Here is a 72,089-nt window from a genome sequence, read left to right as displayed (position 1 = left end):
ACAATATACTCACGTCTATTATGTCTATATACTGACTATACATCTATATATGTATATAGATATGAAATGAGATTGAGATCACATATAGATTTTTTAAAATACAAAGATGGAGTCAAATGCCTTTAAATATGAACAGATGGAATTCACTTGTGCCTACAATTTGAGATTTTGCAAGTGCTATTTTTTAAAAATTTTACAGTATGTAAATAATAAATATCTTTCTTTACAAACTTTTTAATACTCCAAGGACATACTACTGTTCCCAAGATACACGCATTCCTGTGTGCATATATCTTGCACCTGGCACACTGGAATAATGTCAACTGTGTTTACTTCAATAATTACCTTCAAACAAACACATGTAGTGAGCTTATCTGAATGTCAGATCCCACATGGCACTTCCTCATTCTAGCCAAGGGCCTTGAGGAAATGAATTAAGGGATCAAAACCTGGGAAAACTCTAATCCAGACCTCAATACATTAAGAAGAATTTGTGTTTTTAAAATTTCCCCAGAGGTATTACTACCCTTGCTAAGACAAAAAAAGTCTGTTACATTGTACAAAGAACCTTTGTTTACTTCAATGCCTAATCGTTAGGAATTACAACATGTTATGCACTTCGCAAGTCCACAAGAATGAAGATATTTTTAAGGCAGAAATTAAACTTTAAATTCTCTCTTTTCAGTCACTTAGAAAACCACAAATGAAAGCATGAAAATGGGACTTTTATGAAGATAAAAAGATGTATGATATGCCTTTTGGTGGTCTTTAACTCATCCAACTTCTCAAAGTCTTCCCTGATTTCTCCTCCCTATTCTTCCTTTCCAGTAAACTGTGAAATCCTTCAGAGCAGGGAGGGGCTGATTTTTTTGTTTGTTTTGTTTTATTTTATGTTTTTGACCTTTCTTTATGTTTCTAGAGCTTAGCACAGCACCTGGAAAAGAGTAGGCACTTAATAAATGCTTATTGACTGAGGGACTTCACCCATTCCCTCACCTCCAGAACTCATATTTTCCCCCTCCTCTGAAATAACAAAGCATTATGTACCTCTCTTCCAACACTTATGAAATTCTGCCTTTTATTATGGTTATCTGTGTATATGTCTTAGCTTCCCTCAAGCTCAGGGGGCAACATGTAACTTATTCATCTTCCCACACAAAGAAGACTTTGCCCCAGGGGCACCCACTTGGGGTGGGGAAAATGATAACCTGTTCCTGCCTCATCCTCATGATAACTGTTTTCTAGTGCTTTGCTTCATGATATTCTGACTGCCTACCCTGCCCCTGGGCCAACTTTCAGCTCCAGTCCGTGTTTTGATGTCTATCTCTTTTCTCCTCCAAGAACCAGAATCTGTTGTGTTTTGCTTTTTGTTTTGATGTGTGATTTGAGAGTTTAGATATTTTTTTTTTGTCCCAAAAGGAGGATTCTGGGGTGTTGAATGAGTTAAGACACTGGAGAATTACATCTCAACTCTCTTCAACCCCTTTAAAATACTCTTCATATCCCTGCCAGGGTAATGTAAACTTCTTGCAAGTAGAGATTATTTCATTTGTATCCTTAGCACCAAGCACAGTACCTGACACATAGTAGGCACTAATAAATGCTTGTTGATTGATTGATCTTTCCTTTACATATCACTCTGCTAGAAAAATCTCCAGTGGTATCATATCACTTCCCAAGTAAAGTTTAAAATCATTTCTCTGTTATATTGGTATACCCAAGCTGTTAAAAGAAACAGAGGAAATCTTTCAACATGCTGGACAGATTCTCTATCCAGTATTTATGGAAAGATGCTAACAAGAGTCATACAAGTTGAAAAAGCATAGTGGATTGTGATCAGTACCAGTGGAAGAAGTACACAAACCAATGAAATATTTGATCTATCAAAATATCAAAGAGGCTTCTTAGTTCATTGCCTGCAACACCATCCTGATGTAAAGTTCCAGAATTTGATCCCTATTTAACTTAGCTAGTCTCCTTCTGATCTGATGGACACATATCAAACCTCTAATTCCAATTTTAGTCACAGAAAGAACTGGAAGAGAGCATAGGGTGAATACGTGCAAGTCTATTACCACACAGAGAATCAGCTCAAAGTACCTCCTTCCTCTTAATGGTGACTCAGTAGCATGATGGTATCCAGACCACACTACCAATATTGACCAACCTGTATAAAGATCACTTTTATCCAAATAATTATGATTAATTATCCAAATTACCCAAATAAAAGAGAGGCAATGTGGTATAATGAATAGCATCCTGGACTTTTGAGTCATAAGACTGAAGTTTAAAACCCAGTTCCACCATTTGCTGAATGACCTTAGGAAGATTTCCCTTAAGATCTTAAGGCTTCCATTTCTTCTTCAGTGAAATAAGAGGGTTGGACTTCAAATATCTCCCCTACTTCTAACATTTTTTTTAATTCTGTGATCAGTGCAATTCATTTCAGAATTCATCATTACTAATTATGGATATTGCCTGTTTTAGCTTTATTAAAAACAAAGAGAGATATTCATTATAAATTACTGTTGCATCTGGAGGATTGACATGCAACCCAATAGGAACAGTCACCAGAGAGAGAGGATATTGGCACATCTTGCTGCACGTTGCATGATGTAGAAAGGATTTAGAGGGTCAGGAGTCAGGAATAGGCGAAGAAAGGTCATGACCACCCAACGTATCCGTACTTCAGAGCATCAAACACTATAGTATGGCACCAGAGGAAAGAATAGGAACATCAGTAGAAAAGAATGAGTTGAATCAGTTATATACAAACAGGAGCCCAGCAGAAGCTGAAATCAAAGAAGTAAAATCAGAAAAAGCCCAAGGATAAGAGAAGTTATGCATAAATCAACCAAGCAGGGAACAGATTGATTCCAACAAACACCTTCTTGTGAATGAAAATATCCTGTTGCAAATTGAGGACATGTTGATAAATATATACCTAAAACTTATAATTCAAATATAAATACATTGTCTCAATAAGAATGTACAGATTAGAAAACATTAAGTAATATATATTTGAGGAGGTTAAATTTATTCCAGCTCTTTACTGCGAACAGAATTATATGCTCCTGTAATAAAGTATATCCATAACCTTCCTTACAGAATTATTTAGTTAGGTCATTGAAAGTCTAAATATAGAAACATTTCTCCCTTTAAAATGAAAATACATGCTATCCATTTCCAGATACCTAGTGGATGGATTCAGAGTGCAGATTGAAGACTATTTTTCTCTTTCTTTTTATTGCTTTATTATTTTTTTCAGAACATAGCTTGTGCAAAAATATGTTTTGCATGACTTCATTTGTATAATGGGTATTGTATGTCTTGCCTTCTCAATTGGTGGGGGAGGGAGTGAAGGCGGGAGAGAAATTAAAACTTAAAAATAAATCAGGGGGGGAAAAAGAGAGCATTCTATATATAAGATAACTAATATGTAGTGGGTCAGATGTCTATTAATAGTTGCCTTTAATTTTGTTGTTGAAATATTTTCTATAGCTAGTGAACATTTTCTACGCAAATTTTAAATAATCTGCTGCTAACCTTTCCACAAATTCACAAGTTGATTAGTTTTCAAACCAAAGCAGATTTCTGATGGATGCTGAAAATAAAAGAAGAGGGGGGAAAAAGACAGTTTCAAACAGAGCATTCAAGTGCAATATGAAGGAAAAAAGGAAAAGTGCTTTCCACATGTAAAATGTTCATTACAGCATATTTGGATCATTTTTCAGTGGCTCAAACATACTACTCCCATGTTTACAAAACTCTGCACTGTTGTCAGTGTGGGTACTCCCTCTGCCAACAGAGATCAAAACTGCTCCCTACTGTAAGAGACAATTTTGTACACTGCTTGGTAAAGGATATTCATCACTTGGCGGCCATGTTTTTGCTGAGGAGAAACCCCAGACTTAAACAGGCAACTCCTTGAGCAAAAGACACAGTCTGTAGCTTGCATTCAGCTGACATAGCCATGAAAAATATAGAGTCACTTCCATGCCATGGTGAGGCAGTCTGATGCCACAATATTTGGTGACTTTGTAAATTCTTAGTGCAAAAAAATCCCTTAAATTAGAGCTGGTGGTGGTAATTTTCATGTAGTTTGAATTTATAGAACTTGTGTGTATGTGTGGGTGTGTGCGTGTACACCCTGGCTTGGACACACTTGTTGTGATGGGAAGGACACTGATTGAGAGGCAGGAGACCCAGATTCTAGTCCTGATTTTGCCTCTCATTTTAAGTACATCATTTATTCTCTTTGTGACTTAGTTTCCTTGTCTGTAAAATGGAGAAGTTTACCAAGATGATGATGCTCTTGCAACTCTAAACCATGATAGAAAAATTTAAAAATTAATATAAAATATGGCCAGATGTTTATACTCTGCTACCACACAAAAAAGCTCAGCAGGAAGTATCATTTGCTCTTAAGAATTTTAATATCGAAGCAAAGACAAAATGGCAAAGAAAAGGCAGCAACTCACCTGAAGTCTCCCCAAAACCTTTCCAACACTTTTAAATAATGCCATAAAATAATTCCCAAAGTGACCAAAACACACAAAAGTACATGGTAAAATAATTTTCCAGTCAAACACAACTTAGAAGTTCAGCAGGAAAGATCTATCGCACCTGGATGAGAGTGAAGCATAGTCCAACACAGGCCCAGCCAGCACAGCCTCAGCCCCAGTGAACCAGTAGCAGGTTTTGGAAGCCACTGAATCAGCAGGAGAAGCAGAAGCTGCTTCTGGAGCTCTCAGCCCACAGATGGTATGGAGAATGAACAACTGGTCAGAAGAAGATTATAGGGAGTCTTGCTGCTAGCTCTAAGGCAGGACATTGTTGCTTTGCCTATACTCAGATCAGAGTTGTAGTCCTGGGTGATAGACCCAGGGCAAGAAGGAGCACTAGCATACCAGAGCTTGCAGTTACAGTGGAGCAGGGATCCTCTTCACAGTTCCAGGGCAGAAAAAAAGTGTTTGTGATCACTCACAGGAGAAAGCACAGGCCACATGAGTAGTAAACACACCTCTCCTTAGATCATGTCGTGTTGGACAAACTGAAAACTTACAGGTCCCTAGACATATCTCTGAAAACAGCTGCACAAAACCCCTGGAGTTTAGGACAGTGTGCCCTCCATCCTAGAAGCAGAACCCCACTTTAGCAAAGAGTTAAAAGACAAGAAATAAACTAGAAAAATGAGCAAACAACAGAAAAAAAATTCTGACCAGAGATAGTTTACTGTAGTGATTGGGAAGATCAAAACACAAACTCAGAAGATAACAAAGTCAAAACTCCAATATCCAGAACCTCCAAGAAAAATATGAATTGGTCTCAGGCCATGGAAGAACTCAAAAAGGATTTTGAAAATCAAGTACGAGAGGTAAAAGAAAAATTGGGAAGAGAAATGAGAGGGATGCAAGAGAATCATGAAAAACATTTTAATACCTTGGTGAAGGAGACACAAAAAAATAGTGAAAAAATAACACCTTAAATGGTAAAAGAGGTACAAAAAGCCAATGAGGAGAAGAATGCCTTGAAAAGGCACATTGACCAGATGAAAAAAGAGGCACAAAAGTTCACTGAAGAAAATAATTCCATAAAAATTAGAATAGAGCAAGTTGAAGGTAATGACTTTATGAGAAATCAAGAAACAATGAAACAAAACCAAAAGAATGAAAAATAGAAGACAATGTGAACTATCTCACTGGAAAAACAACTGACCAGGAGAGATAATTTAAGAATTATTGAACTACCTGAAAGCCACGATTGAAAAAAAAAGAGCCTAGACATCATCTTTCAATAAATTATCAAAGAAAACTGCCCTGATATTCTAGATCCAGAGGGTAAAATAGAAATTGAACGAATTCACCAATCACCTGCTGAAAGAGACCCCAAAATGAAAACTTCCAGGAATATTATAGCCAAATTACAGAATTCCCAGGTCAAGAAGAAAGTATTTCAAGCAGCCAGAAAGAAAAAATTCAAGTATTGTGGAAGCACAATCGGGATAACAAAAGATTTAGCAGCTTCTATATTAAAGGCTCAGAGGGCTTGGAATATAATATTCCAGAAAGCAATGGAGCTAGGATTGCAACAAAGAATCACCTACTCAGCAAAACTGAGTATAATCCTTCAGGGGAAAAAATGGATATTCAATGCAATAGAGGACTTTCAAGCATTCTTGATGAAAAGACCAGCACTGAATAGAAAATTTGACTTTCATATATAAGACTCAAGAGAAGCAAAAAAAGGTAAACTGGAAAGGGAAATCATATGGGATTTAATAAGTTTAAACTATTTATATTCCTACATGGGAAGATGATAGTTGTAACTCAAAATTTTTTTTCATTATTAGGGCAGTTAGGAGTATACATAGACAGAAGGCACAGGTGTGAGTTGAATACAAAAGGATGATATCTGAAAAAGTAAAATTAAGGGGTGAAAAATAAGAATGCACTGGGAGAAAGGGAAAGGGAGGACTAAAATGGGGTAAATTATCTCACATAAAAGAGTCAAAAAAGGTGGGGGAGAGGGGGAGAAGTGAGTGAACCTTACTGTCATCAGAATTGGCTCAAAGAGGGAATAACATACAGACTCAATTGGGCATAGAAATCTATCTTACATTACAAGAAAGTAGGAGGGGAAGGGGTTAAGAGAAAGGGGAAGTGATAGAAGGGAGGGCAGATTGGGGAAGGTGGTAGTCAGAAGCAAAACACTTTTGAGGAGGGAAAGGGTGAAGGGAGAGAGAGAAAAGAATAAATAGGGGTTGGGAATAGGATGGAGAGAAATAGCAGTAGTAACCGTGAAAAAAAATTTTGAAGCAAGTTTCTTTGACAAAGGCCTCCTTTCTCAAACACAGAGGGAACTGAGTCAAATCTATAAAAATAGGAGCCATTCCCCAATTTATAAATAATCAAGAGATATGAACAATTTTCACATGAACTAATCAAAGCTATCTATAGTCTTGTTAGAAGGTGCTCCAAATTGCTATTTATTGGAGGAATGCAAATTGAAATAATTGTGAGGTAGTACCTTATACCTATTGACAGAAAAGTAGAATGATAAATGTTGGAGAGGATGTGGGGAAAACGAGACATTATTGTTATTTTTGTTACTATTGTTGATGGAGTCATGAACTGATTCAACCATTCTTTAGAGCAGTTTGGAACTATGCCCAAAGGGCTATAAAACCATGCATATTCTTCTACACAGCAGTGTCAATACTAGTTCTCTAGAGTATGGAAATATTTAGAGAAGCTCTTTTCTGGTGGCTGGGAGTTGGAAATTGGGAGGATGCCCATCAACTGGGGAATGGCTGAACAAACTGTGCTATGTGACTGTGATGGAATATTATTGTGCTATAAGGAATGATGAGTAGGATGCTCTCAGAAAAACCTGGAAAGACTTCCACGAGCTGATGCAAAAGAAATATACTGTGCACAAAGTAACAGTAATACTGTAAGATGATCAGCTGTGAATGACTTAGCTATTCTCATCCGTACAATGATCAAAGACAACTCTGAAGAACTTATGATGAAAAATGCTATCCATCCCAAGAAAGAACCAATGGTGTTTGAATACAGACTGAAGCACACTTTTTTTATTTTTTTCATTTTTCTTGAGGTTTTTTTGTCTGTTTTCTTTCACATGTCTAATATGGAAATATGTTTTGAATGACTATGCATATATAACCTATATCAAATTGCTTGTCTTCTCAGGTGGGGAGGCAGAAAGGGAGAGAATTTGGAACTCAAAATTTTAAAAATGAACATTAGAAATTGTTTTTACATGTACTTGGGGAAAATAAAATACAAAATACATTTTAAAAAAGAATTTTAATTTCTCCTGTTTCTGGCAAATCTGGCAGTACCCTCGACAAAGGACCGTACTACATACCAACACATTTTTTTTGATGGAGAGTATCAAAGTTTTCTTGTTATATGTTTTCTTGTTATATCAAAGACTAACACTGTATTAATATAGACTACATGGCCTGGGCTTCTGTTTCTTGAGTGTACATATGTATGGTAGCAGGGGATGAGAGATGGTCAACTTCATTTTTGACAGCACAGTAAGCCACATGTCGAATATGCTATCTGTGGAGCTTTATGTTCTCAACCACAATGTAACAATTATTATACTTCAAGAATTCAAGATGTAATTGGTATAAGTTCACCTTTCACCAACATGGATAGCAACCCCCTCACACTTGAGTTGAAGTTCTTTAGGAGTTAATGTGTCTGAAAAAATATAATCTGGTAGTTAGATTTCAGGTAACCACATTTATTAAATGCAATACTATATAATGCTATCTCAGTGAGTTAATTTCTTGGGTTCTTGAATCTGCAATAATTAGGTACTTCTGATAAAAAAGACATTTGTGAATACCCAATTGCCTATCAAGTTTTAAAGTTCGAAAGAAAACTCAGGCTTACTTTATGGATATGGTAATTTCAGTTCAGGACCTCCTTTACTCAAAAAATAAAATTGACTAGAGCACAGCTGTGCCAACTGACAAGGAATACAGTTCACTGTACCCAGTTTCTTAAAAAAATCTGGATCAATCTTTAAAACACACAAAATTATCGATTATATGGCATTTCTGAACAATAGACATCCAATTTATTTGACGTCAATAGTCAAACCAAATAATTCTGGTATCAAAGTAGCCTAAAAATGCTGTATTGATACATTTTGTCTTTATATCATAGTCATTTCTGAGGAAAATTTTAATAGCCCTGGCATTCTCTCCAAATTGAGTATGCCCTTGTGACAAAAAGTAACAATTCAGCAAAAACAACCCATACAATGACCATATCTGACGTTTATAGTATTCTGTCCTAATTGTCTCCTTCCCCCCCACTCCTGCTTTGAAGAGGGAGGTGTGTCATCTGTTCTCAGTGACTTTGAGTGCTTTCTCATTCACTCAGAATTTAATTCACTTTTGGTGATCCTTTCATTTACATAGTTGATCTTTTCACTGCAACACTATAATTGCTGTGTATATATTGCTTTTAGTTTTACTTATTTCACTTGGCATCAATTCATTCAAAAATTCATGTTTCTCTGAATTCCTCAAATTCTTCATTCCTTACTGTATTGTAGTATTCCACTATATTCATCTATCAGTCATTCCCTAACTGATGGACACCCACTTTCTTTTATCAGTTCTTTGTTACCTCAAAGAGTACTGCTATTTCTATATTAGTACATATTGGACCTTGTTTCTGTCTTTGATTTCCTTTATTTATAAGCCCAGTAGTGGGAACAGTGTGTGTGGTTGGGGGGCATGGAGGTGGGTGTGGGGGTGTATATGTTTATGTGTATGTTCAGGAGTACACAAAGTTTTTTTTAACTTACAGTTGTCACTCATTTATACAAAGCTCTTAGTCAGTGAAATCACAGGTTCAGTCCTTGACCCTTATAGTAAAGCACAATGCCCATTACTGATGTGACAAATGACACTCTCAGCTTTGGAAAAAAATCAAAGAAACAACTTTTCAAGAGTTATTCAAAAAGTAAAAAGAAATAAATATTGGAGACATGATGGGAAGTTAGGCATGCGAATTCACTGCCGGTAGAACTGTGAATTTGTTTGTTCATTTGGAAAAACAACATAGAATTATAAAAGAAAATAAATTGTTTATATCCTCTGACCTAGCAACCTAATTATTATTTTTATACCCCCAAGGAGATAATTGATAATAAGAAAATAGCTCTTTTAAAAAAATCCATAAGCTTATTTGCGATAACAAAGTTTGAAAACCAACTTTTTGTCTCATAATTAAGGCTAAATTGTGCCATGTGAATCTAATTACATAATTTAATATGGATATAATTACACCATAAGAATGATGATTATGAAAAATTTAAAAAATATATTGGCATATGACAAAGAGCGAAGAAAGCAGAGTCCAAAGAACAAGATATACACTGACTAATACTACTATGTAAATGAAGATCACACTAAATGGCAACAAAATGCTGGTCAAATAAAATGGATGACATGGCAACATATCTGACTCACCCTATCATCAAGAGGCCAAGACTGGCCATCAAAGCAACAGTAATTTGAACTGGGCATCTGTGTGAGTAATACTCACCAATGCATGACGTCGATTTGTTGTTGTTCAGTTGTTTCAGTCATATCCAATCCATGACCCCATTTTCTTGGCAAAGATACTGGAGTGGTTTGCCATTTCCTTCCCCAGCTCATTTTACAGATGAGAAAACAGAGACAAACAAGGTTAAGTGACTTGCCCAGGCTCACACATTAGTAAGGAGGTCAAATTTGAACTCTGGAAGATGGGTCTTCCTGACCCCAGGCCCAGCCTCCTATCCACTGCACCACCTAACTGCCCTGGATGACATTAACAGTAACTGGCTAAAGGTAAAACAGGAACCCTTTCTTTCTTTTAACAAATCATATATTGAAAAAAAAACCAAAAGGAGAATTTATCCTAATTGCCAACACTCATATTTTGCTTAACCATTTTGAGGGAATATACTCCGGTTTTTATTTATGATTTGTCTATGTCAAAATAAAATTATCAACAGAAATATTTCAGCTGAAATTATTTAATGCTATTTCTCCAAAATATTTGAAAAGTGAATGAACTCTGAAGAAAGAAATATTTTATATGTACCCACAAAACATGTATATGTTCCTTTCTTTTTTGTTGTTGTTTTTTTGGAGGGGGGACGGTAGGGCAATTGGTGTTAAGTGACTTGCCAAAGGTCACACAGGTAGTGTGTCAAATGTCTGAGGCCAGATTTGAACTCAGGTCCTCCTGACTCCAGGGCCCCAATGTTTTCCTTTCTTAATAGTAAAATAAGCAATAGCAGATCTAGTTTTTAAAAATATTTTTAAATGCCATGTCTATAAATTTTATATATATACATTTCTCTGTGTGTGTGTGTGTGTGTGTGTGTGTGTGTGTGTGTGTGTGTGTGTATATATATATATATATATATATATATATATATATATATATATATATATATGCATATATATTCAACATGGTTATGTTGGTGAATTTTTAAACAAAACAAAACAAAACAATTCCCATCTGACATGCAAAAGAATGTGTTTTCACCAGCCTCTGAATGCTTTATAATCCACACGAGAGTAGAGATTTTCAAAGAACAGTCAACAAAACACTCAAAACTTCCAGAAACTGCTCTGACTTAAAAGGTCATTGATGTTTAGAGTAAACGAGGTAAAGAGCAGAGATAGACAATAAAATGGACAAACTTCCAAATAGTAGAACTGAACTTATGTTTTCCATACTTTTCCACAGCTACAATTTGAACTAAACAAAACTCCTCCAATGCAATGTGAAAACATTATTATATTAGAAAATTGTTGTATTTCTAGTGATTCAGAGTAATGAAAAGGCTAAATCTGGCCACTTGATATGTCTTGCTTTTATTAGTTTTCCAGTTTAAAAATTGGAATTTGAGGCAGTTTGTCTTCACTGCAATAAGATCAGGTTTAGTGGGGAAAAGAATAAAAAGTGATGTTTTTCTTTTGCTTTCAGCAATTTACCTTTTTTTTAACTGAATGATTCATACAGATTATGTAGCCTTCATTACCTTATTGATATATGGAAGAAGGAAATCACTAAAGGATTTTCTAATTCCTGACCCAAAGACAAAGCAAATTTCCTTCAATATTTTCAGGAAGGAATAATCACATTTTAAATTCACTCACTTCAAACATTTAAAGTATATAGATATTTATTTGTTACAAAATAAGTCTCATAAGAAAAATATGATATTCAGTGTTTTGTTACATGAAGATCCAACATTTACTGTAAACACAGTAGGAATTTAGGGAAGCTATGGTATTTTTTTTCATTTTAAAAAACTGATGCTTTTTTGGTTGTTTCATATTATCATGTACCCCACCATAATTGAACCCCACATTGTAATAAGGAAAACACTCAAGAAAAAGCACTGACAAAACAACCAAGTATGACATGTATACAACATTCTCTACCCAGAATCCCCTACCTCCATGGAGAGAAGAAATGTGCCTTTTATCATCTGTTCTCTAGAACTAAGATTGTCCATTATAGCACAACAAAGCCTCAGTAAGCTATTCCTAGTGCAACCAGTTACCACATAGAAAATAATAATAATAGATAGCATTTATATATGTTTTAAAGTTATGAAGTGTTTTATGTATGTTATCTCATTTTAGAGTGGATTCATTTAATTGCCTAATGGCCTTCAAGAATTCATACAGTATCTTTAAGTGACTAATTTGTTATCTAGAAGCAGTGTTTAAGCCTGGATAATACCACTTAATAATATTCAACCAGATCTGTGACTTATCAATCTAAGAGTTTCCTCCAATTACGACAATCACAACTTGTCCATGCCTGCCTATTCTTTAACATTCTTGCCCATATCATCCCATAAGTTCACCACAGAGGGTATGGGGCTGTCCACTGGGGAACCTGGTTGCAGTTAGGTGCCCCTCCAGGGCCCCAGATGGAATGAGGCACCAAGATAAGTCTTGTGGGTTTCATAGGCTTGTTACCCAGGTCAAGCAGGACCAGTAATGTGAGGGAGAGAGGGAGGAGTTTTGACCTGGTAGCTGACCTGGGGAACTCTGAGGAATTGGCAACTAGCTGATACTCAAACTCCCTATAGATGGGAAAAGGGTTGGGATGTTACTCCAAGTCTTAATCTGAGAGGGTGACTCAGGGGATTTGAGCATCCCCAGGGCGTCTTCCTATAGCAAGGTGAGGAGGCTACTCAGATGATTACAGATCTATCCAAATGCATGTTGAAATCTGGACAATAGACATTCTTCATCCACTTGGTCTTCCCTGTGTGAATGAACACCCCAAGCTTCTCTGTATGGTTGCAGAGCTCTGCCAAGAGGTTCTGCATTGTTCTTGGGCTTAATGCAATGAACACAATGCCTTCTGCAAACAGGAACATCTGGAGAACTTCATCATCTAACAATAAGGACTAAGAAAAGAATCTTGTAAAAAGCAAAGCAGCTAAAAAAAAGAAAAGAAAAATGTGAGATGACTTGTTTTGAAGGGTAAGAAAAATCAGTACAGGAGGGGACAAGGTGATGAGAAGAATAAAGCACGTTGCAAATATTAAAGCACTATATTAATAAATATCTATTATTGTTGTTACTGAGTATGGGAAAGAAAACTAAGTTAGGTGTTCCTGTTAGTTTTATTTTTAGTATTGAACATGAAAGTAGAGTCCTTACTGCAATATAGTCTATCTCACAGCAGCTTTTCAGCTTATATTTCTCAAGCAAAATGGTTTAGGGAATAATCTACAGATGTTTCAAGAGTGTTAAATTCCTTTATATTACTAGATTTTATGGTCAACATATGCCTCTTCCAATAGTCAGGGTACGTACCCAAAGTATATTAACAATATACCTACATTTCAGAAAGAGAGACTGTAATTGAACAAATGGGAATAAATTTCATCATTTTCATGGCCTTTCTGGTCAGTTTTATCCTCTTAGGTATAAATTAGAGTGGCAGATGTACTGCAAGATTTTTGTGCTGACTTATAAAAATGTAAGATGGTTGGTTCCAACTATGTTGTTAGCTAGACAGATTTGACTCAGCTTTCACAGCCAGGATGCCTGTGGGTTAATATTGAGTAAAATTTAGAAACGAAAGGTCATTCACTCAATAACTTAGCCATCCCCCTCTTCTCCCCTCACTGAAGCCTCCAAAAATTAGCTCAGTTCCAAGTCCCTAGGTATGCAGATCTGGGCTCAGATGGGTCAGTTTAGATTTGAAGAGATCCCAAAGAAGCAAACCAAAGACCAAATCATTTTCAGTCTATGTAATACTTGAGTTACCAGATAAATTAGATCATCTTGCAAGTTTGGATCCATTACAGGGAATGGTTTGGTCCAGGAATTTGAAAGCTACTCCATGGGCCCAACTTAGAATAAATCTAGTCCTAGAGTTGGTTTCAAACTCAACCTAGTCTCCAGGTACTTTATATAACCAGAGATTAGTCAAGTCCTATCCCCTAGCACAGTACCTAGCACATAGTAGCTCTTAATAAATGCTTGTTTCCTTCCTCCCTTCACTATCCCAGCACTATGGCCTGGACTAGAACTATGCTCTAGTTCAGGACTGAGCTAGCTTTCACAAATAAGAGTACCCATTCACTCCCCTGCTTGACTGTCACCTATCGCCTCTCTTATAAAATTAAAAAAAAACAGTATTTATTTGTCATTTAAAGTCTTCACAGGATACTTACACATTATTCCCACTACTATCCAGACTGACCCACTCTATGTTCCATTTCACATCTCCATGCCTTTAGCAAAGACTGTCCCTCATGTCTAAAATGTTCTCCTTCTTCATCCCCAACTCTTGGAATCCCAGCTCCCTTCAAGGATTAGCTCAAAATCCACGTTCTACAAGAAGATTGTCCTAATTGCTGTAGTAGTAGTTCCACCACCAGCTCCCTCCACACACAAAAATCACTTTGTACTTATTTTGTATTATTTTATATATATTCCCCTCATGCTTTCATAAAATATTTGTCTGGACATAAAGTACACTGTATTAAGCACTGTAGGATATACATATTTTAGATACGACATTGTTCTTACCCTCATGAAGCTTAAAATAATGAAAACAAGACCCATATTTCCAAGTTCTATAATATAGCATAATTATATAGTAAACCACGGATGAGAACATTGACAATGATGCCCAACTGGCTAAGGAGCTCCAAGATTTTGAAGGAATCAGATGATTTTTATTTTTTTTAAATTTAAGCTTCAACTTTATAAATAGCACTATAATGAGGTACCTGAAGAGAAAAAGAACCGAATCCTCCCTCCCATTCCATTTCCAAGGAATTTGATCTTCTGTGCAGGGGCCCTTGTACATATGTTTAAGGAGGAAAGAGCACATGCAATCTTCCAATCCTGTTTCCTTCTCCCCTCGGTTCTCTACTTTGGGAATAATGCATTTTCTACTAGAAAATGGAGCTTGGTGTGAAGCCTTACAGTTTACTAGAAAGTCAAATGCATTCTGTGAGCAGCTCCCACTGGAATGAAAACAAACTCTGTCCCCTGGGCTCAGGGATTAGAAGAAATCAGCATTTGCCTAAAGGAAATTGGGTAATTGTTCTAATGAAAAGCAACCCAGAAAATGTACTTGGCCTATTTTTTTTCTAGTTCATTTTTGTTAAGGTTTTATGTGAGCCTGTTTCTGGAAATGTATGCTTGTGGTCTGTCTACCTAATGATATTAGAAGAGTAAAAAGAACATATCCTAGTAAATGGATAGAACTACTCAACATACATGAGGATAATGCAAATGTAATTGGCCAACACAAATTTTAATGGTCAAAGTCGGTTTTGAAAATTCGCCGCAAGAATTCATAAATGTGTCAAGGTCCCAAGAAAGATGTAACCCATATGTAATTTCCTATATAAGGAAGAAATGGGTCATAGTGGGAAAAGCTCAGACTATAGGGTCATAAGACCTGGGTTCAAATCCCATCTCTGACACATTACTTCTGTCACTTTGGACAAGTGTAATGGGAGTCTTAGCACATATGCAGACACCATCAGTTTGCAAAATGATATCATCTATATGGAAGACACTAAGGTCATTCTTCTGTGGAAGCTGGAGCATTCATTAACATCCTACTTTATATTACTTCATGGTTGGGAGGATTCTTTTTCTATTGGCTGTATAGCCAGAAGTTTTTGTGGTTTCAAAAATTAGCACCATCTATTTCTCTTGCTGTGTTCCTATATGAAAGATTAAGGTGATTCCACAACTTATGGCTACACAATATAGTAAATGGGAGTCTTTATGGTCCTGAGAAACAGTCTTGAGTCTTTGGCCTTTCTGTTCATTCTTTTCCATTCTAAGGGCAGAGAGTGGAATCTCTGATCTGTCACAGGACTATGAGCCATGGGGATTCAGGAGTCCAGGAATCCAGGTCAGGTGTTACAGCTAGCAAGTTCCAGACTCTAGACCAGCAGAAGCTAGAAGTGCTTCAAACCTAATCAATAATGCCTAATTCCAACCCTTATACTGAGGTGGAGTACGTGGCTTATTAGGCTGGGCAGCTAAGCAGAGCAGTAGATAGAATATAGGCCCTGAAGTCAGAAGGACCTGATCAAGACTGGCCTCAAACACTCACTAGCTGTGTGACCCTGGGCAAGTCACTTAACCCTGTTTGCCTCAGTTCCTCATCTGTACAGTGATCTGGAGAAGGAAATGACAAACCATTCCAGTATCATTGTCCAGAAAACCCCAAATGGAGTCATGGAGAGTCAGACTAAACTGAAACAACTCAACAACCAAGAACAGTGGAGTATTAAGCATCTCTCCCATTGGGCAAAATGGTTGTGTATTTGTTATTGCCGTATCTTTTAAGTAAATATCCTTTTGTAAAAGTCAATCTTGTGTTAAGTGCTTTAAATGAAATTGGGGTGTTGGTCACTGGACCCCTAAAAATGGCAGAATACAGGTAGTAGGGGATTGAGACAATGACAATCACCACAAGGTACCTCAGAATACTGTTGTTGGAAGAAGAAATTAGCTGGCTGATATAGAAAGAGTGGAGTTAGAGTCAACTTTGTTACACAAGTTATTTAACTTCCTTGAGTTTTAGTTCCCCTGATTTGAAAATGAGAGTGCCGAATTAGATGGCCTTTGAGGGCCATTCTATTTCTGGAACTATGATCTCATAATTAGTCTTAAAGAGACTCCTTAAATTCAGAGAAGGGTTTTATCTATGACCTCACAATCAAGTCTCAAGAGTTGACATCCGAACCCAGTTCTTCCTAGTTTCAAGTCCACCATTTGGACTTCCTGATTCCATCTCATACTACCTACTACAAGTCTGAATATTCTAACAAAATTTAGGTTTAAGAAGGTTTGAGAAGAGAATTTAACCATGTCCTCAGAAAGAGGTCATATAGCTCAATTTGGGAAATCTAGGAACCAAAAGATATAGAAATGACTTAGAAGGCAGGAGCTGTGAGATTGGAGAAATTAACTATTCTCTATGCATGATTTTTTAAAATAATGATTGCAAAGGCATATGTTGAGGTAAAAAGAGATGTTTTCAGAAACTTTAACATTGTAAGTTAGAGTATCCAAAATGCTAGGTTCAGGTTTATTTTCATATTTATGTTCTTCAAATACGTGGCTAATAATTTTTCCTAGTTCCCTATTGTAGTTGCTTGTATTTGAGACAATCAATCAAAAAGTACAATAAAAAGTCTGATGAAAGAGCAAGAAATAACCTTTCATGACAATGTCTCAGCCACATATGATTTGTTTCCTGAAATTGAGGTCCTAAGTGACAATTCTGTTTTTGACCTTGTATTCATTCCAGGTTTTATGTCTGCACTTGTAATGAGTTGCCTTGCCTTGGTCTCCGTCACTTCTGTTCTATGGCATGTCATTAGCCCTTCCTTGATTTTTTTTGTTGTTGTTGGTTCAGTCTATGATTTCCTAGGGCTTGTTCTTTTAAACCAGTCTGCTATCATCTGACATAGATAGCGGGTTTTTTTTTTCCTTAGGCATTTTCACTTCACAGTTCCACTTTCCACAAACCAGAGAAAATGTCACCTGGAATACACAGGTTTGGATTTTTTTTCTGTTCTGATTTGGAAAGGAATAATCTTTTCATCCTAGAGATACCAAATAGTTCAGGAAACAAATTATTAGGTTAAGAGAATAATAGATGAGAATCTTCAGAATATGACAATCACAGTTACTGAATAGGTTTTCTAAATATAAACATTTGAAGGCATCTTTTTTATTTGATAGGCTATAGATTTAAGGCAGGTAAAATCTGATGGATCATGTAGTTCAATTCTCTAAATTTACAGATGGAGACCCAGAGGGGTGAAGCAGTTTGCCTGAAGTCACAAAGGTAGTAAGTCGAAGAGTCAGGAATTGAACTCAAGTCATCTCACTCTAAATCTAATACATTTTCTCGTGCACTATATTGCTTTAAAAGTATTTTAAACCCTCCTCTGTTCAATTCCATTAAAAAAGTCTTTTATTAATACTCTACTATGTGTGGACCACTGTGCTAGGGGTGCAGCAAATGGAGAGCTTTGATAAATCACAATCTTTGCTCTCGTGAACTTTTTAGTCCAATTGGTGGATAAAAAGACACATACAGAGATAACTTTAATATAGATAATATAAGAGAAGTACAAGGTGTGAACAAGGTGTAAAACAAAGTGCCAAGTGAGATTTTAAGGGGGAAAGGTTGTGATGGACAGGAATAATCATGTTGTGTTTGTCCTTCGTTTTCGAAGAGGACCATGAATGACATCAGGAAAATGATGACATGACTTGCAGTTGAATTTGATTTGAGCGAGGGAGGGCTGTGCAAGGTCACCAGCCTCACTTTCTCCACCAGAGCCATCTGGGTCCAGTGGCCTGATATTCACCAGGAAGACTCCAGATGGGCCAGGATGCATTGGGAGACCCAGGCCCTTCCAGGCTCAGATCTTTACTAGTTCTCACTTTGAGGGAGGTAAAGCCCATTCAGTGAATAGGCCTCTTTATGAAGTGAGTCAAGGGATGGCCCCTTTAATTAGAAAAAAGAAATAAAAAAATCTGAACTGGGATTTCCTGATGTCATTATCCTCTTGGAAAATAATCATATAAGAATTCAGAGAGAAGGTGGCATTTGAGCTGTGGTTTAACTCAAAATAGCACGTAAGAGTAATGTGTAAGAGACACCCTGGAGACATTTTTATATTCGCCACACTTCCAAACCTTCCCAATTCTCCTTCAGTTGACGAGTTCCTCTGGAGAACCTCCGTTTGAAGAAGTTCTCCCCTCCCCCAAGCCATGCTCATTTCCAACTATTCAGCTATTGACTCTCCATAGGGAACTTTCCCCTCCCCCTTGCAGAACTCTTTTGTGTCTTCTTCCTCCATTACCTAACAAACTCCTTGAGGGCAGAGTCTGTCTTTTGTTGTTGTTATATTTGTATTCCCAGGGTCTAATGTCAGGCCTGGAACTAGGAAAAGTCAGTTTATAAATAAACATTTGTTAAGGCCTACCAGGTGCCAGGAAGTGCTCTAAGTACAAAATAAAAGTACAAAAAAATAAAGACAGACCCTGCCCTTAAGGCGCTTACAATCTAATTCTAAAGAAGATGACACAGGCACAAAAAATCTTAATAAATGCTTTCTCTAATTTAATCTGAAGAGAGGAAGGGAGAAAATTCCAGGTGTGAGCAGTGAGAACAAAAATCCAGAGGGAGGGAGGTACCTATTCTATGTGAGGAACAAAAGGTTAGAGTGAATGGAAGGGGCTGACTACAATAAAACTCAACATTTTTTCCTCATTGATGGATATGGTTGTTCTCCCAATAACAAGAGTCTGGTAAACTGAAGGTTTCCATATCCATTACACATATGTTCACAATTTTCAAATAATTCAAATATAATAAAATGCATTAAGCTAAATATCTTTCTTTGATTTTTCAGAAGGCATGTGCCTGTCTTATAGTATCTCAAAATCATCATTACCTTTAATCTAAAAGGAATTTTGGTGATTTTAGCCTTCTATTTATTTGGAATCTGGACAAGTAGAAGTTTCCCGTATATCTAGATCTTCATCACAGCACACTTGGATTTCTTTTTTTTTTTTTTTTTTTTTTTTTGTTGCTCTTAGTGTGGTAGCTTGATCATTTTTTAAAATAAATTTTTATTGATGTCTTTTTTTTACATTCCCACAGTTTCTCCTAGCATCCTTCCCCCCCCCCCAGAAAGCTATACCATACAACAAAGAGTATTTTTATGACATGAGGCAATTTATATTTCATATGACATGTAAAAAGGAAAATACATATAACTGTTTTAACTAATTGGCACAGCCTATGAATACATTTAATAATGCTTTAGTCCATTTGAGATATTTCCAGTAAAGCAAGGGTTCTTTACCTGGAATCCATGAACTTGAGTTAATTTTTTTTTAAATATTGGAGTATCTGTCTTTCAATATCATTGATTTTCTTTGTAATCTTATGCATTTAAAAATATTTTTTTTAAATTTAAATTTATTTATTTAACATATTTGGTTTTCAGCATTGATTTTCACAACAGTTTGAATTACAAATTTTCTCCCCATTTCTACCCTCCACCCCACTCCAAGACGGCTTATATTCTGGTTGCCTTGTTCCCCAGTCAGCCCTCCCCTCTATCACCCCCCCTCCCCTCTCATCCCCTTTTCCCTTTCTTTCTTGTAGGGCAAGATAAATTTCTACGCCCCATTGCCTGTGTATCTTATTTTTTAGTTGCATGCAAAAACTTTTTTTGTTTTTGAACATCTAATTTTAAAACTTTGAGTTCCAAATTCTCTCCCCTCTTCCCTTCCCACCCACCCTCCCTAAGAAGTCGAGCAATTCAACCTAGGCCACACATGTATCTTTATGTATAACCCTTACACAATACTCATGTTGTGAAAGGCTAACTACATTTTGCTCCTTCCCAACCCATCCCGCTTTATTGAATCTTCTCCCTTAACCCTGTCCCCTTTCCAAAGTGTTTGTTTTGATTACCTCCACCCCCATCTGCCCTCCCCTCCATCATCCCCCCCCCTTTTATTTTTTTTTTATCTTCCTCCCTCTTCTTTCCTGTGGGGTAAGATACCCAACAGAGTATGTATGGTATTCCCCCTCAGGCCAAATCTGATGAGAGCAAGGTTCACTCATTCCCCCCTCACCTGCCCTCTCCCCTCCTCCCACAGAACTGCTTCCTCTTGCCACCTTTATGCAAGATAATCCACCCCATTCTATCTCTCCCTATCTTCCTCTCTCACTATGTTGCTCTCTCATCCCTTAATTTCATTTTATTTCTTTTAGATATCTTCCCTTCATCTTCAACTCACCCTGTGTCTGCTCTCTCTCTTTTACATATATATATATATATATATATATATATACACACACACATACATACACATATATATATACACATACATATAAACAGATATATATATAAAACACACATAAATATACACATACATACACATACATACATATACACATAGATACATACATACATACACATTCACCTATATATATACATAAACATATATATATATATGCATATTCCCTTCAACTGCCCTAATACTGAGGTCTCATGAATCATACACATCATCTTTCCATGTAGCAATGTAAACAAAACAGTTCAACTTTAGTAAGTCCCTTGCAATTTCCGTTTCTTGATTACCTTTTCATGCTTCTCTTGATTCTTGTGTTTGAAAGTCAAATTTTCTATTCAGTTCTGGTCTTTTCACTGAGAAAGCTTGAAAGTCCTCTATTTTATTGAAAATCCATATTTTGCCTTGGAACATGATACTCAGTTTTGCTGGGTAGGTGATTCTAGGTTTTAATCCTACCTCCATTGACCTCCGGAATATTGCATTCCGAGCCCTTCGATCTCTTAATGTAGAAGCTGCCAGATCTTGAGTTATTCTGATTGGGTTTCCATAATACTCAAATTGTTTCTTTCTGGCTGCTTGCAGTATTTTCTCCTTAATCTGGGAGCTCTGGAATTTGGTGACAATATTCCTAGGAGATTTCTTTTTGGGATCTATTTGAGGAGGTGATCGATGGATTCTTTCAATTTCTATTTTGCCCTGTGGCTCTAGAATATCAGGGCAGTTCTCCTTGATAATTTCTTGAAAGATGCTATCTAGGCTCTTTTTTTGATCATGGCTTTCAGGTAGTCCAATAATTTTTAAATTATCTCTCCTGGATCTATTTTCCAGGTCAGTGGTTTTTCCAAGGAGATATTTTACATTGTCTTCCATTTTTTCATTCCTTTGGTTCTGTTTTATAATATCTTGATTTCTCACAAAATAACTAGCTTCCACTTGCTCCAATCTAATTTTTAAGGTGGTATTTTCTTCAGTGGTCTTTTGGACCTCCTTTTCCATTTGGCTAATTCTGCCTTTCAAGGCATTTTTCTCCTCATTGGCTTTTCGGAGCTCTTTTGCCATTTGAGTTAGTCTATTTTTTAAGGTGTTGTTTTCTTCAGTGTATTTTTCAGTATTTTTTTGGGTCTCCTTTAGCAAGTCATTGACTTGTTTTTCATGGTTTTCTCACATCCTTCTCATTTCTCTTCCCAATTTTTCCTCTACTTCTCTAACTTGCTTTTACAAATCCTTTTTGAGTTCTTCTATGGCCTGGGGCCAGTTCATGTTTTTCTTGGAGGCTTTGGTTGTAGGCTCTATGACTTTGTTGTCTTCTTTAGGCTGTATGTTTTGGTCTTCTTTGTCACCAAAGAAAGAATCCAAAGTCTGAGACTGAATCTGGGTGCGTTTTCGCTGCCTGGCCATATTCCCAACCAACTGACTTGACCCTTGAGTTTTTCTGTGGGGTATGACTGCTTGTAGACTAATGAGTTCTATGTTCTACGTTTGGGGGGGAGGTGCCAGCTCTGTCAGAGCCGCACTCCTCCTTCCCCAAGAACCCCCAGTCCAGACTGGGCTTAGATCTTCAGCAGGCTGTTGCACTCCTGCTCTGATCCGCCACTTAATTCCTCCCACCAGGTGGGCTTGGAGCCGGAAGTAACAACAGCTGTAGCTGCCCCCGGGGCTGGAAGCCGAACCGTGAACTCCTTCCACTCCTGCAGCTTTTCCCACTAACCTTCTCCGCAGTCTTTGGTGTTTGTGGGTTGAGAAGTCTCGTAACTGCCGCAGCTCACATATTCAGGGTGCTAGGGCCCCCTTCGCCTGGCTTCTGGTCTGGATGGTCCACGCCGCTCAGGCTGGGCTCTGCTCCACTCCGTTCCCAGCTCCCAGCTCCGTGTGGAATAGACCTCACCCAGAGACCATCCAGGCTGTCCTGGGCTGGAGCCCTGCTTCCCTCTGCTGTTCTGTGGGTTCTGCCATTCTAGAATTGGTTCAGAGCCATTTTTTATAGGTTTTTGGAGGGACTCGGGTACTGAGCTCACTCTAGTCCCTGCTTACCAGCCGCCATCTTGGCTCCGCCCCCACACTTGGATTTCTACAACAGCAACTTAAACAAATTATATAATTCCAGTCTCTTGCCCCTGAAGGGGAAATACTCCCCTTCTTCCTCCTTCATACAATTGACATACTGGTCTTTCTTACCACCTTTTTACATGTCAAACTTCAAAATATTCAGTGATTACCTATTTTCTATTATATCAAATCCAACCTAACTTGACTAAATTCATAATTGATCCTATTCAACTTATTATATAGTGTAATTTCCCATTAAACCCTGAAATGGACCCTTTATCAACCAGTCAAGTAGGTTTCTTTGCCATACGCCCTTAGGCTGTTTCTCTCCTCATTTGTAATGCCCTCTCCCTTCTCCTATACCCATTAACAAGGTCATCAAGGGCCAGTTAAAATCCCAACTTCTTCCTGAAGACTTTTCTGACTATTCTAGACAATACTGGACATCCCTTTCTCTGATTTCCAGAAGCACTTACAATCTGAGTAACACAATTTTATTCTGTAATATGTTCAGTGTTTCATGGGTTAATAGTATATTCTTGACTAAATTATAAACTCTCTGAGGGCAAGAACCATTTGATATATTTCTTATATTCCTTGAAGTATGCAGAAATACACATAACAGATATTCAAAAAATATTTGCCTATTTATGGATTTTAAGGAATATCTTTATGGGTAGTAGATGGCTCAGTGGGTAAAGAGCCAGACCTAGAGTCAGAGAAATCTGAATTCAAATCCAGCCTAAGACATTTACTACCTGTGTGACCCTGGGCAAATCACTGAACTTGTCTGCCTCGATTTCCTCATCTGTAAAATGAGTTGGACATGGAAACAGCAAACCACTCCTGAATCTTTGCCAAGAAAACCCCAAATAGGGTCACAAATAGACACAACTGAAACAACTGAACACCCGTAAGAAATATCTGTGCCAAATGACTCAAGAAATATAAATTAGCTGAAATACTGATGACTGCTAAGCTAGTTGCTGTGTGCCATCCTGTGTACTATCCCCACAAATGATTCAGGCGTTCCTTGATAGTAGCAGATTGCTTTAGTTGATTTTGTGCAACAAACTTGGTTTGAGGAACAAGAAGAATTAGAAACCTGTCAGGAAGCTGACAGTAACATATTCTAGAACACAGACCTTTAAGAACTAATGAGGTGATTAAGACTGCCAAGTTTGTACACATTTGGGAACCAACCAAGGAATGGGTGAGTCAAAACTGACTCAGCTGAAGGAATACCTAGTGAAACAACAACTTCTAAACACAAAATTTGTCCAGTAGGACTGGTTGTAGCCAATTTCCTTCTAAAAAGAAAGTTTTTCTACAACAAAAGAGAAAGCTAGTTATTTTGTTTTGTTTTGTACTACAGGAGGGCAGCAAGTACTTGTCCTATACCCAATCCTTTGCATGTATTTTCCTTGATTTTTTTTTGCTTTTGTGTTAAAAAAAATCCAAAGGAGAAAATTCAAATACAAAACTTATATTTTAGGAATAATGTATTACTCAGTCCTAATTCTGAGAGTCAGTGGACCTCTGGTTTCCAATTAGCTAGTTTTGTGCCCTGAGAGAACCTACCACAAAGAGGTATTGTGAAAATCAAATGATAGAATCTATGCAAAGCTCACAGTTAACTTTAAAGTGATTCAGAAATAATATAACCATTTAATTCTTTGATTATATCAAGCAACTAAGTGGTACAATGGATAGAGTTCAAGACTCAGATAGTTCAGGACAAGAGATCTAAGTTTGAATCCTACTTCAGACACCTACTAGTTGTGTAATACTGGACACACCACTTAACCTCTATGTACTTCAATTTCTTCATCAGTAAGATGGATATAATAATAGCACTTACCTCCCAGAGTTGTTGTAGGGATCAAATATGTTAACATATGTAAAGCACCTGGTAAACACTAATATATCACATGCTAAATTAATTCTGGCAATTATTAAGTAATTATTTTATTATTAATTTAGCAGTAATAAATTAGTAGTAATAATATTATTATAATACCATATAATAATAAGAATTCTAGATTTGGGTAAAGTGTTTGGGCAGAGTTGTGAAGGCTCTAAAGAATATTTCTGCAATACTTTCAATGGTCTAGGTTCCACTTTGTGGCAATGGAATGACACCAGCTATCGATCAAGCTTCCATTTCCCCTCACTCTGACCCGGAAGCAGTTAGCTAACTTAATGCTATTGTCCCAAGTCACATTCTCCCAGATAAGAATCAGAGGGCCAGGCTGATATTCAATGGCTTTGGAGTTGACTTAAGTTCCTTCCCCCCCTCCACTCTGAGTTTTGTCTCCTCTGCCTTCCCCAACAGAAAATTGTTATTCTCTCTACTCGCTGAAGTGTACATAGAGAGAGACTCACCATCCCCAGAGAGTATTAAGTAGAAAATGAGTCCTGAGCCTCTTCTCCCTCAAGAGTGACTCAGATGGAACAGAGGGGAAAGGCAGAGCTATCTCTACTGATCCCTCTTAATTCTAGCGCCTTCTCTCTGTTGATTATGTCTAATTAAATCTGTATATATCTTGTTTGCATATAGTTTTTCCACATTTTCTACTCCATTAGAAAGTGTGCTTCTTGAGAGCAGGGATTGTTTTTGTTTTTATGTTTTTTACTTTTTGTTTTTAATGTTTCTTTGTGTCCTCATTGCTTAAATGCTTCTTGACTTGACCCTCTAGGCCCTGAATCTCCCCACACTGAAACTGTTGTTCCAGCTGCTGCTCTCTTCAGCAAAAGCTGAGTTGTAAAGTGCCCAGTCAAAGGATTTTTGGGTGATCAATTCTAGAATTTTCCCAGAAATCAATATTTAGTTCATACAGTGGTGGTTTATCTGTTTTTCACATTTCATAATCTCACCTTCTCTTGAAAATGAGGACATTTCCTCTTTTTTCAGTCTTCCTGAGCCTTTCCCATTCCCTGCAATCTTTCCATAATCACTGACTGCTGCTCAGCTCATTAAAATTTACACATATCAATAAAACATATACATAATTTTCCTGGAAATATAAAGGTATTTAATGTGTTATAGGAGTATCGTACACATTAATGTTCAGGAAAATGTCTAGTTTTTAATACAAATATAAATTTATTGAAGATGATAGCTATAAAACAGGGATATAATTGTTAATACTAACTTTAAAACACAATAAAGCATACTGATAAAGAGCAGGGTATCAAGACAACCTGGGTTCAAGAACCTAACATCTTTAAGCCTAAACTCACTTTTACCATTTGACAATTGTGTGATCTTATTAATGAGAGCTCTTCCATGAGTGTAGATTTGCAACCTATCAATGCATAAAGCAATAAGTATTTATTAAGCAATTATTATATGCCTATCTGCATGTTCTCATGATACACAAGGCTTATCAATGTCTTCCAATAAATCTTCCCTAGATAGTCTTCCTCTAATCCCTTTAGTATTTTATAGATACCCATAGTGCATTCAGCCTTTCCATATGCTACTCTTCCATCTTGCTATGTGACCAGCTCACCATCTCCTTCAACTCTACCTTTCCTTGATGAGATCTTTTATACCATTTCTTACATATGTCATCACTGATGACATACTACAAGCTGCTGATGCCTACTTATCCATTAGTGCCTGGATCATTCACAATTTGAAGTCTTCAAATATTGGAGTTTTCCATGATTTGTAGGCCAAATAGAACAAGCAAAACAATATCCACACTATTTTAAAAATGGGATTTTTGTGTCAGAAAGCAGCTTAGAATAATTGAAAAAGCTGCCCAGTTTCACATATTCAACTCAGACCATTATCCTCATACTATTTAATGCTAGGAATATCACATTGTCCATATGTAGTACCTGTCCAACACGTATATATTAGGGATCATATGTGGTTATAAATAAAGTTGGAAGGGACTTCAAAGGCCACAAAATCCAACTCTCTGGTTTTATACATAATAAAAATGAGCCTCACATTTGTAACCCTCCATTGGAATCTGGCCTTGTGCCAGGTGACCACTGAGATGTATATGTATTCCCAGGATTCCAACAGCCACTGGTATCCTGAATTGTATATGAAGGCTTCTGGGATTATTTACAGAGTGTTCTGGGAGAAGCACACTGGAAGGAGAAGAAAGAGGAGATAGTTTGAGTATGTTGGCATATCCTCCATCTTAGGTAGAGATGGAGAGATGTTGGTGCTGGACTTGTTCTCCCTCGCCCTTTGACTCAGAGAGACTATGACAACTAATTGCTATGAGTGGTGCTGGGATGAGGACAAGGAGGTATTATGGTGCTGAACAGATCTGATTAAGTGAGACTGCCTTCTCAAGGACATTAACACCCCCACCCCTAACTAACCAAGCCACAGAGAAAGCCACTATTAACTGTGCCCATATCCCTACCTCCAGTGTTCAACCAGGAAAGCTATTTCTTTCCCATACATTCAGCAATAATTCCAACAGATTATGCAGACTAGCATTCATTGCTACTCTTCCCTATAGGCTTTCTGTCTCCCTTCAATGATACTGTATAGCCCTTGCTAGGTAAAAGAATTTAGCCCACTAACTTGTTTTTGTGTTTAAATTTGGGCTGATGGAAGTTTGAAGAAAACAAAAAAAAAAATGTGGAACTATAGTATGAGATACATTTAGTTCCCCCTCAATGAGTAGCATGGGACTTGTACGTAAGCAATGGACTTTCTCAGGAAATTCACAAACTGTGGAGTTGGCTGAAGAAGCTTTCTTTCTAGGTCAGCCCAAGGTGATATACAAGGAAAATAAATAAAAAGGAAAGGAAGTGAACTAGAAGCTGACCATTCACTCCCCTTTACCACACACACACACACACACACACACACACACACACACACACACACATACCAAGAATGAAAAGGGAATAAAAGAGAGGGACTATGCCATTCATGATTGGCTTCTCCATTGCTGGCATCTGAACTTGTCATAAATATTCCAGAGCTTGATGCAATCAGGAAAACATCAGCAGTAAACAGCATTACCTGCAAACCTTACTGTCTAAAGATAATCTTTCATTTGAACAGTGCACAGGATATCTTTCATTCTAGTAGTAAGTACCATTCCTGAATACACATCTCCCTGGTTTATGTCTTGCTTGATATTGATAATCAGAGAATCATTCAGTGAGTTATGTTTCTTGATGCATCTATCAAGGAATAGTGTATGATCTTAACATATAAATGGTAGACAGCTTATTGAAGGAGAGTATTTAAGGTTCTGTTATGTTCTATTGAGTCAAAATCACAAATAACAAGCATAATGTAATCTTGTTCACTATCGCAAAGTTTGTAAAATTCTGCTGGTTTCTTTCTCATGTTTTCATCAATACAATTCATGTATGAATGTGTGTATGATAGCATTTTTATAACAATCTTTAATGATAAATCGGTCATATGGGTTAAAAGTGGCTGGTGTCTTCTGCCTCTGTTTTTTTTTTTTTTTTGTAGTAATGCCATCAAGGAGTTTTGTCTTTCACAAAGTCCTATTGCTTCATCATACCTTGGAGATGACCCACAGTTTTCTAAGACTACATACCTAAGGAAAAAGTACCTGAGCATTAAGGAACGAGAGAAGCCAAAGATTTGTAGTCTAAAAATACAAAACAAAAAACTCCGAAGCCTATACATAATGAATTCTTTCTTTAAGAAAAAAAAATAGATTCTGTCCAACACAAGCACCAAATAACACCACAGAAATGAAATGGATCTTATTTTAACAGACAAAATGATAACTCAGTACCGACGTGAAAGTTATTTGTGAATCAACTCTCTGTGTACAGGCAAACCACTGATTTCACAAAACAAAGATCAGAATTACATAGCTATAAGAATAAAAATGAGAAAAAGATATTGTGTGCAACTTACACAATTTCAACATGACCTATTTGAAAGTTAGTGATATTCCCCAAAATGGGAAATCAATGGAGAAAAGGAAGTCAACATTGATCATAATCATTTCATGCAGAAGTTGAGTGAAGGACAAAAATTGCCATAATGAGAAACCCAAGAGTCTCCAAACTGCCTCATTCTGCAAACATTTGACTTGCTTGCCCAGCAGGGAGATGTGGCAGCCAAGTGCAACCCTAGCTTAGAATATAAATTTGTATATTAACTTACGGAGAAGGGTCATGGAAGATTGTGTTCAGTATTACCACATAAAATAGAAAGAAGCAGTGAAGGGAAAAATCAGTGTAAAGAAAGTCTGGCAAGAGACTCAACTAAGTAAAGTCATTTAAGGATGAAAGCAAAAGGAAGGCCACATACAAAAGAAATTTGTTACGTATTCTTTTTACCATCAACGACAATGAAGTGAACATGTTCAATATTACAGCCCCAGATGTTCTAAAAGAATGCTAAAATACACTGAAGAGGACAAAAACAGGAAAATCAATTGAAATAGAATCATGAGATGCACACGACTTCACACATTTGCCATACAAATACAGTTACCAGATTTTATCATTCTCTCCTCCCAAAGCCTGTTGCATCTTCTTCTCTCTACCTACACAACTGCCATCTTAGTCCAGAATTTCTTCACTCCTTTCATCATCCCTAGACTTTTCTAATAGGCTCTGTAACAACAATGCTACTTGCCGCTACTATGGCTATGTAAGACCAATAACACCAGCACAGAGAAGGGTTACTAGCACAGGTTCTTTGATCTGCTTTTCTAAGGAAAGCAACTTTAAGGGGTTTACAATCTTACTTTAATTAAACATACATATATCATTCACTTAGTTCAGGGGAAAAAAGCCAGAATCCCGAACTTCAGAGAGCATACAAACAGAAATTACAAGCATACATTATATAAACAGAGCAAATAAACACAAACCAGTAGACAGGCTTCTGACCATCTAACTATAGCAATACATGGTGTTGCCAGAGAGAGAAGCATCAACATCTGGGTTTTCAAAGCTAGGGGGGAGGGTGCTTGTATTGGGAATCAAGATGGGCCCTTAGCACTTATTTAACTAAGTGCCCTTGAAGAGTTTGGTCTTTGTTTCCTTGATTAAATTAGGAGTCCTTGATGACCTCCTTGCCTCAAAAGAAAGACTAGTTTACATGGGTTTGAGTGACATGTTTGTGACATTAGAGGCTTTTAGACCACGTGGGTTTAAGTAGCATTTTTGTGATGATTTTAGGTCGCATGGGTGAGTGGCATGTGGCACTCACCTTTGACCCTGAACAAGATATATAAACGCAGAGGTTGGCTTTCTGTTTCAGAGCTCTGAGCCACAGCAGGAGTGGTATATTACTCTAGGCCAGCCATTGTTATTAGCTCTCCAGCTTTGATGTTGGTGCTTCTCTGGTAACTGTATATTGTGATTTTGTCAGACAGAAATCTGTCTGTTGATTTGTGTCTATTTGCTCTGTTTGTATTTGCTCTGAGGCTCAGGGTGCTGGCTTTTCCCCCTGAGCTGAGTCAATGATACTTGTATGTTGGATTAAAGTAAGATTGTTAACCCCTTAACGTTGCTTTCCTTAGTAAAGCAGATCAAAAGAACCTGGGCTTGCAGCATTCTTGTTGTTGGGCTTGTGTTGGTTTTTCACTCCCACAGCAGCTGCTGGCCAGATTGTTGAAACAGTGCTCCATGATGGCTACTTAGAGTCTAATCTAGTCAAATCACAGGACACTCTTCCAGTGAGTGAGAGCCCCAAAACAAAACACCAAGCTCAGATCATAAATACCCTTCTCAGGGCCCTGGGGCTTAGTCCCTACTTAGCAAAAGGGTGTGGGGCCTGGGCCCTGGGGCTTTCTTGTTTCTTAAGAAGGACAACAAAGACTCTTGATTCAATCAAAGATTCCCCTTAAAACAAAGGCAAGATTGATGAAAGGCACTTGATGACCTCAGTGCTAAAGCACTCAAACAAAGAAATACCATAAAGTCCCACCCTGATTACCATTACAGCCTCAGGCCCCCCTCCCTCAGGACTATTCCCATCCCAACCCACCCTCCACCCAGCTGCCAATGTGATTTTTCTTAAAATAGTCTGCCTGTGTCCCTCCCCTATTCAGTAAATTCCAGTGGTTCACCAATACCTCCAATAATAGATATATACTACTTTGTCATTTTAAGCCTTCCAAAATGTGATTCCAAACATTTTTCCAACCTTATTGTATAAACTTCCCTTCATGCACCCTGTAATTCAGCTGAATTGGCCTTCTTATTGTTCTGCACGCAACACTCCACCTCCAGTCTTCATACTTTGTTCCATCATTCTCTCATACCCAGAATGCTCTCCTTCCTCATCTCAGACATTTAAAATTCCAAGTCTTCTTCAGGACTTGGATCAAGAGCAACTTTCTACGCAATGCCTTTCCTGATAATCTAGAAATATGTGTGTACAGACGTGTGTGTGTGTGTGTGTGTGTGTAAATATATATACAATGTACATTAATACACACAATAATATAGAGTTATCCCTTCTACATCATGACTTTCCCCATTATAGTTTCAATATATCGTAGTCCAGCATAAGGAATTAAATGGGGATTTTGGAGGAGTTTTGTGGAAGCTGCAGATGACACACAAAGGCCAGCAGATGACACAGAGCTTATGATCAAACATTTAACACAAAGTTTACAATAAGATACTGTAAACACCCCATAATAGAAAAAAAAAAAAGAAAAAAATCAGACTTCTTCTCTGGTATGCAGGAAGGGTCAAAAAAGTTTATGCACATTTTCCAGATGCACCCCTAACCCCTACAATGTGGAAGGGTTAAGTGTATACTCTATGTATAAATATGTTATGTGTAAAATATACAAGTGTAATCTCCCCATTAGAATATATACTAAATATGTATATCCTATGTATAGGATACATATTCTATATCTATAGATAAATAAAATGTATGTAGATATATTCTAATGGAAGAGAAAGCATTTATAATATATAGTAACATTATAATACAATATATAAATGTTAACTCCCCCAATTAGAAATAAAGCTCCTTGAGGGCAGGGCATGTTTGTGTTTTGTTGTATCCCCAGCACTTAGTACAATACCCCAGTGCCTAATAAGTACTTAATGAATGCTTGTTAAGTGAATGACTGATTGACTGACTCCTCTGCATATTTAAATGTTACACTTGATTTCTTGAAAGCTAGAACAATAGAAGTAACCTTATCTGCTGACTCTCTGATCATTAACTTCAAGCCAAAGGAAAAAAAGAAAGGTGCTTGTCACTTACACTGGAGATTCAGAGACTGAGGAAAATGATTGCTATGATTAAAAAGAACCTCTTGATCATCCTATCTTATTTCAGCAAGCCCTAGAACCTAGAAGAATTCACTGTCAGTGACATCTGAAAGACTATGAAAAATGAGAGAGATTCTACTCCATTGAAGAAAAGCAAAACATGTTTAACCACAGAAGGGAGAACTAGGAACAGTGGGTGGAAGTGACAAAGAAGGAGGTTTTAGCTTCATGCCAAGAATAATTTCCTGACTATTGGAGCTATCCAAATGTAGAATGGTCTGCCTCTAGGAGGAGAGGCTTTCCCCACAACTGGAGGCTTCAAGTAGAATCTGGATGCCCACTTGTCGGATACAGTTGTGATTTCACTACAGGTATGACGAAAACTAGATGGCCACTGTGGTCCCTTATCACTCTAAAATTCTGTGATTCTGTGACATGTATAATAATTTTTTAAAATCAGGTAGACTAGTCACAGTAAGCAAACAAGGGATAAAAAGGTGATGAACGGTAAGCATGTTTAGTTACGATGACAGGAGAATTCGATGAGTCTTCATTTTCGTGGATTGACTCACTATGGCAAGTTTATGGAAAAAGGTGGATCACACAGAACAAGCTATGGGTCAAGAGATGAAGTTGAAGGAAATGCCTGTATTGGTTAGATTAATGATCCAGCTTTGTATTTAAACATTTTTGGTATTTCCCCTTCTTTGAGCTATCTTAAAAATCAAAGGCTGAGTACCTAAAAATTATGCTGAGAGCATAAAATGTTTGTTATGTGTATACTTGGTCAAGTTTAAGTATTCTTGCCAATTTCATCTTCTTAATTGTAATTTTCATTTTCTTCTATCACACCAGGTATTAACAGTATAAATTTCCTGGTTCAGATGCCTCTCATGATCATCACTATGATAACATTGGTTGAGCTGGTTCATTTTGCATCTCTTTGTGGGAACATCTTTCAATTTCATCTGTAAATAGTGTTGGGATAATCTGGTTTAAGTGGGTATTATGCCAAGATTTCTGCATATTTCTTTTCCCCTCAAGTCTTTATGTTTCCTGAGGCAATACTTATTACTCATTATTTTATTATTCTCTCCATATTTTTTATTATGAAAGAGAATATTGTCAAGAAGCATGAGCATTTCAATATACAAAAAGTCCAGAAAATGGGGACTGTATATGAAATATGAATCTATTACATATAGTTTGTTTTAACTATGTTAGTACTAACATTACCTACTTTGTCATCTTTTCTGAACTTTCCTCAGCCATCTTCTGTGTAATTTTAATTTTTTTAATTATTCTGTCTCTTGCTTTTCTCTGTCTCTGTCTGTGTCTCTCTGTCTCTCTCTCTCTCTCTCTCTCTCTCTCTCTCTCTCTCTCTCTCTCTCTCTCTCTCTCCCTCTTTCAATGACCATGTACCTATGTGACCTTCAGCACTTAAACTCCCTGACCCCCATTTTCCTCTCCTGTAAAATGAAGGTTTCAAACAAGATGGCCCTTGAGGCTTCTTCCAACTTTACCTCTCTCATCCTCTGATCCTAACAATTCAACCAATATTTGTACAAAACCTTTTTAAAAAAATTATGTAACTGAAATTTTCTCCTTTGTCTTTTAAAATCTTACATTAAATATATCAGATAAAAGTCTAAAACCCAAAATCTATAGGAAATTGACAGAGATCTATAATAAGAGCCATTTCTTAGAAGAAAGAAGAAATACGAAGTAAGTATAACCACTGGGAAAATTGTTCGAAAATAATAATCAAGTCAATAAGTATTTGCTAAGCACCTACTATGTGCCAAGCATTGATTATAGAATTATAAGCTAAAATAAACTTGAGGGAGAATCACATACTGTCAAATTAGCAAAGGTGACAAAAATAAGAAATCTCTTTCTTGGAGGGGTTTCAGGAAGAAATTCACACTAATTGAAGGTAGAGCTATGAATTCGTTATATTCATTTGGGAAAAAAATTTAGGATTATTCAGGTTTAACCCCTGATATTCTCATCATAGGTGGGGTCAATCAAATGCATAATCCACTAGAAATGTAGTTTTGGATTTCCAAAAAGTGACTGGACTCATCCTAGAGAGAGTGGTGAAGCTGAACCAGCCAGCTGGAACCTTGACTTCTCCTTCAGGCACTAGCTGCACTGGCATGGGGAAGTGCTCTAATCTCTGGGGCATCTGGAGGTGGGCAAGGAAATTTAGGGAAGAAAAACAAAGGTCTGATGGCATGCAGTGATCAGTGTGTTAAGAAGTTTCACCCACTGGAGGAAGCAGCAGCAGTGATCAGATTTGAAGGAATGCTTCAGATTTGGAGAACTTTCTTTTCTTTGGGAATCCTCACCCAACTCACATTCTTCTCCCCTTTCCTATTCTTTATCCACTTAGAGCTGACAACAAAACCATCTTTCATATTTTCTTATTTTTCCCACCTCATGATAGTTTTTAAATTTGGTTCTCTTTTTATAAAGGAGCATGCGATAAAACTGCTCTAATGTATGCAAGAAATAGATGGGTCAGCATCGGGTTGCAGAATGACCCTACTCAAAACTGTCATGAGGATCAGCTTAACATGGGCAGCAGAGAAAATGGAATTCCTGGTGCCAAGAAAGCAAGATTTACAGATCAAATATGAAATACCAATTCCCTACCTGGTAGAAATGCTCCAGTGCAAATGGCACTAACTACTAAAATGGGCAAATCACAAGAACACATGAAAAAAGACTGAAGACATGAATAGCTTCATTATATGCCAATAAAATATAGCAAAACTGGAAACATCTCATCAAGGGCTTCATCAGCTCCAAATCATACAATCATCTATTTCTGAATGATACAGGGAAATCACAAAAATAAATAAAATAAAAATGGGCTTCACATCTAAGTCTCTATTAGACAAAATCAAGAAAGTAATAAATTCTGAAAAGGGAAAAGTTAGAGCCTCTGAGGTCATTGAAAATGTTCACTTAATGCAAATTCCAGAAATTATACTTAATCATGAAACATGAGAAAAACAGCATCAAATTCTCCAGTGATTTTTAAAAAGGAGATGGGCACAGTGAGCCTGGGATTCCAAAATACTCTTTTCAAGTATGATGGCAAAAATCCAACTAGCAGACCAATTATGCCAAAACAGTAATTCAAATAGCTGGGATCTGCTACAACCATTATGAATCATCATTTGTACAGATTCTCTAACAGTATTTGGAAGAAAGTGTAAAAATATGTCAGGGCCTACACTAAATAGTTTATGTACCAGTTATTGCCAAGGTTAAGAGCCAGAGGAAGAAGCATGGAAATAGCAATTAATATCCATTAGGAAAAATAGCAAACTCCACCATGGTAGAAGTGGCTTGAGAGGGCAATTGGATGTCTGTGCAAATGCATCAGAAAATTTTAACATCTACTTCATATATCCAATGGAAAACTTAAAATTCCTATTGACCAATTAAAGGCAACAAAAAGAAATATAAAGAAAGAAATCCTGAATTCAATCGATCCATAGTTGAAAGTAAAAGTCAAAAAGTTAAGATCATATAAGGAGAAAAAATAACTTAAGGAACAAAATAAACAATTCAACATCAAACAGAAACCTTGCTACAGAAGCTTGAGAACAAAGAAATCTCAAGAGTGAGAGAGAGACCTCTGAAGAAAAAGGATGTAGAAAATTTGGGGGCAAGAAGGGGCAGCAAGGCAGAGTGGACAAAGGGCTGACCTGGAAGCTAAGAAGACCCAAGTTGAGTTCCACCTCTGATAAATACTGATTCTTTGACCTTGGACAAGGCACTTATCCTCAGTGCTAGTCTAGGCTCTGTAAGACTATGGGTTACACAGAAAATGTTTATCTGTATTTGTAGAGGGAATTTACTGATGCCAGAGCACAGGTCTAGTGCTTGAATAAAGAATGTCATTATAGAGATGCATAAGCTAGGCAAAAATGGGTACATGAAGAGAATATAGAAGGTCAACTATAATCTAGTAAGGTAGTAAGTAGCATAAACTTGGGTCTTGACTCAAAACCAATGTTCTTTCTGCCTTAACCCACTACCCTTGGTGAAGGCTAGAAGGAAATTATCAAATGACAAGACATATTACTGTATGCTCAGACTTTTGGCTAGGTTACTACCAAATGAAAATCATGATTGCTGACAATATATGAGGTACAAATTTGGAGCTCAGTGTACCCTTTAAGTACAATTATAATGCAAAAAAATGTGTGAAGTCATTTGTAGTGAGAGAAGCTGTTTGCTTGATCTGATTTCTTTACATTGTTTATTCAATTTACTTCTCTATAAAATGGGCATTATAATATACTAACTGTGACTCCTCACAGGGCTGGTAGGAGGTACAGTTAATTAACATTTGCCAAAAGCTCTAAAATCCTCAGCTAAAAGTATTTTATGACTCCAAAGTGCCATTACTGTGTCTGTGAAAGCAGAGTAGTCTAAGCATTCTGTTTGCACTGGGAAATGAAAGGACATAAAGAATGTGAACACATGGAAGGCATTATAAATGCTGCAAACCTTGGGAGCTCTCTGTTCTTCAGATTTTACAGATACTCATTTGAACACAAATTTTGAAAGATTATTTAAAACAAAGCTGGATGGCTTCTGAATTATGGAACAATTTCATAGAGTTACAACTAAAATGCTGACAGGAAGCAATCTCCTAGCTTTAATAGTGCAGTGAACATTTTCAAAATCGGCTCAATGAAGTTGTTGCTGTGATGGTGTTAATTTAATGGTTAATTTAATCTTAAATATGCACAGCAATGCAGAGCTATTGATCAAAAAACAGTCAGTGGGCTAATCAGGTCCTTTGTCTGGGATAATGCTATATTTGTAAGCTACTTGTTAAATGCATACATAATCACAGCTGCTTATCTTACATATCATGTGTGTATATATATGTATATATATATATATATATATCCGTGTCATCCATAGTAAGAATCGCCCCAACTTGCTGAGACCATAAAACATCTTTGCACAAATTTAAAAGCAAATGCAAAACTTTCAACCTCTGTATATATTCAATAAATGCTTTTGGAGGGGGACAGGAGGATAAGTAGATTTTTTCTTCATATTTTGTGACAAAAGATAATAACAGGTAACAAACATCAAGCAGCTACAGAAGTACTTATCATGTGCCAAGAACTATACTAAGCACTGGGGATACAAATTAAAGCAAAATGAAATACAGTCTCTGAAAATTCTCAGGGCAAGTAATCTCTAATAGGGAAAGACAATATAAAAAAGGAAGTTGAAAATGGGGATTGGGGAATGAATAAAAATACCCATGTAAGGACATGGTGTTGATGTCTAGAAAATCAGAAGCACAGACAGAAGAGGAATGAAGGTGTGGCTGCCTGGGCCCCTCTCCAAAGTGGGAGAAGGGAATTTCTTTCAATGGGAAAAGGGGGCCAGCATGGCAGACAGATATTCCAATATGAAGAGGCTGCAAGCGCTGAGAGAGGTTCCAAGGTAAAAATACAGCAGAGGCTTGGTGTTGAAGTCTAGAAAGTCAGAAGCACAGCCAAAAGGGAAATGAAGATTGGCCAAATAAGTTCAAGCCAAAAAAAGGAAACAAAAAATTAACATTAAATATTAATCTATTAGTATTAAAAGAATTAAAAATAAAAGTAATTTCAATTTGCAAAATAAGTGTATGGCAGTATGGAGTAATGGAGAGAGGTAACCCCATAGTCAGAAAGATTTGGATTCACATCCTGTCTCTCACCCTGAACAAATCACTTAACTAATTCAGTTCATCCAAGCAGCAGTCTAAGAATATAAATTGCAGAAACCTTGCTGGTCTGGGTTGGGAGAGAAACCTTCCTCACGGGGGATTCCCTAAGCTAATAAAATTATAGTTCTAGTTAAAATAAAATCTGTGACAGACAAAATCAAGGGATATAGCAAGGTTTAATAGAAAGAGCTGAAAATTGACATGAGGGGCAAGAAAAGGGAATAACCATTTATATAGCATCTATTCTGTGTCAGGTACTGCGCCTTTACAAATATCATTTCATTTGATCCTCACAACAACCCTGCATCATAGATTCTATTATTATATTCATTTTATAGTTGAGGAATCTAAAACACAAAGAGATTTAAGTGATAAGTGACTTGCTTAGGGTCACACAGCTAGCAAGCGTCAAAGCCAAATTTGAACTCAGGTCATCTTGACTCTAAGTCCAGAACTCTATTTACTTCACCATCTAGCTGCTTCATGAGGCAGCTTGGTTTTTAGTCTTAGCACTGACATATTTGGTGTGTAACCATGTCATTTGACTTTCATAAATTTCATTTTCATCACCTATAAAAAGTGGATAACAATACTTGCATTATTTGCCTCAAAAAATTGTTACAAGAAAAGTATCATACAGGCCTTCCTGCCAAGATGGAAGCAGGCAGCTCTGTCATTACACAGGTAGGTAGTAATGTGTAGTAGGTTACCACAACAAAAACTTTAAAAATCACACCAAATCTAGAAATTCAATGAGAAACTATGGTAAGTGACTTCTTCCATCTCAGGGTAACAAAAAAGTCTGCCAGAAGCCTCCATCAAAGAAAAGCCAGTGCCAGCATAGGCAAATAAATTGGCAAACATTCTCTCAGGCTGACTAGAGATATATGGAGCAGACAGGGTAGAGAGCTCCCTGAGAAAGCACCAGAATAATCAGAGACCCACAACAGGGGCATTGAAAATGAGTAGAAGTAGTAAGAACTGGTATTGGAGTGGCAGCACTCAAACTGGGACAACTCAGAGATCTGAGCTCCCTCAGACTCTGTCCTGATAGACCATAAAAGGTCCTAAAAATCCAGTGTTCTCAGCCTCAAAGATTCAAGGGGACTATAACCTTGGGAGGTTGAGGATGGCATGGGAAGTCAGGTGAAGACTAAGCAGCAGGGGCAGCTAGGTCACTCAGTGAATAGAGTGCCAGTCCTGGAGTCAGGAGGACCTGAGTTCAAATTCAGCCTCAGACACTTGACACTTACTAGCTTTGTGACCTTGGGCAAGTCGCTTAACCCAAATTGCCTTGCCTTTCCCCCTCCAAAAAAAAGAGTAAGCAGCACACCCCACCTCACCCAAAAACACAAAAAGCAGTGGAACTTGACCCTGGAACAAAATTAGAAGAAACTAAAATTAATGATTCCAAAAGATAGCAAAAAATAATAGAACAAATCAAAAAGATTTTTAAAAATAAAGATTTTAAACATCAATTTTTAATAACTGTCCTGTAAAAGAGGTCAAGAAAGAAAGATTTAATAATCATTTGATTCCCTCAAAACTATTATTTTTAAAAGTCTAGACACTGTATTTCAGGAAATCACAAATGAAAACTGCTCAGATTTATTAGAACCAGATGGTAGTGTGGAGATAGAAAGAATCCACTGATTACTTTCTAAAAGAAAACCTAAAGGAAACATGGTGTAGCCAAAATCCAGAACTTCCATCTCAATGAAAAAATATTATGAGTAAGTGGAAAGGAGTTCAATTACCAAGGAACCTTAATTAGAATCACACAAAACCTGACAGGTTCTAGTATAAATGAGAAGAAATCTCAAAATGCAATATTCCGAAAGAAAAAAGATAGGAGTTTACAATCAAGAATAAGCTATTCTGCAAAGCTGGATATAATCCTTAAGGGTGAAAAATGTACTTTTCATGAAATAAAGAACTTTCAAGCATATCTGATAAAAAAGATTAGAGCCTAGGAAGTACTATGAAATGCTTAAACAAGAGTCAAGAGAAACTTAGGAAGGTAAATTTATTTGAGCAGTCGGAAGGGATTGTGTGATGATTCAGTACCAACATTCTGAATGAGAGAGAAGAAATGTATGTAACTTCAGAATCTTAATATCTTTAAAGTGGATTGAGGGACTTAAAAAAGAAAAATAGAGGAGCTAAGGGTAGATTGGTTCTGTTCTAAGGGAGGGTAAAAAGGATATATTAGTATAGGAAAAGGAAGGAGGGAGGTAGATTTTGATATTTTTTTTCATAATTGGAGTAAATGAGAAGAGCACTATCCAAACAGAGAGTAATGGAAGTGGGTAGCAGTTATCAAATGAACTTTATTCTCCAAAGGACTTGTGATAAAGAATTTTACTCACCTCCTGACAGAGACTTGAAGGACTCAAGGCACAAAGAGAGGCATGTTAGACATGGCTACTGTGTAAATTTGTTTCGCTCCACTATGCAGATTTGTTACAGTGAGTTTTATCCCCCTCCATTTTTGATTGGGAAGAAGGACTCTGGGATGACGAGGTTAGCAATAGTGATCCTCTCGCAAAGAAAAAATACGCTTGAATTTTTTTTTTTTGCACAAAAGAGACAAGAAAAAAGTTTTAAAAGTAAACACAAACAAGTTGGATAATTTTGAAAATAGCACATGGAATTTATTATATACCTTTTTCAAAAGCAAATGTATGAAATGGAATGACAATTTCATATCTAATTTTCTTTTATATGTTCTACCATGTATATGTAAATGCTCCTTTAAAAAATTAATCTAAGTTCAGAATTTTTAATTAAAAATTGCTATGTAAATATTTGGGAATTATTGTTATAAATAATGTTTCCATATTTAAAATACCTGTTAGTTTACTTTTGTGGATACTCCCCCAGCTCATTCAGGCTGCAACCCTTTCATGAATTTATTCATTATGACTGTAATAAAATTTTTAAAAATCATTGCTTCATGTCCAGTCATTTGGTGGTAAATGTCCCTGAAATTAGCTGAATTTGCATGTGCTCCAACACTTCACATTGTCATGAGGGTATGGGTGCTCAGAATCTATGCTTTTAGAACATAAGCTCTGGTATATATTTTCTAGCCAGACTAGAAAGCCTTCAATTATAGTATCAGCAATATTGTCAGCTTTCTGAGTACCAGCATGTTTTAAGTTAGGAGAAGTTCTCTCCAATGAGCTTTCTAGCCGGTTGATTATGGCAGCCTGTGATGTAAAGAAAACTGCAAAATGGCCCTGACTCCTGTTTCCTTTCACTTCTGAAGTCATGGCAGTAAAGAAGCAGAGAAAAGGACAAAAGGTGCTAAAAATCATCCAGATTTCATTTCTTAATACACTTAATGTGAGATCCTGGTCCAATGACCAGAGGGAACACTTAAGAGAAAATGAATTACATCCATCTTTACATTTCTCACCATAAATGAAACCAAAAAATATAAAAAAGAAACTGTAGCTAAATGGAAGAATAGTTTCCATACTCTCTTTACAAAGACAAATAAAAGTTGGCAGGATGGGTTTTATTTTGCACCTAAAGTCAATTAAAAAAAACATCATTTCATGGGATATTTGGCCATATCATACTGTAGTATTCATTAAGTATTTGCAAAAGGACCACAGTGAGGATAATTGCAGGATACTTGCTAGCATCTGTTACAAAGAAGGAAGAGGCAGGGAAAGTCTTCAAAGAACTTGGTAAGATCATTCAATTTAAATAAGCATAGAATTTGATACTCAGTGACTTTAAAGGGGGAGAATAATCAAGGGCAGAGAAAAATATTTGGGGAAAAAAGAGATCAAGATTAAGGAAGCAGAGAGGCAACAAAGGCTTCAAGACTGCACAGAAGACTTATGTCTATAAATCATGAGTATTTTCTCCAAAAAGAGAATCAGAATGATATTAACATGGTAAATCCTAAATAACATCACAGAAAATGAAATTGATTTTATTTTAATATGCAGGAAACAACTTGTTATGAATTCATTCCTGAATCAGCTATCTGTGTACAGTCAAACCACTGACTTGTTTGAGCAAAGATCAAAACTACTACAAAGCTAGAAAAAGAGAATATTAAAAAAAGCAAAGCTATATCATAAAACAACTCCAATATGGCCTATTTAAACATGTCTTCCCACGTACGCAAAAATTTTTAAGAATATTTTGTTCATGCATAAAGGACACACTTGATGTGAACAATAGGAGGGAACAGACCATACTCACAAGCAGTATTTCAGAATGGGTCCCATATTTACCATCACATAATTAACTGAAAGATGAAGACAATACAAGATCCTATGTGATTATAAAAATCTTATTCAATTTATTAGAGCAAAATGCCTTCATAAAAGTTCTTCAACAAGTTGACTCCCATTTATAAGTCAAAATCATGCCAGAGTCTATGAAAAACAGAAATAACTTGTCTAATGACTTTCAGATCATAAATATCAAGAGTTACATAAAACAGGAAGACACATGCTTACTAAAGGTGATTATTGTCATGGATGAGATCTAGCACAAATTCCAAGCAGAAGGAATAGTTATCAACAGTGAGGTTGTACAGACATCCCTTTTTGCAAAGGACATAGTGTTAATTACATCAAGTCTTAAAATACAGCAGATCCTCTGAAACCCTGAGGGTCTTCCCCTCCCAGATCGATTTTTTTTAAGTAGGTAAAGAAGCCATTCTCTGCTTCATTTTTTACCTAGCCTTCATCATTGAATGGGCAGTGCCTCAGTCAAACTGAGACCTGTTAAAGACCTTAGCTTAAAAAGCCAGTCTCCCACTGCATACAGAGCCATCTGTAGTCGTCCTGATTTATATCTTGCCATTGGACACAGATGACTCTGGAGGAGAAAGTGAGGCTGGTGGTTTTGCATAGCCCTCCCTTACTTAAATCCAATTCACTTACATGTCATGGAATCACCTCCCTGATATCATGGTCCTCTTCAAGAACAAAGGACAAATAACAACAACCAGCAACAGCAGATCCTCTTAAATGAGATAAATAACCTCTGAAGGGAGTGAGTCTGAATATTCACACAGTAAAATAACTAAGTAGATGAAGAATGCCTATTGTCGACCACTATTGCGTGTACAATATTTCCCCATGTATAAGACACACCTAAATTTTGGGTACCAAAATTTGAAAAAAAAATGTACTAGAGTTATTGAACTCAAGTTTTATTCATCTGCTCATAGCTTTCAGGCATCTTTTGGATGAGTGTGGTGCATGTACGCATGCTTAGTCCATTCCGTTTCATGAACCTGAAACACCAGTTGTGTCCTCCTTTGAAATCAGTAACTTCTTTTTCATCAGCAATTCTTCTTGCCTCGTGCTGAACCATCTTTGTGGACACAAGAATTCCAATTGCTCTTTGCTCTTCAATCCATATCTTCACTTCCCTCTCTAAACCAGGACATTTTGCTGACTTGCCTCTCATGGCCTTCTTCTGCCATGGAGTTTTCAGTAGGGTTTCTTCTTCCCATAGCCAGTCTCGGATTGTTTTCTCAGTTAGAGGAGGACCAAACTTATGTTCAGTAGCACAATTTCCACTCACTTTTGCAAACTCAATCACTTTTAACTTGAATTCAGCACTGTATGAAAATTTTTTCTGAGTCATTTCCGGGCAGAATGTGGCAAAACATAATCTAATATACCGGTAACAAATGCGAAACAATGAGCGCAAAGACAAGCTCAAAAAAAAGTGGGAAATGCAAGTAAAAAAATCTGCAACCACTGTATAAGATGCTCCCAGTTTCTAGACCCCTAAATTTTTCGAAAAAGGGTGCATCTCATACATGACAAAATATGGTAATTAAAATGACAACCTGTATAACACATATAATCAGATATTTATCTTGGTCAGAATGTACAAATGGATAGAGATTCAAATTCACATTCAACACAAGGAAAAGATGGGGCTAAGTTGGTATTAAAATTTTTTAAAGTTTTATTTAGTGATACCAAACTTCTCCTAGAAGCCATTTTAATAACAATAATATCAACCAATTTGTTAAGCCTCTAGTACGTGTCAGGTACTGTGCTAAGTGCTAGGAATACAGTAAGAGAGAAAAGATGGCCCTTGTCCTCAAGGATCTTACAATCTAAATTTACAATGATTCAGGGTTGGTTTCTAAAATAAGACCTAATCTCTGCTAAAGGATTTTAGAAGAAAATGTCTGATTCAGCAGTTTCTCTACAGGAAGTGAATGTAAATTATCTCAGTGGATTACTTTAGCTGATGAATTGCACTTTTACCAATCTCAAGCTTTTGTGGCAGTAATCAAAGACACTTCACCAAGATATTCCACTAGCCCAGCAAACCTGTACCTGAAGAACTCTAGAGCTACTGGATTTCTTATTCTGTCTTACTCAATTATAACCACATTTTAAGTATTATTCAATTTGATGTTTCAAAAGATCTGTGCTCTTACTGATATAGGTACCCCCCTCCAACATTGTAGATGGTAGCTAACCAAAACATTCTCATCCTACGAGAATCCTGTCCACATCCTCCATAGAAATTGTCCATCCAATTATTTAAAGTTTTTAAAAGTGCGTGAGTATCAATGAAGCATTCAATTTGCAATCAATGATTTCTTGCTCTCCCGATATAAATAGCCCACCTACTTTTCCATGCATACTACCCTTTGATAATATATTTTATGCCATTTTTCCTGAACAGAAGCAAAATAACTTTGTAAACAATTTTTAGTATCCCCTTAAATAGTTCCTGAAGATAGAAGGTTGCTTTTTGTCTGACAAACATAAAACTGATTTTCCTTTTTTTCTATCTCAAAAATCAAAATTAAATTTATTTTAGAAATCATAATCCATTAGATACAGTAATAGGTTATCTGATAAATCCCAATAGCTAAGTGACCTTGAGGAAGTCATCTTCCTGTCTTCATTTGTAAAATGAAGGGATTGGACCAGGTGATCCTGAAGGGCCTTTCTTGCTAAATATCTTGTAATTCTAATATTTATTGAAGGATACACCATTCCTGATCTTTGTTAATCTTTTGCATGAACTTTAGACCTCCTGTCTTGCTCTACATTGTACTATAACCCCATTGATTTCTGCTTGTTTACCTGGCTTTAACCACAAAACTACCTTGTAGCTATTCATTTTCTAGATATTGTGTATGAGTGAAGGCCATGGAACAAACCCAAGGGGAACGTGGCTTGAATCCAAGGGGCATGTGATCAACTAATGAAATAGTGCAACAATAGATCACAACCTGCCCTTCCCCTGCATTACTTGTTGTGGTTTTGTCTCCAACACAACTACCTTACTTCCCTCAAAATTCCTCGAATCTCCTTATCACCAGGCTGGTCCTATTGGGAAAACTTACAAACAAACTCAGATACTATCAGAAGTTACAGAGTCAAAGTCCCCTGCACCAGGACCTAACCCCCAAAACAATGAAAGCAATCTCCACATTCTACTGGGGCCACTAGCCAGTAAGGATTTGGGCATGGGAAAAAGTAAATAGCAGACTATGAGCAAGCATGGATGTGTTACAGTTTTAACCCCTTTCCCAGCCCACATCTTTCTTCTGAACTTCCCTATTTCTATTGAGGTTACCATAGTACCTCCAGTCATACAAGCTAACAGCCTAGGAATTATCCTTGTATAGCACCATTATGATAATTAACTCATTTTGAGCCTAAGGTCAAAAGCCTAAGCAAGCTTAAAGGTCCACTTGGTTTTCTATTCTTCAGCTTTTGGTGAAACATTAGATGAAAAGTTCTTAGTTCAGTCAAAATCTTTCCAAGTCCCCAGTTATCAAAAATTCTTAACACCTGGGCAGAGGTTTTTATCCATACTAGCCATACACATTCAGTTTTGATTGTTTTTTAATTTAATTTTTTAAAAATGTTTGTACCAAGTCAAGGCAATAGCATCAAATAGGATAGTTTTGGCCCTATACTTAGATTTTATTCTTCACTTTCTTGCATCTTCTTAGTCAGTCTATTCCTATCCAGTTTTTTCAACCTTCACAGACCTCTACACCATATGTTCCCTTCTCACTACTCATATAATACCACCCCAATTCAAGTCTATATCTCCTGTACCAGTGAAATAATTTGCTAATTGGTGACCCTGTCTCCAGTCTCTTCCCCCTCAAATTTATCTTTCCCATAGATGTCAATGTGATTTTCAGCACTAGGCTAAACATGTCCCTTACTCAGTAAATTCCAGTGGTTCCATATTGAGTTTAGGATCAATATTATTTATTCTTCATTTCATCTTTTATTATTTTTCTTATTTTTATGTGTTTATGTATTTATGTGTTTATGTGCATATATAATTATGAGCATAGTAACACATGCATACAATTTACAAATAGGCATATATAAAGAGAGAGAAACAGAGAGAGAGACAGAGACAGAAAGAGAGAGTGTTCATTTTTTAATTTTCTGATGAGAGTCCCATCAAAAAGGTTTGGAGATACTCTAGACCAATAGTGTCAAACTCAAATAGAATAATCTACACATAAGGATCCCCCAAGACTGCATATTGATTTACAAAATCTATTTCTATTGAAACAGAAAATATATTGCCTATGTTTTATTGTACTTTTTTTGTTTTGTTAAATATTTCCCAGTTATTTTTTTTTTGCAAGGCAATCAGTGTTAAGTGACTTGCCCAGGATCACACAGCTAGTAAGTGTCAAGTGTCTGTGGCCAGATTTGAACTCATATCCTCCTGATACCAGGGCTAGTGCTCTATCCACTGTGCCACCTAGCTTCCCCCCAATTACATTTTAATCTGGTTCAGGCTACACTTGGGAGTATTGCCCCCACGACATTCTTGACACCTCTGCTCTATACAATTTGGAGAAAAGATATTTTCACTTCAGTGTTTGCATGAATTACTTTATCTTGTAATACAATGAAGACAAGACTTGACAATCAACCAAAAAGTTCAACTTCTATTTTCAAAGCAACTGAAATATTGGAAATTGAGGAATGTTTCTATGATAGTACAAAAACAACCTGTGGCTTATATTTGACACCTGTATTTCCCAAGCTTGTTTGACTAAAAGTCACTTAAATATATTTGTTCACAGCCTCCTTTTGAGGTAGTGTTGGAAAGTTCTATTTATTTTCTTATGAATCATATTTTCATATTTTTCAAATATTCAGTTATCTATAGATTCAAATACAAGAACATAACCTCAATATGTGGTCATTGAGCATGTTATCAAAATCTTTCTTTTTTATGTTTTACTAAAATAACATTAAATAGCAGTATGAATAACAGAATCTGTTTAGTACATACTTTCATTTAAATTAATTTACATGGAAGGCAGTGTTGCATTGATAAAGGAATTGACTTTAGAGTCAAAAGATTTAGGTTCAAATCTTGCCTCTCACTATATCATCTGTGTAATCTGGGGCATTTTGCATCCTGAACCATTACCTCTCAGGAAGAAAGTAGTATGCTTCATCAATCCTATGTATTTCAATATATAACATATCCTAGAATTCTTGTCTTTTCATTGTCATTTACTTTTCCTCATCCGATCATAAGTAAGGTGTACTCCATTCTTCTGCTTCTGCTTTTTAAATTTTATAGTATTGAATAAAGGTCTTTCCTTTACATTACAATATTTTCTTTCCTATACAATATTTCATTGTATTCCTCATACTTATAGTCATATGGTCATAGATCTTGAGATTGACGGGACTCAGAGGTCATCAAGTTCAGTAGGCATCAAATTCAAATAGAAATAAAGGCAACTAAACCTGTACATAAGGATCCTGTGTTGCATCTATTGTATTTTTATTTATTTTGTTAAATATTTCCCAATTACATTTTAATCTGGTTCCACTGAACTGAGAGGAAACATTGCAGGTTGACTGTTTCACGCCTCTGATCTAGCCCAAACTCATCATTTTACTTCTGAGGACACCAAGTCCTACGGAGGTTAAACTTGCCCAAGATGACACAAGAAGTAAAGTACCATAGTATATTTAACCATTCCCCTACTGCTTGACCTTTTGACTGCTTCCAGTTTTTCACAATTACATAAATTTGTTAAGAAAAAGCTTTGAATGGAGAGTTCTTCTATTTTTTAAAATAATACTTTAAGAGTTCATGTCTAATAACAGATTTATTGACATTAAAATAAATTTTAATGTGAAAAAACTTTATGAAAAACTGATTTTGTTTTTAGGATCATTGATGATAAAGTCATTGTATGAAATCAATTAAAACTCAAGTAAGTTTTTCTATTCCTCATATTTAATAAGACTTATGGAGAAACACAAGTAAGCAGACAAATATTTGTCCTGTGAAAAATATTGGTTTTAATATACTAGAAGTTTTTCAACTATCTATAAATAGTCTCTTTTTCTTCATACACAATAATGGATATAGCCCACTGTACCCATTTCTAAAAGGATGAAAGAAAAAGAAAATAATTTCCCAAATCCCTAGAGCAACTAGAACAAGTACTATTATATTGCTGACATGAATATATTTTTCAAAATCTAAAAGCCTGAAGATCTAGCAAGTTAAGACGAAAGGATTAAAGGTCTCTTCATTTTTCAGAGCCCTTTTCTAAACCACTTTAATTGATCATATTCACTAAATGCTCCTATTGCTGCTTTAATGGAACTTTATAGTGCCTGGGTATCCCCATTTAGAAACAAATGCATGAAATAGACAAATGACACAAAAACATTACAAAGGCAGCCTTTCACATACTTAAAGTTTGAGTTGTTTCCAGGAAAAATATGCAAGTAGAGCTAAAGTCAAGTCTATTGATAATTCACAGTTTTATCTAAAGTAGTTTCGAAGATATGTATTATTTTAATATGGACCAGGGATCACTTTGCTATACTTAGTTTAGGACAGAAAATAATCACAGATTTAATCATGAGAATACTGATTTATAATGCACAAAGGAGTCTCAAATCTCCTTCTCCCAAAATTTTATAAATTTCCACAATCTGAGAGTCGGAACGGACTATCTGATCTAATCTGTACCCAAACAAAAATATATTCTATAGGACAAGTGGTAATCAAATATTTGCTTAAAAACTTTGGAAACACAAATATGGTACTGATTCCTAAATCAGGAAGAGCCAAAACAGAGAAAGAAAATTACTGAACAATTTCCCTAGTGAATGTTAATGCAAAAATTTTACAGCAATTTATCACCAAGATAATACACTATGATCAGGTGGGATTTATACCAGAAATGCAGGGCTGGTTCAATATTAGGGAAACTATCAGCATAATTGACCACATCAATAACAAAACTAACAGAAATCATATGATTATCTCAATAAAGGCAGAAAAGGCTTTTGAAAAAATAGAGCACCCATTCCTATTAAAAACACTAGAGAGCATGGTATAAATGGTGTTTTCCTTAAAATGATAAGTAGTATCTATCTAAAACCAGCAAGCATTATATGTAATGGAGATAAGCTAAAGGCTTTCCCAGTAAGATCATGGGTGAAACAAGGATGCCCATTATCACCACTATCATTCAATATTGTATTAGAAATGTTAGCTTTAGCAATAAGAGAAGAAAAAGAAATTAAAGATATTTGAATAAGCAATGAGGAAAAAAATTATCACTCTTTGTAGATGATATGATGGTATACTTAGAGAATGTTAGAGAATCAATTAAAAACTACTTGAAATAATAAAACAACTTTAGAAAAGTTGCAGGATATAAAATAAACCCACATAACTCACTGACATTTTTACATAATACTAAGAAAGTCCAGCAGCAAGAGATAGAAAGAGAAATTCCATTTAAAGTAATTGGTGGGGGAGGGGGCGCAGAGGCAGCTGGAAAGCAGGGACTTGCTTATGTTCTTCCCCAAATCCCTCCAAACACCTGTAAAAAAATGGCTCTGAACAAATTGTAGCGCTGTGGAACCCACAAAATAGCAGAGGGAAACAGGTCTCCAGCCCAGGAGAGCCTAGATAGTTGCCAGGAAAGGTCTATCGCATGGTGCTGAGAGCAGAGGGCAGCCCAGTGTGGGACGTGATGGGAAAGATCGGACCCAGAATCAGCGAGCCAGAACAAGCCTTGGGGCCATGAAACAGCAAGCTGGGACAGTTACCAGACAACTCAACCCACAAACACCAAAGAGCAGGTTAGGGGGAAACTACAGAATCTAGTTCAGAGAAGTCTGATCACCAGCCCTTGGGTTGGCAGAGGTGGTGCAGCAGTTGCTTGGCAGCAGCAGGAAACTCCTGAGGCTGCTTCCAGAGGTACAGCATCAGCTGCTTCCCAAGTCCCTGGCTCACACAGTGGGAGGATTCTAGCAGTGGATCAGAGTGGTAGTTCAAGGAGCACTTTGTGGGCACAAAGGCAGATTCTCTTGCTGTGCCCTGCTTGGATCTGCATTGCGGTCCTGGTTGGCAGTTTTTGGGGGAGGAGGAATGCTGTGGTGACAGAGCCCTGGGTGAAAGTGGAGTAGAAGTAGCTTTGAAAACAGCAGTGCTTAGACCCTAAAGCCTGGGACAAAGTACTCTCTACTCTACAAGCAGTCATATCCTGACAAAACCCTACAGGGTCAAGTAGTTGGCTGGGAACATGAACAGGCAGAGAAAATGAACTCAGACTCAAACGCAGACTCAAACTCAAACTCTAGATTCCTTTTTTGGTGACAAAGAAGATCTAAACATACAGCCAGAAGAAATCAATAAAGTCAAAGAGCCTACCTCAAAAGCCTCCAAGAAAAATATGAATTGGTCTCAGGCCACGGAAGAGCTCAAAAAGGATTTGGAAAAGCAAGTAAGAGAAGTAAAGGAAAAATTGGGATGAAAAATGACAGTGATGCAAGAAAACCATGAAAAACAAGTCAGTGACTTGCTAAAAGAGACCCAAAACATACTGAAGAAAATAACACCTTAAACACCTTAAAGAACAGACTAACCCAAATGTCAAAAGAGCTCCAAAAAGCCAATGAGGAGAAGAATGCCTTGAAAGGCAGAATTAGCCAAATGGAAAAGGAGGTCCAAAAGACCACTGAAGAAAATACCACCTTAAAAATTAGATTGGAGCAAGTGGAAGCTAGTTATTTTGTGAGAAATCAAGATATTATAAAACAGAACCAAAGGAATGAAAAAATGGAAGACAATGTGAACTATCTCATTGGAAAAACCACTGACCTGGAAAATGGATCCAGGTGAGATAATTTAAAAATTATTGGACTACCTGAAAGCCATGATCAAAAAAAGAGCCTAGACATCAGCTTTCAAGAAATTATCAAGGAGAACTGCCCTGATATTCTAGAGCCACAGGGTAAAATAGAAATTGAAAGAACCCACCAACTGCCTCCTCAAAAAGATCCCAAAAAGAAAACTCCTAGTAATATTGTCACCAAATTCCAGAGTTTCCAGGTCAAGGAGAAAATACTACAAGCAGCCAGAAAGAAACAATTTAAATATTGTGGAAACATAATCAGAATAATACAAGATCTAATAGCTTCTACATTAAGGGATCAAAGGGCTTGGAATATGATATTCCAAAGGTCAGTGGAGCTAGGATTAATCACCTACCCAGCAAAACTGAGTACAATGCTCCAAGGCAAAATATGGATTTTCAATAAAATAGAGGGCTTTCAAGCTTTCTTGATGAAAAGACCAGAGCTGAATAGAAAATATGACTTTCAAATACAGGAATCAAGAGAATCATGAAAAGGTAAACAAGAAAGAAAATTCATAAGGGACTTACTAAAGTTGAACTCTTTTGTTTACATTCCTACATGGAAAGATCATGTGTGTAATTCATGAGACCTTTCTCAGTATTAGGGGAGTTGAAGGGAATATAGACAGAGAGCACAGGATGAGTTGAATATGAAGGGATGATATCTAAAAAAATGAAATAAATTTAAGGGGTGAGAGAGGAATATATTGAGAGAAGGAGAAAGGAAAGATAGAATGGGATAAATTATCTCACATAAAAGTGGCAAGAAAAAGCAATTCTATTGGAAGGGAAGAGGTTGCAGGTAAAGGGGAAAGAGTGAATCTTACTCTACTTGAGGAGGGAATAACATACACACTCAATTGGGTAATTTACCCCACAGGAAAGTAAAGAGAAGGGGATAAAAAAGGGGGGGAGATGATAGAAGGGAGGGCAGATAGGGGGAGGAGGTAATCAAAAGCAAACACATTTGAAAAGGGACAGGGTCAAGGGAGAAAATTGAATAAAGGAGGACATGATAGGATGGAAAGAAATATAGTTAGCCTTTCACAACATGAGCATTGTGGAAGTGTTTTACATAATGTGTGATCTGTGTTGAATTACTTGCCTTCCTAGGGAGGGTGGGTGGGAAGGGAAGAGGGGAGATAATTTGGAACTCAAAGTTTTAAAAGCAGATGCTTAAAAAAATAAAAAAAAAGTTGTTTTTTACATACAGCTGGGAAACAAGATATATAGGGAATGGGGCATAGAAATCTATCCTGCTCTACAAGAAAGTCAGGGGAAGGGGGATTGGGCGAATGGGGTGAAAGAAGGGAGGGCTGCCTGGGGAATGAGGCAATCAGAATATATGCTATCTTGGAATGGGGGGAGGGTAGAAATGGGGAGAAGATTTGTAACTCCAAATCTTCTGGAAATCAATGTTGAAAACTAAAATATTAAATAAAAATGATAAAATTTTTTTAAAAGATTAAAAAAATAAAGTAACTGTAGACAATATAAAATATTTGGAAGTGTACCTGCCAAGAAAAAGCCAGGAAGTATATGAACAGAATTACAAAACACTTTTCATACCAAAAAATCAGATCTAAACAACTGGAAAAATGTCAATTGCTCATGAGAAGGCCAAGCTTATAAAAATGACAATTCTATGTAAATTAATTTATTCAGTGCCATACCAATCAAACTACCTAAAATTATCTTATAAAGCTAGAAAAAATAATAAAATTCATCTGGAAGAACAAAAGGTCAAGAATATTAAGGGAACTAATGAAAAAAATACAAAGGAAGGTGGCCCAGCCATACTAGATCTAAAATTACATTATAAAGTAGCAATTATTAAAGCTGCTTGGTACTGGGAGGGAGGGGGGAGATGAGGGAGGGAGAGAAAATTTGAAATGCAAAAACTTGTGGAACTGAGTGTTGTAAACTAAAAATAAAAAATAAATTAAAAGAGCTATTTGGTACTGGCTATGGAATAGAGATATAGATCAGTGGAATAGGTTAGGTACACAAGACACAATAGTCAATGACTACAGTAATCTGCTATTTGATAAACACAAAGACATCACTATGTGATGAAAACTGATGGGAAAAACTGGAAAATAGTATGGCAGAAACTGGGCATAGACCAACTGTAGAAGCCAAGCTCTGAGAAAATCCCCAACAGGATGAGTCCAGGCCAGGTTTTCACTGAAGCCAGTTTTGTCCTCAGGCTGATAAACTCAGGAAGTGGGCTATCCAACCCTCCCATGTGTGCATGCAGAATATTCTGTTCCCAAGAGGGCCTTTGACGCAGTGCTGATATGACGCAAAGGAAGAAAGTACAAGGAAATCACGCAATGCGGTTAACAATTGCCAAATGTTATCGTGAGAAGCTGTCCTGCTTGCTAGCTTGAAGAGTATATCAACCCCTTCCCTCAGATCAATAAACATAGCTGTCCTTTACTCTTCCGCCTGGCCCATGTTTTCTTTTCACTCTCCACCGCATTCAGCCATCTCTGGCCATTTCCGTGCCACAGCCGCTGGCGACAGACCAACATCTCACACTGTATACCAAGAAAAGGTCAAATTGGGCCCATGATTTAGACATAAAAGGCAAATTAGGAGAGCAAGAAATAGTTTATCTGTCAGATCTATGGAGAAGGGAAGAATATATGACCAAACAAGAGATACATTATGAAATGCAAAATGGATAATTTTGATTAAATTAAATTAAAAAGGTTTAGTACAAACAAAACCTTCCTATCAGAAAGCTGGAAAACCATTTTTACAGTCAGTGTTTTTGATAAAGGCCTCATTTCTAAAATATATAGAGAACTGAGTCAAATTTATAAGACTACAAGTCATTCTCCAAGTGATAAATGTTCAAAGGATATGAACAGGCAGTTTTCTGATGAATAAATTAAATCTGTCTATAGTCATATGAAAAAATGTTCTAAATCACTATTGATTAGATAAATGCAAATTAAAACAATTCTGAGGTACCACCTTACACCTATCAGACTGACTAATATGACAGAAAAGGAAAATGATAAATGTTGGAGAAGATGTGGGAAAATTGCAACACTAAGGCATTGTTGGTGGAGTTATGAACTGATTCAATCATTCTGGAACTATGCCCAAAGGCTATAAAATTGTGCATACCCTTTGATGCAGCAATACCACTACCAGATTTGTACCCCAAAGAGATCATTGAAAAGGGAAAAGGACCCACATGTACAAAAATAGTCATAGCAACTCTTTTTATGGTGGGAAAGAATCACAAATTGAGGAGATGCCCCTCAACTGGGGAATGCCTGGACAAGCTGTGGTATATGGATATAATGGAATACTATTGTGTTATAAGAAATAATGAGCAGGCAGAGTTTAGAAAAACCTGGAGACTTACATGCTGAGTGAAGTGAGCAAAACCAGGAGAACATTGTACACATTAACAGCAATACTGTGCAATGATCAAATATGACAGATTTAGCTCATCTCAGCAATATGATGATCTAATACAGTTCCAAAAGATTCATGATGGAAAATGCTATCCACATCCAGAGAAAGAAGTATGGAGTCTAGATGCAGATCAAAGCAGACTATTTTCACTTTTGTTGTTGTTGTTGTTGTTTTCTCACAATTTTCCCCTTTTGTTCTGACTCTTCTTTCACAACATTACTAATGTGGAAGTATGTTTAATATGATTGTACACGTATAACCTATATCAGATTGCTTGCCATCTTGGGGACAGAAGAGGGAAGGGGAAGGAGGGAGGAAAAAATTGGAACTCAGAATACTATGAAAGTATATGTTGAAAACTATTTTTATATGTAATTGGAAAAAAATTAAATACTATTAAGTTGGAAAAAAACTGGTTTTAACCTCAAAAAATTGGTAAAAAAATTTTACTACTTGCCAAGGTAGTCTTTTCCCTTTTTAGGTAGCACTAATTGTTATGAAGTTTCTCATTGTATCAAACACAGGTTTTTTAAATTTACAATTCTACCCATTACCTCTAGTTCTTCCTTCTTGGACTGATCCCCCTTGTCTCTCCTCTTTGATGCCTCTTCCACAAATCGTTGCCAATCACCTTGCCACCATGATTACAAATCCACTAATATTTCCAGTTCTTTGTTGGTTAAGCTGCTATCCTATGGTGTATAACTCTGATGTGTGACGGATTATTTTCCCAACCTAAATGCCAAATTTTAAATTAACCCCCATTACATTTCATCATTAATTTTCTATGGTGTCAAATATTCTATAGTGTTAATGTTCTGTCTTGTTAAATTCTGTCTTGTTATTCATTGTATTAGCTATGTAACTTCATGTCATTTGCAAACTTGATAGATAATGCTAACTATACCTCAATCCAACTTATTTACAAAAGCTTTAGAAAGCACATATTAATCACAGATTACTGGGGTTCTCTACCATAGACATTCTAAACTCATATCAAATCATTAATGAGTACCCTTTTAGACTGGCATTTTAACCATGTCCAAATCCATCTAATGGTATGCTAGTCTAGCCCACAATTATCCATCTTATCCCTAAAAAATAGCATGAGACTTTTATAAAAGAATTTTTTTCCTAAAATTCAGATAAAGAATATCTACAACATCCTGATCAATGACTCCAATAACTCACTTGAAAAAAGGAAATGGGATTAGTTTGACATGACTTATTCTTGATGAAGTCATATTGTCCTTTTGTGATTATAGTTTCCTTTTCAAGAAAATTTAGACATTTTCCCTTTTCTAGTCCTGTACTGAATCTCCAAGCTTTATGATGTCCAAGATTATTAATGATGACTTAACAATAACATTCACTTCTTTTTTTGGTACCCTGGATTGTAGTCCCCTTGGCCTGGGGGTGGGGGTGGGAGGGTGGGGCACGGTGTAGTGGGGATGTAGAAAAATAGATACACTAAGGCACTGTTGGTGAAGTTGTGAACTAGTGTAAGTATTCTGGAGATCAGTTTGGAACCATGGTCAGAAGGGTATAAACTGTGCATACCCTTTGACCCAGAAATACCATCTGTACCTGAGAAAGATCAAAGGAAAAGGAAAAGAAGCCACAAGCACAAAAATGTTTACAGTAGTATTTTTTAAAAGTTAAAAATCTCAAACAGTATGGAGGATAGGAGAAATTGTGTAGTGACTTGTAGGAAGTGGGCAGTATTTATCTTTCTGCTATAAGTAAGTGACTATAATTTGTTTTCCAAGTGTAGGCTGATCTGCCTCCTGGAATAAAGGTAAATAAGGGTCAACAGAAGAGAAAACTTGCCATACTTGGTGATTCTCTGCTAAGGGAAATGGAGGCAGCTATTTGTTGGTCTGATAACAGGAGAAAGCTCTGCTATTTTCTGGGGCCACATACCCAAGAAATAACAGATAACCTCTCAAGACTTATCAAGAGATGATTGACACATATATAATCGATGCTGCCAGAAGAAACTTATAATGCATTGCCAAAGACAAATAAATCTTGAACAAGAAAATGAAGGCCCAAAAGGCATAGATTATCTTTTCATTGTGTTCTAGTTGTTCATTGAAATTAAGTTATATAAGAGAAAAATGGGATTGGGAAGTCAAGAGCAGGCTAAGAAGGTGGAATATGAAAATGGACCTTGTACTTCTGGAGGGAAAATGCAGCAAAGTAACAGGAAAGAACACTGGCCCTGGAGTCTGAGGATCTGGTTTCAAAGCTCATAACTGACATTTAACTCCTTCTATGACTTGAAAAATCCTTTGACTTCTGTAGACCTCTGTTTCCTTATTTGTAAATTGTAGGAGTTGGACAATACATATTCTGAGATCCCTTCTAGCTCTAATTCTGTAATTGCCATCTAGCATATACTCAGGAACCAAGCTCTGTACACTCTGACAAGCTATACCCACCTCAGGACTCCAGGGGTAGCACTGAGGACGTGGGCAGGGTCTAGTTCATGAATCCTCCTCAAGGTACTTCATCCATGATTATCCATGGATATCAATTAATCAGCCAGGCTTAATTCACTTTTAGAAGGAAGTATTTAATAAGCTAATATAGTCAAAACAGTTGTAACAAAACATCTTCCCCAAAATCTGTGAAATACTCTCTTACTGGTATATAGGGGCAACTCACAGCTCCTGGAAATCAAGATATTACTATTAGATGTAGTGTAGCTTTTCTGCTGTGCTTTTTTAATGGCTTTGAATCCACCATCTGCCCTTACCTCCTCCTGATGGAAACATTGCTACCAGATACTATCTCAGGTTTGCGAAGCAATGGAAAATGCCATTACTGAAATCATTAGCATTCTTCTATATCACAAACAGAACTCTGCAAGGAGAGATAGTTAAAAATTATCAATTTAAAATAACTCTAAACAGTACAATATGCCTGGGAGTACACATGCAAAAATAAACCCAGAAACTATATAAACAAAATCATATGAAAAACTTTTTATACAAATAATATCAGATTTAAATAATTTGAAAGAATTGTTCATGGGTAGGCAGGACCAATATAACAAAAATGACAATTTTACCATCCAATGCCATCTCAATTAAATTACCAAAAAAAATTTACTGAATTAGAAAAAATAACAAGAAAACTTATTTGGAAAAACAAAAAGTCAAGAATATCAAAGGAAATGTTGAAAAAAAGTGTAAAAGGAGTTTTAGCAGTACTAGATCTTAAACTACAAGGCAGCAATTATCAAAACTATGTGGTTCTGGCTAAGAAATAGAAAGGTAGATGAATGAAATAGAGTAGACATACAATTTACAGCAGCAAATAAACATAACCTTGTATTTGACTTAGGTATAATGACTTAAGATTATGGGATTTGGTCAAAATTGTTGAGAAAAATAGAAAGCAGTATGGCAGAAACTGGGCATGGATGACTATCTCACAATATTTACCAAAATAAGGTCAAAATAGATCCATGACCTAGACATAAAGATAGATTTTACATGAAAATTAGAAGTACATGGGACATATTATTTATCAGACTTATGAATAGGTGAATAATTCATGTAAAACAGAGAGAGCAAAGTTAGATATAAAATGGATCATTTTGATTACATTAAATCAAAAACAATGTTTCTACAAATAAAACAAATGTGGCCAAGATCAGAAGGAAAGCAGAAAACTTGAGAAAAATTTATTGACAGTTTATCAGATAAAGGTCTTATATTTAAAATATGTAAGGAACTTTGTCCAATCCATAAGAATATGAGTCACTCCCCAAGTGATAAATGATCAAAGGATATGAACAGGCAGTTTTCCAATGAAAAAAATCAAAACAATTTACAGTCATATAAAGATGGTCTAAATCATTATTGATTAGAGAAATGCAGATTAAAACAATTTTGAGATATCATTTAACACGTACCAGATTGGTTAAAATGATAGAAGGGGAAAATGACAAATGTTGGAGAGGATGTGGAAAAATTGGAACATTAATTCATTGTTGGTGGAATTGTGAACTGATCCAACAATTTTGGAAAGGAATCTGGAATTATGCCCAAGGAGTTGTTAAACCACCTATACCCTTTGCCCCAGCAATACCACTACTTGGTCTATTTCCAAAGATGATTAGGGAAAACAGAAAAGAACCTATATGTTCTAAAATGTTACAGCAGCTGTCTTTGTGGTGGCAAAGAACTGAAATCACAAGGATGCCCATCAATTGAGAAATGGCTGAACAAGTTGTGGCATATGATTGTAATGGAATATTACTATGTTATAAGAAATAATGAGCTCAGAGATCTTAGAAAAACATGGAAAGACTTGCATGAAATAACGAAGAGAGAAATGAACAGAACCAAGAGAACATTGTTTACAGTAACAATAATAGTTTTAAGAATGACTTTGAGCAAATAAGTAATTTTGTCTATTATAAATACCCAAATTAACTATAAAGAACATATGAAGAAAGATGCCATCTGCATCCAGAGAAAGAACCGATGAATAGAAATATGTAGAGAATAATTTTACATATGTATGTATTTGTGTCTAGAGGTAGCCATGGGGGGAGGAGATGAAGGGAGAGGGAACAAAGAAAAAGAAAAAAAGAAATTTACATAATTCTGTTATATATTTGAAAGGAATAGCAAGTTGTGCATAGTAGATTTGCAGTTTTATGTACAATCACCTTTTTATTGTACTGTTATGAAAATGTTTGTTTTATTCTATAAATTAAAAATAAAATAAAAAGATTATGGAAAACTGTAGAGGTAACATAACATTAGAGAAGAGAAAACATTATCCTGATTTTCAAAAGAGGGAAGATAACATAGCTTGAAAATCAGTGACTTTGATTTTGGTTCCTGGTGATCTTCTAGAACAAATTATTAAAGAGATGATTGGTAATCATTTAGAAGAGGGAGCAAGGATTAAAAATAGCCAGCATGGCTCCATTAAGATGGGTTATCCAAGACTAATACAATTTCCTCTTTTGACAGGTAAATCAGGGAGAAGCTGTCAATACAATTTACCTAGATTTTAGCAAAGCCTTTCATGAATACTTCATATGATTTGTGTAGAAAACATGTGGAGATGTTGACCAATTGTAATATAGTTCAATGAATTTGGAACTGGTTAGATGGCTCAGAACGTGTTTGCTAATAGTTTAATTTCAACATGACAGAAGGTCACTGGTGGAGCATCCAGGGATCTGTGCTTAGGCCTATAATGTTTAATATTTTTATCAATGGCTTGAATAAAGGAATAGATTGTATGCTAATCAAATTTGTAGATGACACTAAGTTGGATAACTGAATTAGGATCCATGAATATATTAATAGGCTACAGGATAAGACTGAATCTAATAAAATGAAATGAAATAGGAATAAATATAAAGACATGTACTTGGGTACCAAAATTCAACTTCAAATACACATATAAGATGAATGAATAAGTAAAAAATAATAATAATAAGGATTGACTATTTGCCGAGCACTGGTGACACAAATACAAAAATAAAGACAGTTCCTACCCTTGAGGAGCTTACATTCTAAACAGAGGGAGGAGAAGAATGATAGCCAAGAAGAAGCACTTTGATCCAGAGAATTACAAGGTTGGTGAGTGGGGCCATACCTTACCCCCAATCAAAAGCACTGGCAAACATGATTCATGGTTATGGACCTATAGGGAGGCAAGAAGGAAAAAGCATATGTGGCAGAAAGGCTAAGCTGGTGGTAGCTAGAGCATAAGGGAGGAAGTGAAGCATCATAGCTGAGGCTTTCCTAAAATAGTGGTCTAGGAGAGACAGTCACTAATGAGAAGAGAGGAGGTCTAGAAAAGAAATTTCTTTTGGGTGGCAAGGAAAATGGTGAAGCTGAGGGATGTATGGTTAGACATCAGTTTGTCTGAAAAATATCAAAGGTTTTAGTGAACTGAAAAGTCAATGAGTCAGCACTATGGTAGCTCAGCCCCCAAAATTAATAATATCTTGGGCTGCATTAAGAGAAAGGGGCAGAACCAGGAGTAAAGAGTAGAAGTTGTAGAGGGGAAAATTAAATTTGATATCAGACAAAAAAAAACTTCCTAAACAATTAGAGCTATTCAAATGTAGAATAGGCTGCCTCAAGAGACGGTGGGCTCCCTTTCCCTGGAAATCTTCATGTAAAAGCTGGATGACCATATGTTGGATACATTGTAGTTGGTTGAACTACATGGCCATCTTGATCCCTTCAGACTCCCAACACTCCTTCTCCTACCAGCCCCTTTTTGTGATTATTCTGAATGAGATATGCCTTTCCTGAGCCATATTGTATCCATTAATTTCATCCCATCAAATGTGAATAATAACTGTGCAATAAAATTTGCCTCCTTGCGTTAGACTCTAGTCTAAAGTATCTAGCTTGATATCCTTATTACGTTCCACTGTGCACAGTCATCTGAAGGCAAGGGCTTTGTCGGTTTAGCCTCCTGCCAATGTATGGTAATATCTATTTCTATTCTTCCTACATTTTACTGCTTCTTATGATATCAAGCTTGATGTGTATAATATAATAATAATGTATATACATAAATATTTATATAGAAATACACAAATTATCTTCTTTTCTTCCCCAACCCCCTTTCTTTTTCATTAAAAACCCTTTTGTTTAGATTTGCAAGACTAAAGGGAAATAGTCTTACCACATCTTATTAGGTTGACTCCATGCCTGGGCAAGAACTTCTCATTGCTGTATTATAAGTTGGGGTCCAAGAATCCAAATCTCTTCTCATATACCTTCTTAAACAGCTGTTCAGTGGCAACACCAATGATGAAAATACCATCTTTGCCCCTTAACTCTTTAGTTTCTTGCCCAATATTTCTTGATCTTTTATAATAATTCCTAGATTTCTTCTGACTCTATCACTTGTGTCCATGCAAATCACTAAAAGAGGATGGTAGTCTTTTGATTTGACAAGTCTTGGGAGATTCTCTTTTAGGAAAGAGAGCAATCTGAACTTTGAGTACAGATAATAGTCACTTGGCTGTGGCAGAAGTGACAACATCATACTCTCTATACAGGACACTACAAAAGTCTTCCTACAATTCATACCAGTGGGAAATAAAATCTTCAGTCTTTTGGTAGTCTTCTTATAGTTCCTGTGGAGAATTTGGCTGTTATGGAGACACCTAGGCAACACAAAAGATAGAGCTCTGGGATTGGAGTCAGGAAGACCAGAGTTCAAATTCAGCTTCAGACACTTACTAGTTGTGTGACCTCCTGGGCAAGTCCCTTAAATATTTTCTACCTCAGTTCCACCATCTGTGAAATGGGGATATTAACAGCACCTACCTCCCAGGATTGTTTTGAGTCTCAAATGGGATATTTTTAAAAGTGTTCAGCAGAGTTCCTGACACACAGTAGGCCTTTACTATTTGCTTCTTCCCTTCCCTTCCCTGTGATAAAAGTGAAATTGTGAAGACCATGCATGTCACTAGTCCCTTCATCATAACCTAACCAGATCACCAGAGGCATTTCCATATGGAGACAAGCAGGGCTGAATAGAGGGAAATTAAATGCCACTATATCCCTGTCACAAATCCTCTCTATGTTAGGGCAAAGTAAAAGTCCTTTTGTTAACTTTCAATGACTTCCAAGTGCCTCGTTTCATACAAACATCAAACCTAAACCAAGAGGGTTCCAAAGTTAGAACTACCTCCAACACTAGATGGTCAATGCAAAATGCCCTCTACTCTAAATATTTTCTGGAAGAAAAACCTATAATCTTTTGTCGTGCTTGCTTATGGCAAATTCTGCTAGAGACCAAAATTGTTCCATTATATAGGAAGGATCAGTAACGTAAGTCCAACATTCCTTCTGGGGGTGACAATGTGAAGTAGGCAGCTTCCCATCCTCACTATGTTCTCCCAGAATGACAATTCTTTCCTTTGTCTCAATTTTTGAAACATTTTTTTCCACTCTTTCATCCTCTCCTGCTAGTTTCTTAGTCTAGTCATTTCATCATTAATGTCTGTGATGTGACATCCCATAGTTCCTTCCCCTATTCCTGTCATAAGAGTCTGTTTCCATGGTTTCATATATTAGACCCAGCCCACTGTACTTCCACCCCTCCCCTTCACAGACACACTGAATATCTCATTCTCTCATGTTCAGTGTGCTACCAAAATTTTCAAAGTGTCCACTAGTATTCTGACAGAATAATACTTATTGGTATACACATGAGACAGGCCTAGTGGAAAAAAGCTGCTTCCTACTCCTCCCCCAATTAGAGTAAAAGTGCATGATTTTTAGCAGAGTGCTAGGAATAATTTCCCTTTTTTGTGGTCAGGCTCAGAAGAATTCTGCTAATAGATATAATTATAAGCCAAGTAGGAGGTATGGATACATGAGAGCAGTTGAACAATATAATTTTAAGCTATCAAAGCCTATATTCCATCTAAACCTGACCCTGCAAGGGTTCTATTCATATCTTTAACTTAATATGTATTTTGTGATTTTAGGTAAGAAATGCAACCTCTTCAGGACTCACATAAGGAAAAAATAGCGAACTCAGTACTTTAATTTACTACCACCTCTATGCATGAATTTCTTTTTCATTTTAAAGAGAGTACATCACAGAAAAGAGAGAACAGCCACTGAATTGGGTCCAGAATTTATGAAAATATTCTCCAACTGAAACACCTTGCTTGAAAGTAATCTCTTGATTATGATCATGAGCTTTCATTTACACATGAAGATGATGCTACCAATCCATCATCAGATAAGCATATGATCTGAGCTGATTTTCTAGTTCTAGTCATGAATTATGTTGAAACAGATACACACGGTTGATTTTTCCCACAGTTGCCCTAGTCAATCAGTCAACGAGTATGTATTAAACACTATGTTCCAGGCATTGAGAAAAGTGCAGTTATTCAAAGAGTGACCAAAGGCACACTTATCTAGTAATATATGAAGGGTTACCAATTCATATAGTTGTTGGTCATAAAATAGAATTTTCTTCTGCCCATTGCCATTGCTCCAAGGGTCATATCTGAATGCTGGACCTCACTGTCACTCTATGGATCATGGAGGTAGCATGGTGCAGCAGAAAGAAAACTGGCTTGGGAATCAGATGACCAAGATTAAAATCTCGGCCCTCTTGCTTATTACCTGTGTGACCTTGGGCAAGTCACCTAACCACCCTGGGCCTCAGTTTCCTCATCTGTAAAGTAGGCCTTTGAGGTCACCTCTACTTCTCCACCTATGATCCAGAATTAATGGTCAGGATTGGTTCAGTTAATCCATCATACCATGCCACTGTACTTAAAATATTTGACAGAATGCTATTCCCTGACACTTTTACAACAGAAGACATCTTAATTACCCACAAAGTAAGAACAAGGCCTAAAAACCCACACACCCCTGAGAAAAAACTTTTAGTACAGAGGTGGGCACCAAGGGCACCTCAGCTTTAGTCTACCCCACCCCCACCTCTTGCTGGAGGACAACTCTGGGGGTTTCAAATGGTTTAGAGAATTTGGGGGGCTATGTTTCTGTTGACATCCTCTGGCATTCACCCAGAACAGTAGTAGCTAATGGCGGTGTCTGTACTGGGAGGTAAAGATAAACTTGACAAAATGAGAATAATAAATTCAAGGATCTACAAAGGACTCAAGCAAATCTACACCATACCTAATGGGAACATCATGAGGCTTTCAGCAAAAGGACTTCTAGTATCTGAAAATTCTCCTTTGTGCTCTTGAAACTTGAGCCCATTTGTCCTTATACCCTCTATGAACTTGTGGGAGAGCGTTTCACCGGATTGTTTGTTTTTGGAGGGAAAAACATTTGTAGCAGTTGTACTATGGTAAATACCCCTTCTAAAAGCTAATTAAGCCTAATTGATATAAACTGATGATTATCAAGGAAAAGCACATCAATGGGGGCTTGTGAGCTCCAGTATTAGAAAAACTACCCAACATCACCTCAGGGCCACCCTTAGACTCCTCAGGGAATATGGTAGCTATGCTCAGGGGACCAAACTCTTAAGTGCTAGTGAGAATTGGAATAGTAGCTCCAAAGCATGTACCAAATAGCAAAAATAGTATAAACCCTCAGGCTAACAATAGAAAGTGTGTGTTTACTGAGAACAAGCCTTTATTCTGAGAAATGAAAATAGCCTATGCTTCAATGCTAATAATATCTTCTCAATTTTTTCATGCTTTTCCTTTCTCTTTAAAAATAACTGTAAAATATTGTAATGGCTTTATGCTTTCTCTATGTCAAGTTAGGCCAGGATACTGACAGAAAAAAAACTGTAACATTATAATAACATAGTATATAATGCCAGTTTTGATTCAACTGTGAGAAGCAATACATTTTCAGACAGAAAATTCAGAGATCAACTGGAAGAGCAATGACCATCCAGGTACAGCTTATTTAAGTCTTCATGAGGTGAATAGGCCAGGACCCCAAGTTTGACTTCAATGGGTAAAAAGTGCCCGTGGAACCATAAATGACAGTGCCACTGTGACTATTTTGTAGAGCTTCAGGAAAATTGACATGGCCCTCTTCAACTGCCCATTCAAGGAGACAAAAAATAAAAATCGACTGAGGTCAAGTGGCATGTTTACTGTCAGCTAAAGCTCTGAAAGTAATTGCATGCAGCTCTACTGAAAAAGAAACCTTATTGTAGATCAGTCATTTTTCCTTTACAAGGATTTTAATAAAAGGGTAGCTTTCTATTAGATTCATATTATTCAATCAAACAGTCAACAAGCATTCATTAAGCTCTTCCTGTATTCCAGGAATTGTATCAATTGTTGGAGATACAAAGAAAAAGCAAAAAACACTTCCTACTTTCAAGAAGCTTACATCTTAATTGGGGATGTACCATAAAATAAAACAGATAGATATAAAATAAACGGAAGATGATCTTAGAAGGGATGGTTCTAGAAACTGGAGGGACCAAGAAAGTCTTCCCAGAGCAGATGACTCTTGAGCTGAGATTTAAAAGAAAGCCAGGAAGTCTAAAAGTTGAAGTTTGGGAGGGAGAGCATTCTAGGATAGGTAATCCCCAGTGGAAAGACATGGAGACTGGTGACAAATTATCTTGTGTGATCAGAGACCACCCAAAACTAGGCCAGTATGTCCAGTATGACTTAAAGTGTGTGGAAGAAAGCAGAATTCAATTTAATTTAAAAAAAATTGTTAAGTGCCTGCTATGCCAGGGTCTATGCTAAGTGCTGGGGATACAAAAAAAGGCAAAAGACAATCCCCGCCCTCAGGGAGCATACAATCTAGTGGGGAAGACAACATAAAAAAATGCAGAGCAAGCTACATACAAATTAAATAGGAAATAATTAAGAGAAAGACAACATTGAAATTAAAAGGTGTCCTTTAAAAGGTGGGATTTTAGCAAGGACTTAAAGGAAGTCACAGAGGTTAGTATATGGAATGGAGGAGGAAGAGCATTCCAGGCATGGGTGACAGAGAATATGCCCGAAGCTTCAAGATAGAGTGCCTTGTTCATGGAACAACCAACAGGCCGGTGTCACTGGATTGAAGAGTGCATGTTGGGGAGTAGTGCAAGAAGACTGGAAATTTATGAGAGGGCTAGGTTATGCCAAACAGAGCATTTTGTATTTGCTTGCAGAGGAAATAGGAAGCCACTGGAGTTTATGAGCAGGGCAATGACATGGATGGACTTGCGCTCTAGGAAAATCACTTTCTTAGGCTGAAGAAGGATGGATTGAACTAGGGAGAGATGAGGAAGGTAATAATCAAAGTGTGAGGTCATGAAGGCCTCATTAGAGTGGTGGCAATGTCACAGGAGAGAAAGAGGAGTACTTGGGCGACGTTGCATAGGTGAAGTTGGTAGACCTTGGCAACAGCTTGGATATGGAAGGTGAGAGATAGTGAGGAATCCAGGATGACTCCTTTGTAAGCCTGAGTGACTAGGAGATTGGTGTTGCCCTCTTGAGTAATAGGGAAAGTAGAAGGGGAAAGGATTTAAAAGGAAAGAAAATGAGTTCTGCTTCAGACATATTGTGCTTAGAACGTCTATTGCACATCCAGTTCTAATATCTAAAAGGCAATTGGAGATGCAAGATTGGGAGTCAGGAGAGACATTGGGGCAGGAAAGGCAGATTTAAGAATCACCAACATAGTAATTAAATCCATGGGAACTGATGAGATCACTGAGTGAAATTGTATAGAGGGAGAAAAGAAGAGAACACAAGAGGGATCCCTGAGGAGGGATCCCTGGTTAGAGGCTTTGATCTGGAGGAGGAACTAACAAAGGAAACAGAGTTCAGATAGAAGGAAAACCAGGAGTGAGTGGTATCCCAAAAACCTAGAGAAAACAGAGTATCAAGGAGGAAAGTGTAATCAACAGTGTCAAAGGCTGCAGAGAGGTCAAGAATAATGATGACTAAGAAAATGCCATTGAGTCTGGCAACTAAGAGATCATTAGTGATTTTGAAAAGAGCAGAATGTTAAGGTCAAAAGCCAGATTATAAGGGGTCAAGGAGAGAGTAAGAGGAGAGAAAGTAGAGGCACCTATTGTAGACAGTCTTTTTGAGTTTAGCTACAAAGGGCAGAAGAAAAAACAGAATGATGGTTATCAGGGATAGAAGGATCAGATGAGGGTTTTTTCAGGGTAGGGAGACATGGGCATGTTTTTAGGCAATAGGGAAGGATCTAGTAGAGAGGGAGAAATTGAAAACAAGTGAAAGACGGGAGATAATAAAGGGGTGAGACTGGTGGCAGAGAAGGGATGGAATGGGATCACTTGAACAAGAATAGGAGTTAGGCTTGGTAAGAATTAAAACTACTTCATCACGTGAAACGTGTTGAAGGAGGAGAAAGTGACAGAAGGCACCTCAGTGATAGAAAATGAGGAAGAGGAGAGAAGAGGGAATTCACAGCAAATGGCCTCAATTTTTTCATGAGAGGGATATAGAGAGTTGATAAGGGAAATACAGTAGGATTGCCTAGCAGCAGCAAGGGCCCATTTGAGGTTCTGTAACATAAATTCGTAGTGGACCCAGTCAGAATGATTCTATGATTTCCTCTACCTTTGTTCACCAGCACATATGTAGGCAATGAATGGCGGGAGTGAAACAAGACTGAGGCTTGACTGAGCATAATGGGCAATATGATAAGGGGGCTATATATTCAAGAGTACAGAACAGTATTGAGTTGAATTGGTTCACAAAGGAATCAAGATGGGGAGAAAAGGAAAGAGTGGCTAGTGCAGAGGAGATGGACTGGGAGAGAACTGAGAGGTCAAGGGATTGGGGGGGGTTCACAATGAGGATAAAGAGTACGGTTATGTAAGGAAAGGCAGAGGGAAATGTGGAAAGCCAATACATTATGTCAGACAAAGGGATTTCAGAATTTTCTAACATAGAAGTGGAACATTTGTGGATGATGACAAGATTAAAGACACAACCATCTTTGTGTATGGCTTAGGTGGAGTAGAGAAGTAGCTCATGGGAAGAGAGTAGTTTGAGGAACTGAGTGGTAAAGATATTTGAGAGAAAATCAATACATATCTTGAAGTCCTCTAGTATGAGGGCAGAAGTTGGAGAGCAAAGAAAAATTGTAAACCAGGTATCAAATTCATTGAGAAAGGAAGGGGAGTAACCTGGGGGTCTGTAAATAACTGCTACCAGGATTTTGATTGGGCAGTAGGTATGAACAGCATGAATCTCAAAGGAAAAGAAGTTACTGAGTGAAGAAGGAAAGGGGAGAACTTGAAAGTGGCAATGAGGAGGAAGGAATATTCCAACTCTCCTGCCTCAACTAATGAACTGAGAGGAATGAGTAAAGGGACAGCCAGTACTGGAAAGGGTGGCCAGGGAGGCTGTGTCATCAGGGAAAAGCCAGGTTTCACTAAGAGCTAGTACAGAGGAATAGATTCAAGATGAAGGGAAGTTTATTGCCTATAAAACAGACATTCCAGGGGGCTTAGTGAAAGGGCTGGGTGGAGTGGGGATGAAACTTTGGAATGGTAAGGTTGAGGAGGATGGGAATGAGGAATTGGATGAGAGGGAGTATGGAATGGGGTTGGATGATGAGAGTCACTGGAATGTGAAGCACATGACTATGTATGGGAATACTTTCAATTGAATGGAGGGAACCTCTACTCTCAAAGGACAGCCACAGAAAGAGATAGGAAACTCATATGAAGCCAAAGAGAGAGCTGTTCCTTTTTGCCCTGGAGGTTCTCCACATCCCATTTGGGAGACTGGGCTGGCACCAGGAGGTAGAAAATGCCTTATGCTAGGACAGATCGAAGCAATTGCTTTGGGGCAGAGGAAAGATGTCCAGTCTAACCCCTACCAGCCTTTCCTAAAGGAAGCTGTGCCCAACAGGAGATGGAAAGCTCAGAATATTAGAAGACTGCAAAGGTAGTAAGGGACTAGACTGTGAAGAGCTTTAAATACCAAACAAAGGACTTTATGTTTGATCCTAGAGGTAATAGGGAGTCACTGGAGATTATTGAGAATAGTCAGATCTATACTTTAGAAGATCACACTGGCACCTGAGTGGCAAAGAGATCTGAATCAAACAGAAAAATTAGAAAGCTATTGCAATTTTCTAGGTGACAGGTGATGGGAACTTGTACTAGGTTGGCAGCTGCTAGGGTATAAAAAAGCTGGATATATGCAACAAATGCGGTAGAGAAAGAAAATATAAGATTTGAAAACTGATTATAAATGTGAGTTTAATGAGAGAGGAGTCAAGCATAACAGTAAGATTTCAAACCTAGGTAACTAGGAGGATGCTGGTGTCCTCAAAGGTAAGAGAGCTCAGAAGAAGGGTAGATTTGGGTAGAAAGATAATGAGTTCTGTTTTGGACATGTCAAATGTAAAATGCATATGTATCAGACAGTTTGAAATGTTCAACAGACCTCAGGATGAATAAACAGATCTGGGACTCATGTGCATAGCAATGATAATTGAACCTAAGGGAGCTGATGAGTTTACCAACTACAGCAATATAGTGTGAGAGAAAAGAATACTCAGGACAGAGCTTTGGGAGTCTTATGTAGATGAAGATCCATCAAAAGAGACTGAAGAGTAGTCAAGCAAGTAGGAGATGCAAAAGAGAACAGAATCACAAAAACACAGAAAGGAAGAAAGTATTCAGAAGGAAAAGGTAATTAGCTACAGAAAAAGTGATTAGCAATGCCAAATGCTACAGAGAGATTGAGAAAGAAGATGATCAAGAAAAAGTCATTAGATTGGCAACTAGATCATTGGTAATTTTGGAAAGAGCAGTTGCATTTGAACAATGAGGTCAGAAGCCAGATTACAGAGTTTAGAAGAGAGTGAGAAAAGAATTGGCCATATCTGTAGGCCACAGGATCCAGTAGACAGGGAGAGATTGAAGACTGCAGAGAGTAAGGATAGTGGTGAGGGCAATCTCCCAGATCTAGGGTGTGCGAAGAATGGTTGCTTTTGATAAGAAGAAGGACCACCTTGTCAACAGAGACTGGAAGGAAGGAGGATATAGTAGAAGATGGTGACAGAGGGATAGGAGATGAAGAGGGGAAAAAAGGGAACTCTTAGAGAATGGACCTAACATTCCCCATGAAGTATGAGGTGTGATTTTCAATCAAAGTGGGTTGCAGGTGGGTACTGGAATAGAAGTCTTGAGCAGGAAATAAAAAGTTTGAAAGAACTGATGTGGTGAGTGTTATATTAGGAAGGAGTAATAGTAATAGTCTTTTTATAGTAAGAAACCATTTGAGACTCGTTAGAATAGTTAAAATGAATTTATAGTGGACTCAGTCAGCTCATTTTTATAAATCCCTCAGCTCTGGTTAATGGTATGCCAAGGAAGTGGACAAGAGGATTATTCCAGGGTTAACAGATTAATATTAATGGCATTATACTTTAGTAGTTACAGACATTCTGTAAAGCTAATCTGGATTAGATACATTATAAAGCACATGATGACTCTCTCCTCTTGGGATCATATTCTCCTGATTGTGTGACAGAAGTTGGTCCAGAGCTATCATTTCATGGGTGTAAGGATTCTCAGTAAGGAAACTTGTTTTCTACCAGGGCCTATCAACAAATATTCTGAGCTTCAGAGGCTTAGAGAGTTGCCTAGGGTCACTGAAAAGTTAAAGAGATTTGCCCAGGGTCACACATGTGTTAGAGGCAGTACTTGAACCTAGGTATTGCTGCCTTTGAGGCTGGCTATCTATCAACTATATGACTTTGCCTCCTGAAGTAGAACCTCAAATGATCAAATTCATATGCTGGTCCTTAGGAAAAGACCTGTTTATGAAAAATTCTCATTCTCATTCTCTCTCTCTCTCTCTCTCTCTCTCTCTCTCTCTCTGTCTCTCTCTCTCTCTTTCTCTGTCTCTCTCTCTCTCACTCTTTCTCTTACCATCTCTCACATTTCACACGCAGAAATACCCTGTTAATAAAATTCATTCTCTTATAAGAAACACACAATTTTGTCTCCTAAAATAATATACACTGTGATGTGTGTTTATTGTGAGAAGAGACCTTGGAGACCATCTAGTCTTGCTTCGCCCTATTACAGATAAGGAAACCAAGGCCCAGAGAAGTTCGGTGATTGCCCCAGATCACAAGAGCTCAATATGGAAAGGCTCTATTCTGTCTTCCCCCTACTTTTCTTGTCTCTCTCTTCTAGTGATCTCATCAGCATCTACGAGATCAATCATAATTTCTTCATGGATGATTCCTAATTGCAAATATTCATCTCTCATCACACACCTGAGCTACATTTCCAAGTACATACTGGACAAACTCAATATGTCAAAAATGAATGTCATTATCTTCTTCCCTAAATCCACCCCTCTTAATTTCTATTGAGTGCACCACCATCCTTTTAATTACACAGGTTTGCAATGTTGGAATAATCCTTGATTTTTCTCTTTCCCTCATCCCCCTCTTATAGTCACTCAATGGCCAAGTCTAGTTACTTCTAATTCCATGGTATCTCTAACATCCATCTCTTTCTCTCCCCTCACACGGCCAGAACCATGGTTCAGGTCCCCATCACCCTTCACCTAGACAATTTCAGTAACCTACTAACTGAGCTCCCTGTTTTCAGTGTCTCCCCTCTGTAATCCATCCTCCACACAGTTGCCAAAATAATATTTCTAAAGTCTTACCACCTAGCAGCTAGGTGGTACAATGGATAGAGTGTGGGCTTAGGCTCAGGAGGACTTGGTTTCAAACTGACCTCAGACACTCCCTGGCTGTGTGATGCTAGTCAAGTCACTTAACTTCCATTTGCCTCAGTTTCCTCATCTGTAAAATGGGGATAATAATAACACCTACCTCCCAGGGGTGTTGTGAGGATCAAATGAGATGATATCTGTAAAATGCTTAGCACGGCACAGCCTAGCACATAGTAGGTACTGAATAAATATTTGTTTCCTTCTCCTGTGCTAAAATCTTCAAATGTTCCATATTACTTCAACAGTCTCCTCAATTTGACACTTAAAA

The sequence above is a fragment of the Trichosurus vulpecula genome, chromosome 4 (genome assembly GCF_011100635.1).
Source record: "Trichosurus vulpecula isolate mTriVul1 chromosome 4, mTriVul1.pri, whole genome shotgun sequence".
Lineage (NCBI taxonomy): Eukaryota > Metazoa > Chordata > Mammalia > Diprotodontia > Phalangeridae > Trichosurus > Trichosurus vulpecula.
This window is presented reverse-complemented; position numbering follows the sequence as displayed.